Source organism: Anguilla anguilla, chromosome 7, assembly GCF_013347855.1.
Source record: "Anguilla anguilla isolate fAngAng1 chromosome 7, fAngAng1.pri, whole genome shotgun sequence".
NCBI classification, from domain to species: domain Eukaryota; kingdom Metazoa; phylum Chordata; class Actinopteri; order Anguilliformes; family Anguillidae; genus Anguilla; species Anguilla anguilla.
This window is the reverse complement of record NC_049207.1, coordinates 44,570,603-44,642,691: the sequence shown is the minus strand read 5'-3', so window position 1 is coordinate 44,642,691 and position 72,089 is coordinate 44,570,603. Positions and strand designations below refer to the sequence as shown.

General features: G+C 43.7%; 1 protein-coding gene and 1 long non-coding RNA gene across 2 annotated transcripts; one reads left to right on the top strand and one right to left on the bottom strand.

Annotated features, from left to right (window-relative positions):
- Positions 1 to 20,230: 20,230 nt before the first annotated feature.
- Positions 20,231 to 24,463, bottom strand: lrrc4.2 (leucine rich repeat containing 4.2). The gene is made up of 2 exons (XM_035424893.1): positions 23,020 to 24,463; positions 20,231 to 22,676 (listed from the first exon to the last, which is right to left on the bottom strand). The coding sequence occupies exons 1-2, from the start codon at positions 23,071 to 23,073 to the stop codon at positions 20,676 to 20,678; spliced, it is 2,055 nt and encodes a 684-aa protein (XP_035280784.1). The 5' UTR covers positions 23,074 to 24,463; the 3' UTR covers positions 20,231 to 20,675.
- Positions 24,464 to 24,917: 454 nt separating this feature from the next.
- On the top strand, positions 24,918 to 30,439 carry LOC118231246. Its single transcript, XR_004766026.1, has 3 exons — positions 24,918 to 25,233; positions 29,012 to 29,122; positions 29,803 to 30,439. It is a non-coding gene; the product is annotated as an uncharacterized LOC118231246 (long non-coding RNA).
- Positions 30,440 to 72,089: the final 41,650 nt, after the last annotated feature.

Here is a 72,089-nt window from a genome sequence, read left to right as displayed (position 1 = left end):
AGAGCCCGTTCCAGAATTACCTCATCGCATGAATAAATTACTGCAGATGTAATGGCTGCGTTAGAGATATGCGGTTGTAACCGTAATATATCCGATACGCGCCGTGGCAGGGCTGTTAGCCAGGCTGTTAAATTTTACTCCTTTCTATAAACTTTGTTAGGAATGTGATGATCTGGAAGGCAGCTACGGACAGATAACATGAAATGGGCATTTAACAGCGGGAATCTTTCATCAAAATTCCCATTTTGTGCTTTTACCATGGGGAAATTCCCATTTCGGCTTCAGTGTAAAATCAACACTGACAGTCGGGTCCCCTTGATAAAGATGCACAGAAATTATCTGCATTGTTTATTGTGTTGTTTTCATCAAGAGTGTCATTGTTTATGGTCATTTTGCAGAATGGGGGCAGTTGTTAGTGGCAGTGGACAGGGGCAGTTGTTAGGGACAGTAGGCAGGAGCAGTTGTTAGGGGCATTTGTCAGTGTAAGTGGGCAGGGGCAATTGTTAGGGGCATTTGTCAGTGTAAGTGGGCAGGTTGTTAGCGACAATGGGCAGGACCAGTTGTTAGGGACAGTGGGCAGGGGCAGTTGAAAGGGCCAATTGTTAGTGTCAGTTGGCAGAGATACGTGTGCTGTTGACATTGAACCATATGCAATGCAGCAGGTGGATTTCATCACAAATCTGTTATTAAAGCTTTTGTTCTGTTTTTCTTTCATGGCTTCGACCCTCCCTTCATTCAGACAGAAAGCGCAGAGGCTTTGATCATGGCCTGAAAGAAGCGAGAGAGCTTCTTCTTTGAGCTACATTTCCCATTACAGATATGAGAGAAGTTTAGTGTTTATCTCCTTCAACCCTGCTCCCTTCCCTCCCACAGAAAAGAGAGGCTTTGTCATTTTAATTGACCTGCAGTGCATTCTGAAGATGATACGCACACACTGTTTCCAGATTCTGCTCTCTGTAGCATTCTGCGCCTCTGATTAAGAAATATCTTTTTTTTTGTACAAGGAAGTGTGTGGATAAAGTTCATATTGTGCAAATAGCCATTGTGAGCTGGGAGACTCGGGTGAGAGAAAGAGACAGAGAGAGAGACCAAGAAAGAGAAAGAGAGAACTGGCTCACCCTGCTGTTAAACTGATAATAATGGTAATGACAATAATAATAATCATCATCATAAAACAATAATAATAATTTGATTGTTTTGAATTAGGAATCATAATAATCAGTAATTCTTATTAGATCATAGATGTTCCTATAATATGTTATTATATTATTAAATATTATTAATAATCAGCATCAGCATAGTACATATACATACTGTATGTTGTATAAAAAATATAAAGTAATACTATCAATATGAAGCAAACTTCAAAACATCAAAATGTAAATTGTTTTGATTACTCTCACCAGTTTTTAAACAGGGTGAAATAATTGCATAATTAAATTTACAAGCCCAGGGGATTTGCTGAAACGCTTCATACTGTTCCTGCAAACACACCAGGCTCCATGAATAAATAATATTTACTCCCCGATGGAACAAAATGTTGTCTCCAGAAAGAATAATCCAACAACCCAGAGTGTCAGTTAAGTTATGCAGCACAAACAAGGCACAAGACACAAACAAGAGGTTTGAAAGGGGATACCCCTCAAGAGTTAAAGAAATAATTTCATGAAAATGTGAAAATTTGTGTTTCAGTTTGGCTGGCTAAAGTAGGGTCTGGGTGTAAAAAATGTTACAGAATCTTGACTGAAAATGAAAAATGATGCAATTTCTACCCCTCGTGTGCTTCTTGTAAAATTGAAGAAGAGATGGAGTATGTGGTATATATCCCCTGAAGCTCTGTAACCCATTGAGGGGTTTGTGGGAGGGGCTATAGGTAGGCAAGCAAGTTCTTTTACAACCAAAAAACTGTAAATGGAAGGAGTTGCACCTGGGTTTCTGTTCAACAACAGCAATTCCTGAAAAAAATGACATTTAATGGCAGCTGGTCCATTGTGTTTCTGCTCTGATGTCCATATTTCTTCACTTTCATAAGATTCAGTTTTAAGATTCAGAGTTTTCATCCATTAAATTAGAAAATCCCATGTCAAGGATTGGTCATATTGTTTTATCGGACCAATACATTTTTCACCGAAAATTTCATATGTAAATTCAAGGGTTGTGGCGGGATTAAGGTAATGTTTGGGAGTAAGTAAGATAATGGGAAAGTCTTTGATTTCAGGGCTGTGTTTAGAATATGAGGGTTAGGTCATGGTTAAGATTGGGGATAAGGTTACAATTAGAGGTAGGGTATGGTTACAATAAGGATTACGTGAGAGCATTTATTTAAAAATAATAGCATAAGCCTTCCGGTACACAGGCACATTCGTATTAAAGGGACACTGGGGATTTTAAAAAGAATTTTAAAGATATTTTTTATATTTTAATGTACTTGTGTGTGTATGCACCCACTCATTCATACACACACACACACACACACACACACACACCATACAAATGGATTTTAATCATAAATATCTTTAAATACAATTGTATTCATTCATTTGTGCTTCTTCACCAGTGCTTTTTTATGTTCACACAAATCTGTTTGTGGTTCTGTTTTTTGTGTTTTTCAGATCCTGGTTTATGCGCTAGCCCTTTATGTGCCAGATATCTGGTCATTAGACACCAGACTGAAATGGCTGCAGCTGTAACATCCTGCATTCAGACATTCAGACCCAGCCCGCATTGTGGGCCACCTCACTCCTGTCAGTCAAAGACAAAATCACCTCCTGCTAATCAAAGAACAATCTGTCCCAAGCCCCGCCCCCCTCCGGCCCCGGTCTGCCCGGGGAAAAGGGCTGTTTCTCCCTCAAATCAGTTATATTCCCTCTCAGTAGATTAAATGCTGTTTGGCAGTAAATCCTGCCTCTGGCTCTGCGTCGTCTCATTCTCTGCGTAGGGGCTGGGATTGTATCTGCAGCAGTGAGTCAGTCTTCCTGCAGGATTGTCTGGCAGGGTTGTAGAAGGCAGGAGGCGCTGCCCTATGGGGGGTGGAGCGCTTTTAGGCAATACAACAGTGCCTCTTTTTGCACTGTTTCAATTTTTAAAAATATCTAGTGTTATATGCGCTGCTGTACACAGTAAGATGCTGTTCTCTAGCAAAACTACACTGAAATTGATAAATACCTTTTTACAGCATCTCTCAGTGAGGTTTGTTCATCTGGCTTTTTTTGTTTGTTTGTTTTTGTTTATTTGCTTGCTTCTGGTCTAGTTGAGTATGCACATGTTGTTAGCTGGTCTAGTACAATATAAGCATGTCTTTATAGCTTGTCTTGTTGAGGAGAAGTGTGTGTTTTCAGCTGGTGTAGTTGAATGGAAGTGTGTTTTTAACTGGTCTAGCTGATTAGAAATATGTGTTTTTAGATGGTCTATTTGAGTAGAAATATGTGTTTTTAGCTGATCTATCTGAGTTGAAGCCACTATGCCACTATCAAAGGAGATGGGGATCAAGGCAGAAACCACTGCTAGCCAAGAAAAACATCAATTCTGATCTCGCATTTGCAAAAAAAAGCACCTGGATGATCCCCAAGCCTTTTGATAAAATGCTCTATGGGCAGATTCATCAAAAGAGGAACTTTTTGGACGACATGGGTCCCATTATGTCTGGCCAAATACAGCATTTCACAGTACGAACATCATACCGAACATGCTGGTGGCAGTGTGATGGCGTGGGGAAGCGTTGCTGCTTTGGAACCTGGACGATGGAGACACTGAGGACGGCTTAGGCCGAAACATGTCTGTCTCTTTGTCCAAATAGGAATAAAAATGAAAATGATTTTGTTGCGTAGACATTCATAATCTATATCTATTCATTAAGAGTGCGGGCTCCCGTCTTTCCTTTCTATGATTATCTGTGAGAAGCCAATGCACCATTTATTTGTTATATAGCCTAGTTTGTTAAAAACTTCTTTGAGCGCATGGGTTGGTAATTCTTTTTTTTTAACCTGGACGATTTGCCATTATTGAAGGAACCATGAATTCTGCTCTGTACCAGAAAATTCTTAAGGAGATTGTCCGGTCATCTGTCCATGAGCTGAATCTGGATCGTAGTTGGGTTATGCTAAAACAGAAAAGCAAGTCCACATCTGAATAGCTGAAAAGAAATAAAATGTAACTTTTGCAGTGGCATAGAGAAAGTCAAATTTGAACCCAACAGAGATGAGGCGAGACCTGAAATGAGCAGTTAATGCTCGAAAACCTAACAATTTGTCTGAATTAAAGCATATCTGCAAAGAAGAGTGGGCTTAAAATTCCTCCACAGCGACGTGAAAGGCTGATATCAAATTATAGGAAGTGTTTGGTTACAGCTATTGCTTCTAAAGGTGGTGCAACCTGTTATTAAGTTTAAGGGGGCAATTACTGTTTCATATGGGTGTTTGATAACCTTTTTCATTAAATAAATTAAATAATAATTTGTTTTGTATATACTCAGGTTCGCTTTGCCTAATATTACATTTTCACAAAAGATCTTGAAACCATTCGGTGTGACAAACATGCAATAATACAGGAAATCAGGATACAGCAAATACTTTTTTCTCAGCACAGCCAGTGAAGAAACACACGCGCTCAATTAGGGGGAAGATCATACCAACACTCAACTCGCAACAAGCTCAGAGTGGCTATTTTTGAGTATGGGGGGGGGGCACTCCCCTCCCATGGGGGCACTTCCGTCCTCCCCTGCTGGCCCTCTGGCTTGTTGAGCAAGAATCTCATAATCAGGATCTCTTAAATTGCCCGAAGGAAACCGTGAAACGAAGCGATTCTCAGATATGAAATATTACCCGTACGAAAGGAGCCGCTGACCTTTCCCCTTTCTCTTCGTTTATGTTTTTAAAGGGCTGGGTTGGACAGAGGTGTTCACCACTCTGGATTCAGACAGCGATAATGACTGGATGAGGAAGGGCAGGGCAGGCCTGCCATTTTGGGCTTTGAAAGGCGTCTGAAATAACAGAGTCATTAGAGTCCATTAGTAGCAGCTACTCAATTTTGTTATAATATCATGGTCCACACCTACATGCCCAGATTCTTAATTAATGTCAGCAGTTTTATGTTTGCCTTCCTGAATTATTTGCTTTGAATGTTGTTTTAATACATTTGACTCCTGTTAAAGGGAGGACCTTCCAGTGCAGTGCACCCTGGGCCCTCCTGATTTGCCAGAGAAAGAGTGGGGTCATTCTGTCCTTAGTGTAGGTATGTGTGAGTCATGCGGTTCAATACTGTATGTCTTCTATCTTTCACCTCTATAAATATAATCCCTTTTTTGGTGAGAGGGGACCCCAACATAAGTGAATGTATTTGGGAGGGGGAGGGCTATATCTGTCCAGTGAACCCCAAAACTGTGGAGAAGGGAGGAACCCTTACTCTAATGTGTGCACTCACTTTCCCAGTGAGAACCAATCAATTCCCGAGACGCAGATGCACTCGCAGTCGGAGCACAGAGCCCACGCATTATCCTCCTCAGAGCCGCCGTTTCGCTTCCCCGTCTCTTTCATCTGTCCGTCACACATCAGCAATCTGTTGCTTTTAAACAGGCTCTGAAGGAATGACAGAGAATGACGGTCATTGATGTTTTTTTTTTTTTTTTTTTTTTTAAAGCTGATCCTTTCACTTGTTGATCACTTGGGGAGAAGGAGAATGTTGAGTGAAGATATTAAAAGGAGTAAATATCTGAGCCTAGATGGTCTGTTTTCAGTACCAAACCTTCTTATGCTCTTATGTTCTTAAGAATGCTGTTTTAGTATATGTAATTCTAATAAATCCCTGAATATGGCCTTGAGTCAGACTATCAGGATTCTTTACTATTGCCTTCCACATGGAATAATGTTTGTTTAACTGTGTTTGTGTCCTTACCTGTTCAGGTGTACATAAGACATTTTGTATTCGAACCAAGTATTTCTGGGGGAGACAGCAGAGGAAAGACCAGTAATCCCTGTGACAGCCTTGAGCAGACACACATTTTACAGATTGCACACCACTCTTTCAGACTGTTTGCTAACCACAGCAAACATTTATAACACACAAAAAGAAAGAACCAAAGAGGCTCCTGTTCTTGTGGCTTCAGTGTAAACAGTGAGCCGACAGCTCCTGATCTGTCCATCCTCGGAGGCAGAGAGGAGCTCCCAGGTCAGCCTCGGGACTTTTACACACATTTCAACAGGGCTAACATAGAGCTGGGCTGCTGTGCCGCAGTACATTTACTTATTAATTTAGCAGTAAACACTGGTAAGCCTCAGCAGAACCGTGCAGTACAGAACAGCTCAAACCAGCACACTCTACCACAGACCAGAACAGATCCGCGCAGACAGCACAAACAGCACAGACCAGAACAGATCGGCACAGGTCAACACAGACCAGACCAGATCAGCACGGACCAGCACAAACAGATTGACCAGCACACAGATCAGCACACACTAGCACAGACCAGAACAGATCAACACAGGCCAGTACAGATCAGCACAGACCAGCACAAACAGCACATACCAGCACACACCAGTACAGACCAGTACAGATCAACGCAGATCAGCACACATTAGTACAAACCAGCACAGATTGTGTCTGATACACACTTGTGGTAAACAATTTCTCCTGTCATGACTGGTGGTACAGACTACCTCTCAGAAAGGATGAGAAGGATCACTGCAGAGGAAGAAAGCACTCCCCCACTCTGAATGAAGGCTTTCTCTCCACTCCACTGTCACACAAATGCATCACATCCACATTTACATTTAGACCTTTAGCTGTTGCTCTTAACCAGAGCCTCAAGTGAGTGCAAATAAGAAGGCTAGGAGAGCAGCCCTAAACTGAGAAAAACCAATTGCAATTTGAATCAAATGTCGAGGCAAGCACAAGAATACATTGAGGAATGAGAAGTTTCTTTAGTTGCTTTTGTTTAAATATGTTCCACAGAGAAATGCTTGTGCTAGTTGAATTTCATGTTAAGCTAGCTACTGCACTTTGTAGCATGTAGTATTTAGCGGACAAGGGAATAGATGAAAAAGCAGCCAAGATGTTTTCTGAAGAAGTGAGTTTTGAGATTACAGCGGAAATCCAGTACACACAGTCCAGTCAGCCCGCTGCTCTGTTTTCCCTAATCCTCTCCAGAACAAATGGCTGTAAGTGAATCCCTGTCTGTGAGCTGTAGGCGGAACCCTGCATTATTACATAAGAATATTACGTGCATTAGAATATACAACAACAAGGATAAAATTATGAGAAGACATTTATTAGATGCTCTTACTCAGTGTGACTAAAACAGCTTACATTATTTTACATGTAATCCATTCATACAGTTGGATATTAATTGAAGCAATTCTGTTTAAGCATAACTGGAATATATAAGATACAAGCCCAGTGTCCCAAGCCACTATACTGCATTGACACAATAATAATAATAATAATAATAATAATAATAATAATATAGACTTCTATTTAATATAGACTTTTTATTTAGCACCTTTAATCTCCTGATCTAAAAGCACTTTGCAGCAAAGTGGGGGAGGGGGGACTCACCTCAATGAACACCAGTGTGTAGCTCCCACCAGGGTGATACAGGGCAGCCATTTTGTGCTCGAAATCTCAGCACACATCAGCTTAGGGGAAGGCAGAAGAAGTTACAGAGCCTAGCACGGTGCATTGAGCTGTGCTACAGCATGCCATCACGTGCTGCCGTGTTTACGCTTGTAGGTCATGGGGTGTGGAGATGAGCTCTGGTCTGCGTTGGTACCCCAATTCATGCACTGCAGTAGCACATGGCCATGTAAGTGGTTAACACCGTCTGACATATTCCACATTCTGTGAAAATGTGATATTCACAGTAACGCCCCACAGTAAGCTAGTGGATGTGAGCTAGTGGTTTTGTATGTACCAGGTGAATTTCTGGATGTGACTGAAGTTTTGGACAGGGACATTTTAGCTGAAATGTGTGCAGCTGTGCATTTTATAGTCATGCTGGTAGTCATGCTTTCACACAGGGAGGGGTGAGGGGTTTGTACAGTACTGACAGTGGTTTATCTCTGTTTATCTGTAGATGAAGCAGGTTAGACAATGAAGACTGAAGGAGACCTCCTTGGTGGTTCAAAAGAGGAGAGAGCTGAACTGTGACCAGATTTGATAATAAACTCAGTCCCAAGGGAATGGATTAGCTGTGTGTGAGGTGAGCAATCTCTATCAGAGCCCGCCCTCTCGACCAGAACCACACCCGTCCTCCAGAATTCACCCACCTCTGTAGATGTAGGTGCATTCGTGTGAGGGTGTGTGCACGTGCATACCTACGTGTGTGCGTGTGTGTGATTGGGAAGATGTCATAATTGTGGTTTTCACTTCACACTCTCACTGACCACCCATGCAGTTCTTCCTCTCTCTCTCCCTCCTATCTCTCCCCTCCCCCTCACTCTCTTTCGTTTCCCCTTTCTCTCCTTCTCGGTCGCTCCCTCCCTTTCCCTCAAATGTTTCTCTGTGTGAATCAGTCTAATTGCTACTGGCCATCAGGGAGTAACATGCTGGGCTCTGCAGTGCTACACACACCAGCCGCTGTTAAACAAAGCCAACACTCAAACACCCTCTTCTGACAGAGAGTCACAGCAGAGTCATGCACTCCCCTCCAAGGCAGTCACACTCCACTGCTGGCTGTAGGATTATTTTTAGGACCACAGTGGATCCAAACAAGAGTGAACTGGGGGGAAATGATAACGGAAGTATGTGTGGGGGGGGATCTGCGCAAGAACAATAGCATCGACAAAGCTATTCGCACCCTGTGGGTACTGCACAATTAAAATGTCTTTCAAAAGAAAAAGACATTTTATATCTGAATTGTGTGGCCCACAGTTGGTTGTGGCCCTAAACAACCGCATAGACTGTTTATGCCAATGGCAGGCCCTTTCACACACCCTTTTCACCCTTTTTCCAAGAAAATCACAGCATGCTCCTCCCTAAGGCTAAGACAGAGCAGAGTCACAGAACAGCTATGCTCCTCCCTAAGGCTAAGACAGAGCAGAGTCACAGTACAGCTATGCTCCTCCCTAAGGCTAAGACAGAGCAGAGTCACAGTACAGCTATGCTCCTCCCTAAGGCTGAGTCACAGTAGAGTCACAGTACAGCTATGCTCCTCCCTAAGGCTGAGTCACAGTAGAGTCACAGTACAGCTATGCTCCTCCCTAAGGCTGAGTCACAGTAGAGTCACAGTACCGCCATGCTCCTCCCTAAGGCAGAGACAGTGTAGAGTCAGGCAGCCCTATTCAGCATCTATTCAAGTTTTTTTTTTCTCCTGCTCTTCTGGCTGCAGAGTCTCAGTGTCACTATGAGCAGCTCTGCTCATCCGGCCTCTCATTTGCACTGGATCAGCCAGTGCGCTGTGCAGGCAGGCCAGAGAGTTCAAAAGCACATGGCAGTTACTGTTCATGGGAGTCCATCATCAAGTACTGCTCATCATGAGACCTCCCCGGGATAGATACACACCCCCATCTCTCTCCCATTTACACACACATACACGCAGACACACACACACACGCACGCACACACACACACGCAGGCACACACACACATGCGCACGAGCACACACACACAAATACAAACACTATGGGACACGATTCTACAGTATAGTTCCCTGTAAAAGCAGAAGCAGCAGGAGAGTGTATTTGCCGAATGGCTGCAGAGAACGTAAGCCTGCATTGGATTTTTTTATTTTTTTATTTTTTTTGCTTAGCTGATAAAATGCATTCGCGCTGTGATGAAATGGAGTTTGTTCACACACCAGTGAAAGTGTGCAATATCAGCAGTCTAACAGGTGCGAAACTGACAAGGAGCTCAGGATTATGGGACATAATATGCAAGTCAAGCGGAATTAGGAAGAAGCTGCTAAGCATTTTGTTCTGCACATTTGTGCGTGTGCAGTCCTGCCACAGGAGCACTGTACCTACGCCGAGCCTCTCAACAGGCCCGCAGCAGTCGCTTTATTTTTATGTACCTACCTGTCACCGCAAAAAAGAATTTCTCTGGCATGAAAAATAGCGCTATTGTGAAGTGATCTGATTTGATTTGAAACCCGGCAAAATAAATCAAAGGAATGGAAGTGCATGAGCCGGATCAGTAACAGGAGATAATACCTGCCATTTGGACGGTCACCCAGACACATTTGTTTGTCCCAGGAATAATGCTTCAAATGGGTTCATAGGTTTTAGGAGCTTCCTGTAGACAGCTGGGGGAGAAAGTATATATATATATATATATATATATATATATATATATATAGAGAGCGAAAGAGAGAGAGAATAGACGAGTTTGTGTGCCCAATGTATGTGTGTTCACGTGTGTCTAGAGTATTCACTTTCTGGCTTTCTGGAGCAGTCAAGTGTTAATGTGAAGAAGACGCCCACTCCAAACAGTATAGTTCCTTCCAGAACAATGCAAATGAATTCATAATGGATATGCTGTTTTGAGCAAACGTTTGTGCGCCCTTTGCCAACACTGCAGGGATGTGTTTGCCAAAATGGCTCCTTCTGAGAAAACCCCAATGAAGTGCATTCATCATGGCTGCATCCCATAAGTCCCAACACATCAAACATCCCTATGTAAAAACATACTTGTAACTAATAGTAATTATTATTATGACTAAACCTTATCACATATACACAGAATAAGAGGCAAAAATATGTCTACCACAATGGCAGATTTAGAGAACCTGAGCAGTCAAAATGATTATGTAACACTTTAACAGTCCCCTAGGCACTAGGTATTTACCAGGTAAATACGTGGTAAGAATAGCACGTAACTTGGTAGTTTTCGCTGGTAAAAAAAGGTAAATATTAAGAAACTAAAACTGAAACACTTGAAAAAACTTCCAATATTATCAATAAATTCATGTGACTAGTGACATGAAGTTGAAATTATCGAAGGTTTAGGTTGGTTATAATGTGAGGGTAATTTTGCACTTCCTACAAAATAAGACGATACTTACTTTATGATAGAAGTTTTTCCAGGAAAGACTAAAAAATCTAAGAAAAAATCTAAATTCCTAGGAAGTACACAATTGAGCTCAGGCTATAACTAACCTAAACCTTTGATGACTACAAGATAGTCATTTGAATTGACAGGTAATAGAGGAGGTGTTTCAGTATTCGTTTCTTTGTTATTTACCTTTTTACCATTGGTAATTACCAAATTACCATTAATATTTTTTTACTATGTATTTACCTGGTAAATACCTAGTATTTTGGGGACTATAAAAGGTAGCATTACCAATGTATGGATAGTTAAATATACTGTAGATAAGTATACATGACACAATGGAAGTAAGCCTGAAAGAAGTTATTATATTGCCCATAACAGGAGGCTTTTAAATTGGTCTTTTGGAAACAATGTTGCTTATATACATAACATTGAACTTAAATTCTGACCAATCAGCACTGTGTCTGTTTATTTGGCTGCCAATCAGAGGTGAGATTGCAATGCCAAAACAGACATGCTGCCTCAGACCTATAGCACTCATGTTTATAAATGACATGCTTTACATAAAAGTCTAATTTTATAATGTTTTGTTTATGAATTATATTAAATCTTGTTCCTTAGTCAACACTAATTCAAGAAGAAAAGTGATTGCATGAGGGTCTTTAAGATGATCAAAATATATGGTACGTAGTATTTTTGAGATTACAATATACTGTATGTGTTCATTGCTGGAATAATATATATTTTTTAATAAACCAATAAATATAGTATTTGTGTCTGAAACTATGAAATCTACCAGGTTCCCAAAACAGCTTCTCCCTCTTGTCAAACTAGCAGGAAATGGTGATATCCATAAATGACTTTTCCACTCACAGGAAATGATGTTATCCTTAAATGTTATTTCCACTAGCAGGGAATGCTGGTATCCATTAAAAAAAGTATTTTAAACCCATGATAAATTGTCACATTGCGGATGACTGTAATACTTTCTGTGGCGTCTAACGTATGCGTCAGCTGTTCTGTGTAATCTAATCTGTTAATTGTGATGTATGAATTGTTTCTATACTGCAGAGGAGTCAGTCTCGTGCCCAGGAGGGATGCAGCGTCTGCAGATTTCTGTAGTCTCCTTTCAATCAGCAAGCCACGTTGGGACTCGGAAACAAGGTGTGTAGGACTCGTTAGCCAATCAGTGACTTCAATTAATCACTTATGTGCTGAAACACACCGAAACCCAGCAGGCACCATAGCCCCCTGGGCTGGAGTTTGAGATCCCTGATGCATGCGTATGCAGTTATGGCACCTTCCCAAGTGTCGCCTACACTCTGCTATGGCAGTGTACGTGCTGTTCCTATAATTCTGTTCGTATTCGCAGCGTATATTCACAGCCAGGTCTCTCGGGTGACACACACCTGGTTATTTAGCGAAAAGACAAAAATAAAACCGGCTAAGTAGATCATGTCCACGTCCAAAAATATCGCCCCAGTGCTCGAAATATCAGTTATCACAGGCTAATACTGTATCTGAAGGTTTTTAAAGTTACTTATAAAAAAGTTATTATTTCTTATACTTTTCCATGGTAAGCTTTTTCTTCAAAGAATGAATCTTTCTCTCTTTTCCAATAATAAATCATGCTTTCAGAAAAGGACTGACAGGCGTCCCTTTGGACTGTGTGTGCGCGTGTGTGTGTGTACAGTATGTGTGCGTGTGTGTGTGTGTGTGTGTGTGTGGTTTGTGTTTGCTCATTCGTCTGCCCTGGAGTGCATCCAGCACTGCACTATACAGGCATAAACACTTCTTTTCTGCGATAATTCATTTTAATTTTTAAGAAAAGAATACATGTGCAAACAGCAGCATCTGGCCTCTCCCACAGCTGCGTGGCGCTCAGCAGCCGCCGCGGCGCGGCGCGGGCCGGGCCAGAAAGCAGCGCGTAACCTAATTATCCAGCCCGCGCGGCCGCGTTTCTTTCAGTGCTTTTAATGTCGGCGGGGTCAATATTAATGGCGTCCCCACAGGCTCGCAGGATGATTAAAAACACAAAGCCTAAATTCGGAGAACAATGCGCGCCGAGAATTAGCCGGCCCTGCGAGCCGGCTTTGAAGGACGAAGCAGCCACTTCACCGGCTGAAGAGCGGGGAATCAATGTCGAACAGGTGAATGGGTAATCACCTGATCACATGAGAGATGGCAGGGGGCAGGGGGCGGGGAGGGGGGGGAGTTGGAGGTGGGATGTGGCCATCCTGCAGGGACCTACAACATTCTCTGAAACTTATGGCACTGTAAATACTGACAATACGCAAATTCCCTGGCTCCTGGTAATGATTTTTAAGCCACATTGCAGGAGCGGTCATGGAACATTATTAAGTTTTATTCTTCCAGTTAAATGGGAACTTCACTTTGAATAGGATTTGGCAATTCAAATTAATTTAATCAGAAAAATTTGCGGCAGTCAACACATTTGCCATGTCTGTACACAAGTAATTTCGGTAACCAAACAGGAAACTGACTGGGACGTTTCTGTTAGCTGGGATCTCTGCCTTTTAACGTTCCATACCGAGAGATGCTTTTTAAACCTTGAGAATATTAATAAGATATATACTGTATGAATATTGAAATGATGTCGTCAATTATTTAAATGATATTATGAATAATCATATCTTAACATGAATGTTATTTTATGGAAGCTGCGTGAACTACTTTGGTGAAAAGAGACGTCTGAGCAGAAGCTCGCAAAAAGGAGGGAACGAGGAGCAGGATGTTGCTGCACAAGGACACCTCCTGTCAAGAGAGGAACGGGCGTATCGATCATGCGCCATTTTTGGAACAGAAGCACAGCCGTTCTCTGTCATCCTGAGGGCGAACCGAGCGCTGATCGTGCGCCTTATCCCCACGGCGCTCCTCTGAACACCGACTGCTGAATGTCCCGGCGTTGGAATCAGGGTCTCTCCCCTCCAGGCTTGGGTCACATTTTAATATTTTGAAATTCGTAGACGGTTGAACCCTATAGACAGCAGTAAGAATTCCTGCATATTAATGACAATTTAAATAGAAACATCATTTTTTGCCAATACTGAGAACGCAATTCATTTTTCACGATCGTATATTTTGACCTGCAACAAGTTTTTTAAATTCTTAAGGATCTGCGGGAGTGTTTTCAAATTGATCTCATAATACATAATGCATTTCAAATACGTGTTTGACCCAAGTCTGTTCTTTAAGCTCTCAATGCAAATAGGGAAGAAATCTATATCTGCCCAGTGTGTTCTATCTCATTGTCTTGAATATTAATCTATTATAATGAATTACTTGTGTGCCTCTGTTCCTTCTTGGATTTCGTAGAAATTCATTTTGTGCTGTAGTTTTGTTTCACATAGCTGCAATATCGGCACATCTTGCGATAATCAGTAAAATTCCTAAAATTCCTATATCACTATAATGTTTTAATATAGTTTGGTTAAATGAATTTCATGGTGTTTATCTCAAATCTCCATTGATCTTTCTGTCTCTGATCTTTCACAGTTGTGTTTAGTAAATCGTATGGATTAGTAACACATTGTGTGCTTCCAGCGTTTAAACAAAACAATCAGAACTTTATCCTAGCTTATCCTAAAGTCACTTGGAGATTCACACGGAGCTCAAAATGAAAGATGTTTTCTGGAAAAGTCCATTTGAGAATGTGCTCAAGATAAAATATGTTATATTTATCAAAATGCCATGTATATCTAGTATCTTGTGTATGTAAGAGAGGGTTGGACCCTAATGTTCTCTTCCCTTTCAACACAGCCTCTCCAAAACAAATGTCATTGCTGTAACATATAGTACCTCTCCTCTCTGTAACACAGTCTCTTTCTGGAACCCTCCTCCTCTATAATAGTTCTCCTGTCTGTAACAGGTCATTTCTGTAACGGCTTTCTGTAACTTTCCATAACTGTAAAACTGGTTCAACTCTGGTACCATCATTAGTGATCCTAAAAAAAAAAATCAAATATATTCTGAGCACGTGTTCAATCCGCCGGTCTTCCCGCTGTGCCTAATTTTGACTGGCACGCAACGCAACCCGTTATCCCTGCACATTTACAGAAATAGACTTTACTGTCATACAGCAGTACCTTTGGCTACGCTGAGTGGGAGATGTCATTGAGAGTGTCCACACGCACCTGACGGGCTTGACGGGACCTCTGTGCGATCGTCCAGACCGGACACGTTTCGTATGCCCGTGAAAGCTGGTCCGGGGCTGTTTATTCTGGCTGTCTCTTTATCGCGCCGTGTCAAATGACAGGGGGAATGAACTCTGCAATGTTGCGGGCCATTGCATAGTTACAGGGCCATGGATCACCGCACACAAGGGCTGTCAAAGAACAAAGCCAGCTATTGGCAGAGGGACAGAGGAGGGAGACGGGGAGAGATGGACAGAGAGCGAGAGAGAGAGAGAGAGAGCGAGCGAGAGAGAGAGAGAAGGGCGAGAGGGAAAAGTGACACGGAGAAAGACAGAAAGACGGAGAGGGGGGCGACAAAGAAAGAGAGAGATTGAGATCGAGAGATGGAGAGAGAGACAGAAGAGAGAGATAGAGGAGGAGAGCAATGTTGCAGAGCCGGCAGTAAATTTCATTATGTGATAAAAATCTGGAGTGCCGGGCCCTGGAACTGACCGGAGCTGTTATTTACACAATGTGTATCAGTCAGGAGCGGGCAGCAAGGCCCACCCCCGATTCACATGCGGAGAACAGCCGGAAAAAAAAGCCAGCGACACCGATATGGGCTCGTCCCGGGCCTCGCCCTGTCTACTGCCCCTCAGAGATTCTGTTGGAAAATACCGGGGGTTTCATTAACATTTACAAAGCAACAATGATATGTGAATTTGTGGAAGCTGATAATGAGGACACTGGTCAGTGAGGGAAAAAAAAAATACCTCAAAATATTATTATAATAACCATCAAACGTAGAAAGCAGGCTGTTTTCCTAAGTGGACTTACCTGGTTTAAAAGATCAGGTTGGTCTAGGCCGAACTGTTCTTTTTAACCAGGTAAAAGTCACTAGACATCTCAAAGTCTAATGCAGGGATCTCAAAGTCCAGTCCTGGAGGACGACAGCATCTGTAGGTTTAACTCCAGTCCTTGAGGGAGTGCTGTGTCTGCTGGCTTGACTCCAGGCCCGGAGGGGGTGCTGTGCCTGCAGGCTTTTTTGCACGTCTCTGAAAGTAGCCAGTTTAGGCCTTTGAAGGTGTAATGTAGGTATTTGAAAGGAGGTATGCAGAATTTTTACAGATGAAAAACATCAGACACCACAGCCCCAAGGACTGGAGTTTGAGATCCAAGCTCCAATGCCAGCTAGGCAGTGCTGTTCCACCACACAGGTAATCACAGGCATCTGGCAGGTAATTAAACCCACTCAATATCAGAGGTTGCTAATCAACACCCCTGCCCACCACCCACTTTCTATCTGCAGCAGCCCCCCAACCACCCTGTGGGGCTGAAGGTCTTTTCTGTACCTTATATAGCATATTAGAACTTTAGCACGTTAGCACATTTGCACATTAACACGTTAGCACATTAGCATGTGCATCTCATTCGATCTCCAGCTGCCACTACTGCAGCGATTCCCCCACACTCTCTTCGGTTTAGAGTGCTCCTTATCAAATCTGCCTCCCATGGTGCACAGCAGGGGGTTTCCCACCATCCCCAGCAGCAGTCCCTCCACAGGCCTCCCTGCAAGCATCTTTAGAGGGCACAAAAAATCACCAATCCATTTCAGTGGATTCAGTTCATGAAATGCAAACTTTCTGCTATTAAATATTTTATTAGCTCAATCATTTACTTCATTGGATTTGTTTTGGGTGAAGACCAAAGACTTCTGAAGACTTCACACGTGACTCCCCTCCGTGAAAATATTTTGCTGTTGTCCGATACAGAAGTGAACCAATGCTGGACACAAAGCAAAACCAACCAGCATCCGAACCCGAAAAACTGAAGTCTCCAGACTGAGGAATATTAGCGCTAATAGGGAAGAGGACCAAGTGCCTTCGGGCCTGCTCAATTTACAAGGTCTGTCTCTAATAGTTTTTCCCCAGGTTGGAGAAAATGCTGCAGAAAGCGTCCCCGCTGGCACATTTAGACACACTCTATCCTGAAGTACATCTTTGCCAGGAGAACAAAAAAATAAAAAACCCAGGGGTCATAGGCCGGGCCAACGATTCGCACAGCGAACTGAAAAATACGTTTGATTATAACTGTGGTTTTGTTTAAGGAGCCAGGGGACGGCCTTTTCCGCTGTAAAGGTGCTCGTCTTCAATCGCGCCCGAAGGCGCCGAGGGGATGCTAATTTGCGCGCTCCTAAAAATAAATAAAAAAAAGTCGGCGGGTGAATTTCGTGTCCGGCACATCTCGCCGTCTAATTGCGGCTTGTTCTCTGTGATCTGTCAGGGGGACTGTTTTGTAAAACCCTGTCCTGATTAAAGCGCGGAAACGCGGGCCGCCCGTCACCCCGAGTCGTGCGGGGTCTTCGGCGCGGGGACGTAGCCGCGGAGTGCCATTACTCCCTTCGCGCAAATAAGCTAACGCCGCGGGGCTCTTCTGTCCCCGGCTAATTTGGCCGACCGTTTCCGCGTCGCGAAAATGTCATTGATTAAACTTTACCGAGAGGGACCCCGGGAATCAAAGCCGGGGTCGCTGCGAACGCACGCAAATCATTTGCGCGAGAGGTGTGTCTCGTGTCACATTAATCATACAGGCGGTGAAACGAAAACAAATATAGCAAATATATGCGAAACAGGGCCCACCGCACACGTCCCATCCATTAATTAAGCAAATAACATTCCAGCATGCATATGACCGTGTATAAAAATACTGGACAGGCCTGGCTGCCTGTAATTATGGCCAGATTGGCCAAAAGAGGATACAGCGACTGTGAAAGAGATCAGTGACTGTGAAAGACAGATGATTGTTGCATATAAAGGAGCTCAGTGACTGTGAAAGATGGTTGATTGTTGGAGAGGATAACTCAGTGACTGAAAGAGTGGTGATTGTTGGAGAGGAGAACTCAGTGACTAAAAGAGTGGTGATTGTTGGAGAGGAGAGCTCAGTGACTAAAAGAGTGGTGATTGTTGGAGAGGAGCACTTAGTGACTGTGAAAGAGATATGATTGCTGGAGAGGAGAGCTCAGTGATTATGAAAGAGGGATGATTGTTGGAGAGGAACATGCATTGACTGTGAAAGAGGGGTGATTGTTGGAGAGGAGAACTCAGTGACTGTGAAAGACAGACAATCGTTAGAGAGGACAGCTCAGTGACTATGAAAGAGGGATGCTTGTTAAAGAGAAGGGCTAAGTGACTGTGAAAGAGGAATGATTGCTGGAGAGGAGAGCTCAGTGACTGTGAAATAGGGATGATTGTTGGAGAGAAGAGCTCAGCGACTGTGAAAAAGAGGCGATTGTTGCAGAGGAGAGCTCGCTGACTATGAAAGAGGGGTAATTGTTAGAGATGAGAGCTCAGTGATTGTGAATGTGAAGTGATTTTTGGGGCGCATTTGGTGGGAGCTTCAACGACCAAGAAAACTCAACTTTGTGATGTAACGACAGTGCGACAGTGTCAAGCGAGCAACGAGCAAAATTGTCCAAGGTGATGTCAGCATGGAACTTTGAAGGAATGACATCATCAGTAAAATATAACAGAAGGCAGGATCATGATGCTGGAACATTAATCTGCAGTGCTAAATGACTACAGATCAGGTGACTGCATCCTGGGGTGAGAGCAGGCAGTTAAATTACACAGAGTAGAGGCCCAGCACCCTGTTAAACCGACTTCAATATTTCACCCCCCCCCCCCCCCCCCCCCCCCCCCGCCTGTTATCCCAATTGAACATGTATTACACCAGTTCAGCACTTGTGTATGAATCTATATTACTGCAGTAGTCACATGACAGCACTTCGGTGATTACATATTTTTGTTCACTCCCTGTAGCTTAATTGGAGCACGCCAATTAAAAAGCAAGTCCACACCAATGCAGTTTCCCCGTGACATATAGCCTTGCAAATGAGCCTAGCCTCTTATCGGTCTGAAGCAGTTAGCACTGTGAGCTGTTCCTGTCCTTCTCCCCATTACCGACCCACAAGGACAAAACGGTCCTCCGGTTACGTTTAAGCATATTTTCTCGCATGTATGAATTTGTATAGGGTATCTCAGTGGAGACATGGCAATGAGAAAGAACAGCTATCCCATAACTCCTGTCACTGCGCATTCCAGGAAAGGGAGACATAGAGGATGATGCATAGACGTACGGGTGACTCAAACATCAGTGCGCAGAATATTAATATGGAATTATTAACCTTCCACCCTTAACTGAATTGGATTCTATTTAGGTAATAACACGACTGCATTATCTTCTATTCTGGTTGCGACCATGTGACGTTAGTCACAGAAATAGGCACTCTTCAGGGTATAGTATTGGTACCTACATAAATTTACATTCGCTGTCTTATTTTAGAAACTGCATTAACTGCATTAGGTTCCAGCCTGAATATAATGCACAGCATTATTAACCTGCCTAGGAAAAAAAATGGAATTATGGAAAACTGGAACTGGAACTACAAATGAAATTCAAGACAAGTGAGATTTTCCAGAGGAAAAGAGACAAAGGATAAAATTAAAACCCTGGCAGGGATAATGCGGCCCCTTTGGTTCGAGGTGAACTCAGATTCAGCTGTGTTTTTTATTCCTCCAAAGACAAGCCGCTGCTCCTCTGTGCGCTCGGCGGACAGAGACGTGGAATCAGGCCACGCTTGTCAGGCCGTTCTGGGTCTGCGGCTTTTCCACCGAGAACATTTCCGCATCACTAAGGAAAAAACGGGGAAAAGGGAGAGGATCCAAGCAGTGGAGGTACATGTTTTGTTTTTTTTGTTTTTCCTGCCATGTCTTAATTGAAGCTGACTGTTTTTCACACGGTGAGAGAAACCGCAAAAAAAGCCTTCGTCCAGGACAAAAAAAAAAAAGAAAGAAAAGTGAATAAACCAACAGCCCTGAACCCTTTGGCACACGCGGGGTTAAATGACATCAGCAGAAATGTGTTGCAGTCGGAAGGCATTTGGCTGCTAACTTCAGCACAGCAGAGACTCTATCCGCACTCCTCCACATCTATCCCAGTTCTTCCAAAAAAAAATCCTTTATTGCGTTTATAACATTTGGCACAGTACAAATTCTGGGTGCTTTTTTTTTTTTTTTTTTTTTACAAGATAAACCAGTAAAGGTTGATTAGGGGCGGTGGGGGGGGCTTTTTCATTAATATTTTTAGAAAGAGTTCTCTGTAGAAATCGATATTCTCTGCGTCATCTAAAAATTACACAATGCCCGTTTTTTCAAACACGTTCTCCGTTCTTTCACAAAGTTATGACAGATTTTTTTTTTTAAACAACTCTCATTTTTTTAAATAGAAGTTACAAGTCAGAAAATAGTGTAGATTTCATTTTTCCCCCCATGTAATCTGCTTCTCGTAACCAGCCCATAGTACATTTATGTATTTATGCATTTTCATATATATAATGTACGGTGTGTATTTACGTATGTATTTACTTTAGGTAAGCATGTACACAAAAACAGTCTCAATTTTGCACTCTGTACAAAAGAAGCTGTGTGTGTGTGTATGTGTGTGCGTGTGTGTGAATGTGTGTGCGTGCATGTGTTTTTTTTTGCATTGTATTGCATGGTGTTCTCATATTTGTGTCTCCTGCACCCTGTCCTTGGTGTTAGTCTTTAAGCTGAAGGTGTCAGGGACAGTGGTGATTTCTCTGGGTCTGGATCGATGGAGCGAGTTGCACAGGCTGTACTCAGTCCAGGGTGAGGAACGCGCTGGTGTGTAGGTGCTATAGGTGGGTTTGAAGGTGCTGTTGTGCTCCCGGACAGCAGGGGGCAGCACCGCGCCCTCCCCGGGTATGCTGGCGGTGGCGGCGCCCGCCGAGGCCGGAGGGGGGATGTCCTCGTCCACCTGTATGATCTCTATGGTCCTGGCGGCCCCCACCGTGCTCCGCTGCTGGTGTCTCTTGCGCAGTTTGTAGAAGACGATCAGCATGATCGCGGCCAGCAGGGTCACCGCCACGAAGCAGCCGATGATGATCTTGGTCGTCTTCATCACCTCGTCGATGCTGTCGGGCAGCTTCCCCGTGCCCTTGGCCGTGGGGCCAGGGCTGGGGGCGGGGCCGGAGGGCGCGACGGGGGGTTGGGTGCTGTGGAGGAGGACGGTTGGCGTGGAGATAAAGGCGGGCTGAAAAACGGAGGGGGAGGCAGTCACCGCCGGCGAGTTGGGCGCTTTGGGCTTGACGGGGGCAGGGCCGGGGCGGCCGGGCTTGGCCGTGGGGCTCAGCGTCTCCACGGTGACGGTGGTGAAGTAGCTTAGGTTGGAGGTGTTGAGCTCTCCGCCGCTGACGTTCAGGTAGGCCGAGGCGTTGGAGCTGCCCGCGGCATTGGCCACCATGCAGATGTAGGTGCCCTTGTCGCCCGGCAGGACATTGGACAAGTTCAGAGTCCCGTCGCTCAGCACCACCATCCGCGGTTGGCTGGAACCGTGGGTCACGATGGTCCCGTTGGGCAGCAGCCACCGGACGGACCACATAGGGGACGTTCGACACCTGAGTTCCGCCTCCCGTTCCACCGAAATGTTCAGGTCCCTGGGGGCGTCGCTGATGAACGGGGCGGAGCAACGGTACCCGCTGGGCTCCACCTCCACCAGGTAGCGGCCGCGCATGTGGGCCGGGGTGTGGCAGCGGCCGCAGCAGGTGGAGTTGGAGGCGATGCGCTCCCGCACCCACCCGGCGAGCCACACGGCCTCGCAGTCGCAGCTCCAGGGGTTGTGGTGCAGGTGCAGTTCCGCCAGGTGCCTCAAGGGGGCAAAGAGGCCGTGTGGCAGGGCACTGAGGTTGTTGTGGGCCAGGTTGAGCTCCACCAGGGCCGTCAAGTCGTCGAAGGCGTTGCGCTCGATCAGCCTCACCTGCGCGTTCATTATCCAGAGTTTTTTCAGCGTTCGGAGGCCCCGGAACGACCGGGGTCTGATCACCGGGAAGTGGTTCTCCGACACCTCCAGCTCCTCCAGCGCCACCAGGGGGCCCAGCAGGGGAATCTCGCGCAGGTTGCACATCCTCAGGTTCAGGTACTTGAGGTTGTGGAGCCCCTCGAAGGCGCCATCCGAGATGTACTCCAGCTTCCTCAGCTCGCCCAGGTCCAGGCGCATGAGCGACGGCACGCGGTTGAAGGCGTAGAACGGGATGCTCTCCACCGGATTGTTCCGGAGCCACAGCTCGCGCAGCTTGGACAGGTACTCGAAGGCCCCGCTGGGGATGACCGTCAGCCGGTTGTCGAAGAGCTCCAGGGTGTTGAGGCTGGACAGGCCATTGAAGGCCCCCACCTCGATCTGCCGGATGGCGTTCCGGCCCAGCTGCAGAACCTCCAGGTGCCGCAGGTTCCGAAAGGTGTCGGCCTGGATCAGCTCGATGGAGTTCTCCATCAGGTTGAGGTGGCGGGCGTTGGGCGGTATCCCCGGCGGCACGCGGGTCAGTCCGCGGCGGGTGCACACCACCTTGCCGAGCTGGTTACTGCAGGAGCAGACGGCGGGACAGGTGTGCGGCACGGCGGCCGACGAGGCGGCGCACAGACTCCACGCTCGCACCATCAGGTAGACCACAAAAAGCAGGGCGGCGTTCCAGGTACGGGACACAGTTACCTGCCACAGGAGACTCATGATGTGGCACGGTCATTATTCAACATCACCTGGGGATTCGCCCTGGGGGGGGCTCAGAGCTGGGGAGGGAGGGACTCGCGGAGAACCGGCCCTACCCTGGGTTAAGCAGAACTCTGGATCTTTCTTCCATCGACGGAGAGAGAGAGGGAGAGAGGGGGAGAGTGAGGGAGAGAGAGAGAAGGGGGGAGAGCGAGGAAGAGAGAGAGAGAAGGAGAGAGAGAGTGGGAGAGAGAATGAAGGAGAGAGAAAGAGAAGGAGAAGGAAAGAGGGCGAGGAAAACGGAGGGGAAAAATAGAGTTTTGAATCAGTGGAAAGGAACACCTACCTCTCGAGTTCTGAGAAGTCCTTTTTTGTTTGTTTTTTCTTGTAAATCGCACATAAAAGCGGGTGTAAATTTTAATTCACATCCATTATCCAGGAAAGGGATCAGTCAATCAGGCTTTATTTATCCTGTCTCTGTTTCGCAGTAAAAGTAAAGTCAATCCCGCAAAATGGTTCCTGGTTAATCCAGAGAGCGCGTTGAGGGAGAGACAGGGGACGACAGCAGCGAAGCGGGCTGGCTAACGAGGAAAGGCCCAGCGAGCGGAGCAGGTGCGTGTGTCGGCGCTGCCAGGAACGCATGCCGCGTCCCGCACTGCAGCCAAGCGGCCCTGGCTACCGCCACCAGCGCCGCTGGATTCCACAGAAATCCTTTTGCCAAACTCCATCTCCGTAGCAAGGGGGGCACATCGAGAGAAGGGAAAAAAAAAAAAACCAAGGCAAGGTAGAGGTGTCGTTCCAATTTCTCTTTTCTCCTTTCGATCTGTAAACTGAAGCAGCCCCCCCACCAGCACTCTCCCCCCTCCTCACTTTAATGTCAGACAACCCCCCCCCGCGCGCTCCAACAACACGACTACCCGGCCCACCCCCCCTCTGCCCTCAGTCACTTCGCCAGTTGATTTGCCATGCCTGTCCAAATGAGGAAGGAATTACTGCTAAAACACACAGTGCGCAGTCCTTAGATTTTTCTCCTTTTACAAACTATCTTAGCAACTGCATAGTTGGCAGCAATTCTTCAGTGCGGGGGGGAGGAGGCAGAAAGAGGTTGGGGGGGGGAGCGTGGTGATGTGAGATGGGGTTTTTTTTTTTCCAGAGAGTGCTCTCCAGCTCCGTTCAAATCCGGAAGAGGAGAGGGGGGGGGAAAAAGAGGAAAAAAACCCAAGTCCTTCTTCAGGGGACACGGCACCGTCAGTTATTGAAAAGTATCTCCCCCCTCTTCCAGGAGCGCGTCGGTGTGTCAGCTTGCAGGGGACAGAGAGAGCGGAAAAGAGAGAAGTGCGCCCCAATCTCAGCCTCCCGCGGCGTACCCCCTTTGTCTTCAGGTGCTGAGATGTAGCTGTTAGCCTTTTGTCGCCGTCAAACATCCATCCGGAGGGTAGGACTGCAGCAGATGTCCGAAAGGGGTAATTGAACCAAGGAGCAGAGAGAGAGAGAGAGAGAGAGAGAGAGAGAGAGAGAGAAAGAGAGAGAGACTGAGAGGGAGAAAGAGAGAGGAGAGAGGGAGGGAGGGAGGGAGGGAGAGATAGAGAGAGAGAGAGGGAGAGGGAGGGGAAATTTTTTAACCCTCCCTCCCCGCGCTCGCGCGCTTAGCGTCCGTAGCGTTTGCGGGTGGCAGAGCCGGTCGGCGCTCTCGCTGCTGCTCCTGCCCTTCAGTGGGAACGTGACCGTGCAGCTGCTGCATCCTCTTCGAAGGAGCGCGTCGGTTTGATGCAGCGTTTCTGCTGCCTTAACATATCCTCCCCCTCCGCTCTCTCCCGCCCTCCCTTTCCCTCTCCCTCCCTCCCTCCCTCCCTCCCTCCCGCTCTCTTTCTCACACTCTCTCTCTCTCTCTCCCTTCGTTCCCTCTAGGGGTTAATGCCGAACACTTGCAGATAGGTTGCCTTGATTTGCTCTTTTTCCTGGTGGAGGGGAGGAGGGGGGGGGAGGGGGGGGATGGACTGAATGGGGGTCTGTCAGCCCCAAGAGCCTCACTCTCTCCCAGCTGAGGGAGGCAGTGGGTGGAGGGGGCACCGCGCAGGCTGGTGTGTGTGTGTGTGTGTGTGTGTGTGTGTGTGTGTTTGTGTGAGAGAGAGGGAGAGAGAGGGAAAAATATAGAGGGAAAAAGAGATTCTGTGTGTGTGTGTGTGCGTGTGTTTGTTTGTGTGAGAGAAAATGTGTGTATATATATGTACAGTGATCTTGGAAGAGAAAGGGAGAAAGAGATTGTGTGTGTGAGGGAGAGAGAGAGAGAGATTAAACGTGTGTATATTTGTGCAGTGATCTTGGTGGAATGTGTATTTCTGTGTGTGTGTTTATGCAGGTGATCTCTGTGGTGTGTATCATCTCAGCAATAGTGATATTTCCCTTTGCCACTCCATCCCCCCTGTGGGAATAAGCCACAGTTTCTCTTACACAAGGAGAGGTGCGGAAATGAGGAGGAGGAAGAGAGACATGAGGAAGAGCCTTAGAGGAATGAGGAGGCGAGGCAACAGGAGGAAGAGCGGAGAGACAATATTTGCAGGTGAGACGGGTGTTGGTGAGATGGCGGTGTGTGTAGTGTTGTGGTGACTCTTCTGAGGAGGAAGTTGTGCCGTAAATCAATGGGCAGAATCGGGGTGTCCGAGCTGGTTGGGCTCATATGAATGCAGGGCCCACTGGGCCCCTCGGTCTGCGCTTAGCAACCACCTGCAGCAGCCTTGCAATCTTCCACCCCATGTGCTGTGTTGGACTGCATGTGCGGGAACACAGAATAATAAAGCATTCCATGATCCCACACTGTCTAGTGGTGAGCTTCAATTCTGTAATATTTTCTTTTTTAAAAGATAAAAGGAAAATGTTTGTTTTTCAATGAGGCATACTTTTTTATGTCCAAAAACAAGGTTAACATTGTAAACGTAGCATTTTCCACTAAGCCACATTTTAATGCTGATGGTGCTGAATTTTAAATTATTAAAAAAGGAAAAGAAATTGGCTCTGATGGAGCATTACTGTCAGAACTGGTCCCCTGACAGTAAAACTACAAAGACAACTAGAAAGAATGCACTCAGTAGAATGCAGAGCTCCACCAAGGCACAACAATCTCCCCTGGCATGAGTGTGCACAACAAATATATTGGCAATCCAGTCTTTTTACTTTTCGAGATAGGCTTCGTCTGATGGTGGCGCTAGACGAAAGGGCATGGGGTCACCAAAATCAATTGATTTCTTCCTCTTTGGAACATGAATGTACATTGGAAATTTCATGGCAGTCCAGCCTTTACTTTTCCAGAAATGTCTGTCACAGACAGACAGACAGACAGACAAACGGACCAATTGACGTCATTATATAACCTTGGTGGAGGTAAAACTAATGACCTCCCCAGCAAAGGCCAGATTGTTCCAGAAAAGAGGGCTATAGAACAGTCAGTGCGTCCGGGCAATTCACAATGCGTGTTAAGAGAGACTTTTTGCTAGAGTACAATATCTAATTCAGGTTTGCAAAAAATGATTGCAAACAAACACTGACCTTGAGATGCTGTCTGTGTTCCTCTTGCATTTCACAATGTGGAAAATATCACATCAGAAAGAGCAGGGGAGCTGTGAGTTTCTGTCGTTTGACACGTGGGAAGGATCTGCGAACGCAAAAGAAGGAAAAATAATAATAATCACAGCCCACATTGTGATAAACCCAAGAGCGGTAAGTGTGTCTGCAGAGACACAAGGCTTCTGGGCTCTCAGTGGAAAATCTGTCTTATCTTAATATTTGTGGGCCAGAACCTTCATTAAGTATAATGTGTGTGTGTGTGTGTGTGTGTGTGTGTGTGTGTGTTACACACATTCTGTATGTATGTGTGTGGTATGTGAATGCCCATAAGGGAGAGTGAGACCATGTATGTTGTGCATGTGTGGGTAAGAATATACACACATATAGAGGTATTTGTGTCTGTGTGTGTGTGTGTGTGTGTGTAAACACCAACACATTGCAGGCTTATCATTTTATCTACTGTGTAGTCATCATTTTGCCTACTGTGTAGTATACACATGCTGTGTGTATGTGTGTGTGTGTGTGTGTGTGTATACTTAGTATCTGGGGACAAATTCTCTAAACAGGCCCCGACACTCTCAGTCACCCTTTCCGGTATTATCCGTATGTAAATCCTGCCTTTATACACGGCTAGGCTATTGCCACTGCACTATTAGCATTCTATAAACGTGTGGTTTCATCACTGCTCCGTTGCCGTGCCAACAGAGAGCTCTAAAATGGGACCTGATGTTTCATGAGGAAATGGTCATTCTGGATATGAGATCCTCTAAATCACTCAGTGACTTTTCACTGATGCAGCAGCGCGATTGGATCAAGAGTTCAGGCCGTTGCTTTGGGGAACTGGGTGGAAAGGGAAAAAAACTTGGCTTTGCTGGTGCTCTGCTTCCTGTCTCAGTGGGAAGCACCTTATTAATTGTCAACCAAATTAATTAACTGGCAACATAACAAGCTCAACAAGAAGGCAGATGTTAGACATTCACTGTAAATGTAAGTTGTCTGTGGACGGTCGGTGAGTAGCATTTCAGCTTTTCAAAGTGTGACACTGCTTCAGATCAAACATTTCTTTATCTTTCAGTCGCAGCTAATTGATAGCTATAGGGTCTCAATAACAGCATGACACATATTGCATGCTGGGACATGTGTCTAGTCCTCCAGCCAGTCAGTGGCAGTGCAGGCATGTGGGTGATTAAAAAATAAAAATAATAAAAGTTCTGCATTCCAGGTTCCATTTATTCCAGTGTTCCACTTCTCATGATTCCTTCATGTGGATTGGACACTTTGTATTAGACAAAAGACTACACCATACACATGTAGCTTAGACTAGAGCCTTGCATTGGGTGGGATGTCCAGGGGTACTTGAGGATAATGGCTGGCGGGTGGATGGAACCCTATGACACTCGCAGTTCAGTTTGCAGGTAGAAAGATGACTGGCACGGGTCCATTAGAATTATGTAATATTTTAAAAAATCCTACTGAGCTCTGAGTTTTTCTGCTGTTTTAAAATTATTTTTCTCTATGTGATTTTGGGGTGCTAGGGGGTGACAACACAGTTTATTGAAAGTGTGTGTGTGTGTGTGTTGGTGGTGGTTGGGCGAAGCAGTACACTCTTTTAGCCAAATGGTCAAACAACACTAAACAAAATTAATTTCCACAAGCATACGGCACTGTTGATTTCTTTTGTACTGTTTTTAGTGTCCATGTTATTATGTAATTTGTTTTTGTTTGCCAAATGCAGTCTGCTCAGGAAATAAATTCACATGTGAGAAATTGCCTAGCTTGTTGGTCAAACCTCTGCCTCAGTCAATATTAAAATACTCATTTTTTATGGCATGGCATTGCTCACTGCATACAGTCTCAGAAAAATATTTCAGTAACACTTTCCATGAAGCAAAACATACATATGTAATGCGTTGTGGCTGTATTTATAGTGCCTTGTGCCTCATAACAACTCTTGGGCAATTTAAACAGCCTTTAAAATGTTTTATGAATCATTGCTATGTTATAGACCAGGGGCTATAACATTTTATACCACTGCTTGCTAGCGAACTATGTTACTATGTAGATTACGTATATTCAGTGCGCTCCAAATGTATTGGAACAGTGAGTGAAGTTTGTTATTTTTGCTATATGTTTCAGGCATATGTGGATGTGGACATGAGATAAATATGAGACAAAAGTATATAAGATCTGGTTTTATCTCTTTGTTATTTACATGTACCTATGTTTTACCGTTTTACAGTAACAGTTTTTGTGTTGAGTCCCCCATTTTTATACATAGTATATATATATATATATATATATATATGTATATATATATATATATATATATATATATATACACTCACCGGCCACTACATTAGGTACACCTGTTCAACCACTCGTTAATATATCTAATAAAAATATATAATCAGCCAATCACGTGGCAGCAACTCAGTGCATTTAGGCATGTAGACATGGTCAAGATGATCTGCTGAAGTTCAAACCAAGCATCAGTATGGGGAAGAATGGTGATTTAAGTGACTTTGAACGTGGCATGGTTGTTGGTGCCAGACGGGCTGGTTTGAGTATTTCAGAAACTGCTGATCTACTGGGATTTTCACGCACAACCATCTCTAGGGTTTACAGAGAATGGTCAGAAAAAGAGAAAATATCCAGTGAGCGGCAGTTCTCTGGGAGAAAATGCCTTGTTGATGGCAGAGGTCAGAGGAGAATGGCCAATCTGGTTCGAGCTGAAAGAAAGGCAACAGTAACTCAAATAGCCACTCGTTACAACCGAGGTATGCAGAAGAGCATCTCTGAACACACAACACGTCGAACCCTGAAGCAGACGGGCTACAGTAGCAGAAGACCACACCGGGTGCCACTCCTGTCACCTAGTGAAGTGGCCGGTGAGTGAATATATATATATATATATATATATATATATATATATATACATATATGTGTGTGTGTGTGTGTGTGTGTGGAGTCAGAAGGTGAAACCATTTTACTGAATCTTCACTGTCCCCACATATTGGAGGTTCCCCCGAGATAGGATTTTGAGCAAACTTCAAATATTAATTGTACTATCTCATTTAAGATTACATTTTTAAATTGAATTAAGTTACAGAGATGGAACAGTTGCAAAAGTGAGAAATGTGGGAGGTGTCAGCCTATGCTACTGATTCCAAATTTAAAGAGAAAATTTGCATAGAGTGTGTTGCTTTTGAGGGAAGGCTGGAGGAATTATGTGAGCGCTATCCAGTCCTCATGGAACTACTAGAGTTCATAAATGACCTCAAACAGGACACAGTTTGGAATTCTGTCCTCTGTTGCCATGGGGTGTAATTCACCTAGTAGCCCAATGTTTGCATGCATTTTTGCCGTGAGCTTGATGAATTACACACACCCCCGTTGCCATGTACTCGACTGCATGCAAGGGCAAACGTGGAGAGACCAGGACAGTCCTCTTTCTCCCCATGGGATTCTGACATGAAAATACCACTATGGCTGTTTTTTCCAGGACATTGTCAATGCCGTAAAGAAGGCCTATAGACTAGTCAAAAGTCTGTTACTGTATCTCTCCCAGGTTCCCTTTGATGCTCATCCCCTGGTGGACAACACCCAGCCAGGAGAAACCTGTGTGCCCCAGGAGGCGGAGTCAACCCCTGTCACTCACTCCACCCACACCAAGGACACTGCCCTAACCCCCTGGGGACATCCCTGCTTCCCTGGCTGAACCCTGGGAATCTCTGATGGCTGTGCAGGCAGAAGTGGGCATGGCTATAAAGTCCTGTACAGAGAGTATGGCAAGTCCCACTGTCATAGCTCCAGCGACACAGGAGTGGAGGGATTTATTGCCATCTGCACTCCTCTGTGCAGTGACATTGGAATGGACAGCGGGAACTCAAAGGAGTTGATGGGCCGGGATATTTCTACGGACACTACCCCTGACAACGCTATTCTTCATTTTGTGTCTGAGAGGTGGCATAGCAAAGATCTGGCAGAGAGCGGGCTCTCAAGGAAATCTCAGCCCCCTGTCGGAACTTCAAAGGGGTCCCACTTGAGATAAAAGAGGAAACCAACCCATGGCTGTTTTATGAGCCCTGGCATCCTCACTCTCCTAGCCAGTGGTTTTTCTAACCCTCCAAAGCAAGGTAAAGAGAGCATGGATGCAGCCCCGGCTTCCCATACTCTGACCTCCCGACCTCCCAGTCATCATACCCCAAAACTTAAAGGCTGGCCCAGTTTATCTATCTAAACCTGTTATTGGGAAATGAAAATGAATCTGAATGTTGAAATGTATTTGTCAAAATTAAAAATAATTCTGTCAGAACTTGCAGAATTGACTGTAAGCTACACTATCCTGTGCGCACACAAATTTAACTTAGCTCTTCGCTCTGTGTGTTCCGCTTCAAATAAATATAGTTGGTCATCAAAGTGAAGAGGCTTGATACCATTCTCGTAATAGTCTGATGAATACTTAGCAAGTGCAACATATTCAGAATTTGGATTTTCAACATTATCTTATAAAGGTAATCCACTTTACAGGTCAAACACGTTGACTCTATTTGCATCGTTTGAGGAGCTCACTAGAGAAATCGACTCTTCTGCAGCAACTGCGTCATTCTGTCCAGACTAAAGTGGTCATAGGTTTGAGTGTGTGAGTGAATGGTGTGTTTCCCCTGCGATAGATTGGTGACCTGTCCAGGGTGTATTCCTGCCTCTCGCCCAATGCATGCTGGGAATTTGGCTCCAGCACCCCCCCGCGACCCTGACCAGGATAAGTGGGTATAGATAATGGATGGATTTTTTTTTTTACCTGTTGCTTTAAAAATAATTTTAAAATCGAAATTGGAATCAGGTGTTTTGGTCATGAAAATTCATGATCGGTGCACCCCTACTGTTTATGTATACCTGTGGACGTGTCTGCCCTGTTTGTGTTGATATTATTTTGACTGCCAAGCCTGTGGACTGAAAACCCAGTTTAGGTAATTGCCCTGTGGACTGACATCAATTACCACATGCAGTGCCCCTTTTCAAATGTTGCTGAGAATGGAAAAGCCGGTCTTCAAATCCCGCAGTTCTCTCCTGCCGTCCCCTAAATGGCCCCCACAGATGAGAGTGCTATTTCATCTGGGACCGGCCCCACCTGAGTGAACCCCGGCTACGCAGGGCATTCTGGGAGTTTGGCGCCTCCACACTCCAAGAGATTTCTTAGCGCCTCGCTACATCTGGTCCCCTGGCTTCTGTCACCGGAGACAGAGCCCCCACACGCTATGCAGGATTTGGTTAGGGACACTGTTGGCAATGAGCTGCCTTTCCATTCACATAATTGCAACATTAGCAGGGACAAAGCACTGCATGTTATACAAGGAAGTCCGGGGAACCTCTTTTCCATTGCCAATCCAGACACCCTGACACGGCAGAAGGAAGAGACTGGCACCAGGGTGTCACAGCGGCATAGAAGTATGTCTAGGAGAGACATTTTATGTCTCCGCACCACGCCTTATTATTGTGGGACTTAAATCAGTGACTTCATATATTTTTTCTGGCCAGCAGGTCACAGTGGGACTGTTCAAATCTAACATGGACTAGATATTCTAAAAATGGTTGGTGAATTGTTGTTACCAATTAACCCCATCACACATGTTAAAATGTGTGGTTTTGTTCTAGCAATGTCCTGATTTTTATACCATGGTTTTCTTTTTGTTTTTTTTTTTGTGGTGATGGGAAAAAAGCGTATAGCAGGTGCATTCATTTTTTCTTCCAAGAGAGGGAATGTTGCATATCTAGTTTTTCGTTTATCACCTTGAGTATTTTCAATCGATGATTTTAATTAAATGTCACAGATTGCATTCAAACTTTAAAAGGAAGATGATTATTTTAAAGGGCATTGCTTAGTCATCTGGGTGTCAGAGTCCATGATTTGGGTGTCCTGTGTTTTCAAGTAATAAAGTAATAATCTTACAAAGGAGAGACAACTCCAGACACAACAGATTTGTATACAGATGACCTTCGGGTAACCCTAACTGCCCAAGGATTTGATGTTTAAGGAGGGGAAGGGAGAGGGATAGATAGAGATAAAACATACATTCCTATGATCACACAGAGAAAGTTTGCCCAATGAAATTATATTGTCTGTTTCTCAAAGGTGATCATCTAAAAACTAGATATCCGACAATATAAACACATGCATACTGTACATGCATACATACATACAGTTGTGAACCCTTTGGAAGTACCAGGATTTCTGCATTAATTACTCATTAAATGTGGTCTGATCTTCAAGTCACAATAATCGACTAACACAATCTGCTTAAACTAATAATTGCACTTCTTGTCAATACAGAATGCATCATTTAAACATTCACTGTCTAGGTTGGGAAGAGTATGTGAACCTCTAGGCTAATGACTTCTCCAAAAGCTAATTGTAATCAGGTGTACCAATCAATGAGATGCGATTGGAGGTGAGGTTGGAGGAGCCCATACCCTGAACAAAACCATTTTTGGAGAACCTTAAAAAAAAGAACTGTATAAATGCATAAAGCTGGACGGCTACAAAAGCATTTTGAAAGGCCTGGGTGTTCATCAATCCACAATAAGACAAGTTGTCTAATGGAGGAAATTCAGTACTGTTGCTACTCTCCCTAGGAGTGGGCAAAGATCACAGCAAGAGCATAGCATGCAATGCTAAAGCAATACACAACCTGAATAAATCTCTTAAACTTACTAAAGTCTCTGTTCATGTGTTCACTTTAAGAAAAACACTAAACAAGAATGGTATTCATGGGAAGACACCACAGAGGAAACCACTGCTCACCAAAAAAGCATTGCTGCATCTCTCAAGTTTGCAAAAGACCACCTGGATTTTCCACAACAACTTCTGGGACAATGTTCAATTGACGGATTAGACAAAGGTTTGGTTTAGATTCACCAGGGCTGGCTGCAATCAATCCTGGCTGTGTTCAATCATCTAATCATCAATTAAATTAGGTGAATTGGTTGATTGAGTAAGGGGACAATTACTTTTTCACATGGCTGATATGGGTGTCTTGTAACTTTTTGTCATTATATAAATGAAATAATTAAAAAAATGTTTTTATGTAATACTCATTATCCCCTTGTTTAATGTGACAAAATCTAATAGTGTGAAAAATATGCAATAATAGAGGAAATCCAGACAGGGGCAACTACCTTTTCATGGCACTGTAAGTGCAGGTGGGGCAGAGGGCAAGTGTAGGACTCTCATAGAGCTGAATATATCCCACTGTCCTACCTCCTGACATATCCCAGCATCGATCTGTTTGACGTACAGCAAAAGGATTACAAATGTGCAAACTTTGTAGTTTTATTAGTTCCAGAGGGTGAAACACCACAGAGGCATTTTTCTCAGCACACATTGCACCTCATTTTTTCCCTGCAATGTTGTTTATAAACAATTACGAGTATTGATGCATGCCTGCACCTCACCACAATAACGTGTGGCGTCACATCACCGTGACTATGTGCCTCTTGCTGGTGACGCCAGCCAATGGTGTGGCGCCCTGCTTGACCTGATGCGAACCCGCTACCTGGTCCGGGCATGCTCAGAAGGCGCGCTGGCCACCAGGGTGTCCACCGAGATGTCTGAGGATTCGTCACTGCGTGGGATGTGCGTTTTGCACTCGTGAGAGCTCCACTCGTGTCTATGCCAGGTAGGCTGCAATAACACAAATAGGTGGGCTGTGATCTGCAAACCGGGATAACTGCAGGACATTAACATCGTTCTTTTACGGGAAAAAAAGACATTACATAACGTCCTTTGATTCGATGATGGTTTTGTTTACCACTGTGTGGAAACGCCCCCAGTTTATGAGCAAATGTTTCTGACTTTAGAATATGTAAAGCCATACTGTCCTTACAGTTTACTAAGCGGACTCCCTGCAGTGCATGAATGTACTGGAATGGAAATATAAATTAAATCAACTACAAAGCGTAGGCCCACTATTTTTCTGTATCACTATCTGTAGCTATAATAGTTCTAACATTGTTCAAGTTCAATGTTGGAAAAACTGATGGAGGATGACTGAAGCGTCATCTTTCCTTCCGACCAATGCTTCCGTTGTCGCTTGTTTGCTTACATAGTAAGTAAATGAATAAATGGACTTTTGAAGCGTAAAGACATGGGTCTCTGTGTGTGATTGAGTAGGACAGTTTTCTCATCTCTGTCTTTTTAATGTGTGATACCTCATTGTATCAAAGCCCTTCATACAGCTTCATGCAAGTCCGTATATATGGGAAAATGAGAACGTTTCATCAGCCGAAGTGCAGTAGTGTCCTGAAGAGTCTTACAGGCAGAATGTTGATGCTCCATTGGCCCTGTCATCGGTAATTGCTGGCTCTGCAAGAGAGAAAGGTTCATGAATCAAACTGTCAGCGCTCTCATATTCAAAGAGTGATTGAAATTATTTTTAGCAGTGTCATTTGGGAAAGGCAGATTTGTAGTCCGATCTACTGTCATTCGATACACTGGCCAGCCTCTTCCTGCAGTCGGACCCGCACCGAGCCCTTTTCGACGGTTAATGTCTGAAATATGAAATTTGAAATATTGCGTTGGTCCTCAAACAGTTTAACACGGCGAGACTGAACAGCCGCTCGGGAACGTTTGCGAATAAATCCCCTAAACTGCAGGTTCTGGCCTTTTTAAAAAAATATTTCCTATGGCAGTGAAATTTGAGATTTCCCTAAGGTGCTCTACAGTCCCACGAAGGAAAATACATCTCCACGAAAACCCAACACAACTGCACTCCTTCATTTCAGCTCTTGGTCTGAAGGCAACATTGGGGATTTTGAGGGGATAAAATGATAAATACATGCAAACAGCATACCCCTTTTCCCTCAGTGATTGCCCCCACTGCCCGTAGCACAAATCGAATCAGGATGGAACCAGTTCTTGTTTGGGGAGGGGGGGAGGTGGTCCCATAGGTCAATGTATGATTAGACATACTTTTGTCCAGTGAGGGTCTCAGTTAATGTCCCGTTTTTCTTTCATTACATTAGTAGGCTCGTTTACATTAGTAGTCATGCCCAGCACCTTGGTTCCAGGTGTGGAACGGGGGGAAGTGGGGGGGGGGGGGGGGGGGGGGGGGTTCATTCCCATTCTGTTTAAGGTGAAGATGGGATGTATGCAGCATATGGGTGGCGGTGCTGGATAATAGTTAGGGACCTGGCCGACTGAAGAGGTACTGTAACAAGACTCATTAAACTCCATCTCACAGCACACTGCCCTCGCTAACAGTAAAAAGGGGGAAAAAACTGCTCTCGGTGACACATGTACTATGAATCATTAACTTGTATTCCATTGGTGCAGATGTCTGTGTGTGTGTGTGTTTGAGTGTGGGTGCGTGCATGCCTGCGTGCGTGTGTGTGTGCGTGAGCGCACGCGCGTGCGTGTGTCTGTTGTGTCTATTTATTTTAGTTTTTTTATTTATTTCATTCTTCTATACAAGAAAGATGTTTTAATGTGTGATATGTATTTTGCCAGTGCCTTGAAAATGAGGCGGTTCATCTCATGGGATTTTTATTGTAAAACAAATAAATCAAAATAGTTATGATTCGTGCCCCGAAGTAAAAGTGTCCAGCCATTATTTTCATGAAACATGAAACAGAACACTTTACACATTTATGTGTTCAAACACTGAGAAATCTTGTATGGTATTGCATCACGTTAAAGTCACCTTCAAAGATCCTTCCGTAGCACCTGCTTTCTTCAGAAGTGCTTTGCAAAAGAAGGTTGCGAGCTCTACTTCCAGGTGCGCCGATGCTGTCGTACCCTTAAGCAAGATGCTCAACTCGAATCGCTCCAGTAAATATCCAGCTGTAAAAATGGATTGCTTGTACCGAAAAAAAAAATGCATTAAGCCGTGCAGGTCTCTCTCGATAAGAGCATCTGATAAATGCATAAATGTAATAATGTAAATGCAAAGGAAAAAAAAAAACACCCACTGAAGTGCCTGACTCTGCTCTTGTCCTCTCCTCAGCACTGATTGTGTGTTTTATTCTTTTATTTGGGATTCCATTACCAAGGATTCCATTTTTAACGTTAACTTAAATGACACACAACTCCTTTATGCCGGGCAAAGCTGCTAGCTGTGCAAGCCTTTTGCATGGTAACGTGAGTCAGGTTAATTCATTTGAGGCGCAATGCCATGATAAGAGATCACAATCAACCTTTATTAGGTGGTTGAATTTAGATTTAAACTGTTTTACATGTGCCTTGTTAAAACTTGGTAGACGGTAGAAAGCCTGGAAAATGCATTCTGCTGAGAAGTACACTTGTCACCTGCCCCTGCGCATGGCTTCGTTTCCTGTATTAAGCAAACTACCACAGATAAGTCCTTTGTTACTTTTAAATGAAATCCAGTTCAGGTCAGAAAACACTGAGCAGCAGTTCCCCGCCTGGAATTTGAACCTGCAACCCCAGAGTTATTAGAAGAGTGCCATAACAATCGTGCCACATTGTTACTGCACTCGACATTGTACTGTTAATGTACCCACCCATTAAAACTACTCTGCCATACATGAAAACTTGGAAGAGAGCACACTAATGCAGTTATGGACAAAGTTTAGAGACTGTATCCACATGCATCATTTTTCCTTTTACAGTTTCACTGTGATTATCTATCAATCTAATTCTGAGAGGATTAAAAGGTTTTCTTCTTAGCCTGTGGTCCCAGTTTGCATATCCGTGTTGCTATGGAAACTGGCAACGAGTTCTGCGGCTCCATTGTTTGATTGGTGAATCACTTCCTTTTCCATATTCTCAGGACTTTCATAACAGAAAAAAAGAGCTTAACTTCGGGTTTTTTAACTTCCACTCATTTACCGTGAATTAAATTGCAATTATATATCAATAGAGGCTAAACTGAAAATCAGATGTTTCATGTTAAGTGCATGAGTCATGTTCAGTACTGGTCCGCTGGTGAGATGTTTGTTTGAGAAAATGAAAAATTTTGGATTGATCCTTTCAGCAGGTAGAATTACAGCCTGTCTGTCTGTGGGCTACCTTACCATCATGCTCAGCTCAAACTTATTGTGTCACGTTTCTCTTCTGTGCTATAAGTAAAACTGCCAGTCACATAGGTGCATACGCTCATACAAACATACGCTCGTGCACATACATACAGACGTACACCCGTGAAAACACAAACACACACACAAACCCTTACGAAAGCACACACATATGTACTCACATGGAATGTCCTTTGACTGACACTCACCATTTTAAAGAGACGGTGAATGTTCAGTTTTTTCTCAAAAATGTACCGCGTAGAAAATTGTGGAAAGTCGTTTCTGACCCACAGTGCAGTGGGAGTGTGTCAGTAACTACAAGTGCTTGGAAGGAGCTGCTTCAGTATGAGGCATGAGATGGACAGCTGCCAATTGCAAACAGGAGAAAAGGAGGAAAATATGTTAAATTAAATGCATAAATGAAGAATAAAATCCATGTATAATTTTGCTCCTAATATATTGCGTACATAAGATATGATATACATATTCATACCCATATGGTCTTTATCAAATGACAGACAGAACACATGTTCAGCTGTGGTTTTTATTTTTGCATGCCCTGTGATCCACCCTGAAGACCGCTCGGCTCAATTAAAACTCATTTCAGTTTCAGAACAGTGTGGCGTGTTATGGCATATTTTTAGTTTTATTTTTAGTTATTTTTTTGCTTTTTGCTGTCCCAGAACAGTGCGAGCTAGTCCATTTCAAATGCGCCACAGCATGCCGCTCCTCCACAACTCTGCTAATGCCGCCTGATTGAGGAAGTGCCAGCACTTTTGGCTTTTACACAGCCACTTCTGACCACTCTTTCGGCCCTGCTAATCTTCTTGTCCCTCACTGGGCGGGCCGGGGCACGGAGGCGTAGTCATGGTCAAGGATGAGCTTATGACACGTAGCTTGTTATAAAAATATAGACTTTAGCGGTCATGATTCAACGGGACTATAACTCTAGAGCCAAGGAGCCGCTGCGTTTGGGAGGTGATTTACAGGGAATTCTGGGCCTTTGGTGTGAGGATTTAGACATGAACTCGCTCAAGATTTCTGCTGCACCTGGGGTGGCCTGTCTATGGAAATATGACTATTGTCATAAAGCAAGCAAATCAGACCCAGGACCTAAGTCACTGATTGACTAAAGGAGTCCAAACACCGCATTTTCAAGGCCAAAGTACTGTAGGCTTCTGGTAAAAAAAATAAAAAAAAACCTCATAAAAAACCTGCCAGGACTTTGAGATCCCGGTCGTAAAGAACCTTTCCTTATTATTTACTGAGGATAGTGTGTTATTCATTAGCGATGTTTGTGAACAGAGATCCCTTCTCAGTTAGAGTGTCGTTATCAATCCTGTCAGGTCCTGCTGAGTTCCTGTGGTTTGGCATTTAAGGCCAGGCTGATACACTGGCTTTACTGAAGATAACAGCCAGTCTGTTTGATAAGGGAGTACTCACAGCAGAGTGTTTGAGAGAGTAGCACCTAACTTGCAGAACAGCCTCAGGACCATAGCACTTTAAACAGGGACCATGTAACACACTACATCTCCCATCATCCTTTGCTCCACTGAAGTAATTTACCTTATGCAAACTCTGGCACACTTTATATTTCCTACATCTCAATCCTAGGTCAATTCAGTTCTCACAAAATATTTGCCCTCCTTGATTCTAGGGTGTAGAGAGCTGTTGAGTTTTGGCTTATTTCAATAAATGGTCCATAATTTCAAGCAGAGCTGGCTCTATGATTGTGGTGGCAAGAATGAACTGGGGGGGGGGGGGGGACCAACCATCAAAGGGCAGGGGGTGTTGTCGGTAGTGTGACAATGTAACTATTCACAGGAAGCCAGAGGTTTCCTGACCACAGGACTGACCCTCCGCAGAGTCACATTCCCCATCAAGTTTTCTGGTCAACCAAGGCATAATTAAGTGCATGTCCCCTTCCTCTTGAGACCCTGCAATAAACTCACTGCTTGATCAGTTAGGCACCAGCTTGGGGCAGGAACACCTCTTTTAGGTTGAAACGGGGAGCCTGATTTAACACACTTAAGACATTAAAGCAGTAATAAAAGGCTTATCTATCAGTTTTTTGATTGACAACTCCAATACCATGAGCCAATCAAATGCTTGTGTCCCCAAAATAATTTACCAACCAGGTTTCAGGGAACATGTGGGGTTCCGTTGCGTCAGTGAGCAAAAAAGCTCACCCCGAAACTTAACAACTTTGCTCTGAGGGTAACGAAAATTGTCTAATATACCGGACGAACTCCTCAAGGACCTTTACGGTCTTCGCCGTGCATCCCAACTTGCACCTCGCTTGATCACCGAGACCTGGCTGAGTTGGTCTGCCGCCATCCGTGAAATAAACCAAGCTGGTTTATGTCCGTCCGACAGCTGTTTTTAGGAACAGGTACAGACTCTTCCTCCAATGTCTCCCTTGCGGCCGGACCCAAGCGGAGATCTGTGCACATCTAAAGTCGGCTTGACTGGAACCCGCCTCGACCCCGACTTCGATGGAGAAGTCTTCCAGGAATCCGCACGCACCTGCTGTGACCTTGGACCAGTCGATGAGCCGATGCAGCGCTTAACAGAATTAAGGCCTGGCCTCCCCTTTTTATTGCCGCTAACTATTGAAACACATTATCTTTCGCACCGAAAGAAAACGGGTAGTGTAAAACGTTTAATACTCAATTGGGTCATTTTACTGCTGTTTGTTGTTGTTTTTCGTTTTGTTTTGTTACGCGTGTGTTGGTCTGGGATAGCAAATTTCCTGACCTTGTAGTTTTACCTTGATAAAACTTAATTTCATGAGACTGATTAAACGAACTACCTAATATAGAGTAGCGTGTCGCTAACCTATAACACTAAGTGGTAGTACTGTCAACTTCTAAATTTAGCCGTAGCATAATTATAATTTCCTATGAATAAAATCGTATAATATTATTCCTCATTTTATGCAAATTGTTGTTGTAAATGAGCCGATTCATATATTCATTATCATAGCCAATAAAATATATGTAATTTTTCCAAACCGAGTCATGTCTACATTATTTCGCTAAGTTGGACTATACAAACATCGGGAATTCTTATTGGTTGTTGAACTTCATTTGTTCTGAATAAACCTGACCAAAGCTCACTGCAGCAGCGATCACAGCCCGGGGACCTGGTGCAAGAACAATAGCATCAAAAATCTATTTGCACCCTGTGAATACTGCACAGTTAAAAAAATCTTTAAAAAAATATATATTTAAAACCCGAATTGGATGGCCCATGGATGGTTGTGGCCGTAAACGACCACATCGAGCGTTTATGCCAGCAGCTGGCTCTGATTTCAGGAAGGCCCCACCCACTCCTGATTCTACAGCTGACCTACAGGCAATGTTTTCTAATATGCTTGTCCCTCATTGGGTGAGTCGGAGTAAAGAGGCGTGGTCATGGTCAAGGATGGGTTTATGTTATGTAGCATGTTGTAAAAAATGACCACATAGAGCGTTTATGCCAGCAGCTGGCTCTGATTTCAGGAAGGCCCCACCCACTCCTGATGCTACAGCTGACCCGACAGGTGATGTTTTCTCCTAGCAACAGTTTGAAATGAGAGTGTTGATTATGTCACAGGCCTGGTAGCTGACATTAAAAAAAAAAAAAAAACTCCTCATTGAATAGACACACTGCTTACGCCATCTTGGAAAGTCCAGTCTGGCACAGTGTTGTAAATTTTTTAGGGGGTCTAGTGTGATGCCAGGAGTCTTTAGATTAGAGAGAGGAAGCACAGAAGGAGTTCCTGAATGCGTGCTAAAGTTCCCTCACACCCCACCCCCCCACCCCCCACCCCCCCGATATCAAAGTGTTCTGTTCCTACTCCGCGCAATCTGTGCTCAAGTCATTGTTAGAATGGCACTTACAGCTAAAAGAACCGTTTTTGCTTTGATTTCGGGGGCGTTTGCTTTAGCCCTGTCAGTCTTCCTCCTACCTTCCGTGCTGCTGAAATCCACATAGCGTTCATAAGACAAACTCTGGCTCCTTCCCCGCATTAATCACTCTTGGCTGGTGTCATTAGCCAGATCCGGGCCCCGCATTGATGGAGACACTGGCACCTGGAGCCGCCCAGGTTGGGACAGGTGTAATTACCTTGATTAGGGGATTACAGCACCTCCACCTGGAGCGCTTTCTTCTTCCTTCGCAGCATCCCAGCGAGATCCACTGAGGCTCAAAGAACCCATTTGTGTTTGGCCTGAAATGGCCAGCACATTTGCGCTTGAGGATAAAGTCCAGTTATGATCCTATTTTAGGGATTTCTTCTGAGTGTCGCCCCAAAGTCAAACCAAGACAGAATTTCTTTTCAGTATTGATTTTTTTTCTTTCCTCCAAATTTGAAATGCATAGCTGTATATCTAGGCTTAATTCATCACTGCAACCGCTACGACTCCCAAGTGTGTGTGTATGTGTGTGTGTCTGTTTCTGTGTGTGTGTGCGTGAGTATGCGTGTGTGTGTGTCTGTGTCTGCATTTGTATCTGTGCATGTGTCTGTCTGTCTGTTTGAATGTGTGTGTGTCTGTATCTGTATCAGTACCTGTGTGTGTGAGTGTGCATGCGTGCATGAGTGTGTGTGTGCATGATGTGTATATGTGCCTGTGTGTGTGCGTGTGTGTCTGTTTCTGTGTGTGTGTGTGTGTGTCTGTGTCTGTATTTGTATCTGTGTATGTGTCTGTCTGTCTCTTTTTCAATGTGTGTGTGTCTGTATCAGTGTGTGTGTGTGTGTGTGTGTGTGCGTGCATGAGTGTGTGTCTGTGCATCTGTGTGTACGTGTGTGTGTGTGCTTGTATGCATTTGTGTCTGTGCGCACTCGTGTGTGTGTACGTGTGTGTCTGTTTATATCTGTGTGCATCTGTCTCTGTGTGTGTGCAGTGGGGCTATTTGTGGAAAGGGCTAGACAAGCAGAAACACACACTGCACTATGCTTTTGAAGTATGCTTTCTCTTTCACATTGATCCATTTCAGACATAACAAAACCATCTTTTCAGGAGGCTTAAACAGCAGCTGTGAAAACTTTAAAATATGTCTTTAAAATCCTTCACTGTTTATTAACTTGTTTGGTAAGGAGCTAAGTGTAGATACACATTGATTCATCTCTGTTGAAATCCTCTTTCCATGAAAAAAAGAATTACATGCGATATTAGATGTGTAATTTCATGTCAATTGATTGACTTCATTCTGTAAAAGAGGGGTTGTAGTTACTGGTATTGATTTCATAACTGCCCTGTAACAGGCGATTTGGGGAAAACTCAGTTCAAGCAGAGAACAGAAGTAAACGTGGCAGTGAGCTATATAATTACAATCCGTTAATTCTTCCACCACAAATTCTAAGAATAACACTTGCCATCTTCATCGGGTGAATTATCCCATACGTATCATAATATCTTAGTAAAATAACTAAATCATTACACATGATATGTCATTTTTAAATCGCAGGACTCGTGTTGCTATTTTGAACATCATGCATCAGACACACATGCACACACCCACTCACTTACCCACACACACACAGACATAGACATACACCAACTTAAATATACATACAATCTGTGCCACACACATGTACAGACACACACTGAAAAACACATGCACAAGCTCAAATATACATACAAACTGTAACACATACAAACTCCAACACACACAGACGCACACAAATGCACACACACATGCACGCACGTACACACACACACACACACACACACCTTTCACATGGAAAGGTATTTCTCCTGAAGCTTTGTCCCATCCTTAAAATGCGCACTGAGGTTCCCTGTGGGAAAGCCAGATATCACTCCTTCATTGTGACTTGTCCAGTACTCGCCCAGTGTTAACCTCTGTGTCCGGCTGCACTTGACCTACACTTCAGACATGGTTAACTTAAAGCCTTGGTCAAGCAAGCCTGGATAAAAAATGATTGTTCTTTTAGTTTAGTTTTTGTTCAGATTTTTCTTCTCCCTATCTGTCCAGACACTGGAAAATCAGCCTTGGGTTAAGTCCATGTATCTGTTAGTGGAATCTGATATTTTACAGATTTAATATCACACTCTATCACACTCTAAACGAGATTTGCCTCAAAGAGTTTCACAGAACTAGTCTGAATTTGAGAAATGTGTGCTACAGCAAAAGGCAACGCACTGTGTTAGACGTAAAATGGAGATTATTGAGTCTCTGCAGTGGACAAGCTGACATGCACACACCTTGTTTATTTGTTATTATTTTTTATTTTCTGCAGCAGACGGCGAAATATAAACTGTCAGCTCTTATTTTCCCCGAAACAATGAAATCCAGAAATAGACACGGCCCTCCTTGCCTACCCCTGAACCAGAGACAGAATCTCTCTAATTACTAGCTCTCAAATACCAGCCAGGCGACAACTAAACTCTAAAATCTCCACATCTACAAAGCTGCACAAGCTGTTCACAAAATAACTGAGCTCTATTATGACACAGGATGCAGGAAGCGGTGTACAATGCCATAAACCAATCAAATGACAATGTCATCAGGCAGCGAGTTGGGATCAAACTGGCACAGTTTCTTAAGTGAAAGACTCCAGGAAAGAACCTAAGGTTAGTGGATGCCAGGACAGTATTTTGTGCTATTTCCATCTCTGCAGCTGTCACCTGGGTTCCTCTCACAGTTTGAGGAATGATGCGTCTGCTGTTCCAATGATAGGGTTGTGGTTGGTCCACTATTCGGACATAAATGAGCTGATTGGTTCACTGTTAAGATGGCAGGGATACGATTGGTACACTTTTCGAGCGTTTAGGGTGCAATTGGTCATGGCCCATAGACTCATCACTGGAGTGTTTTTATACTTTATGATTTCAAGTGGCAATTATCATTGCACATGTACATTAAGATGACTTCTCACTTAGTGATGACTTTTTGCATGGCCACCTTTACAACAATTCTTTTTTTATTTATATTTTATCGCTGATTTTATCCCAACCGAACTTGTTTATCTCTTCCTGCCCTTCAGGAAGAAATGTCAGACATGTGATTCCTCCGATTCCTTCCCATTCTCGCAATTTTTCACACTGCGGATGCACCACTAATAAAATACTGTCCGTGTTGATAAATAAAGATAACAAGATCAGAATATTCTCGGTTTGTGCATCCATAGGCACGTGGTTTGACCATTAGTGGCTGCTGGAGAGCAACGAATTCAACGAAGCTAGCCGGCATACCCCTATCATTCCCCGGCGAGGCTGAGCCAGTTGCTGCCTCACCAATACGGATCTCCGGCCATAGCCGGTGATGGCGTGACCGGGACTCAAACCCGCAGTCACAGGGCTCATGTTTTTGCTTTGAAACATGCACCTTTACGGGATACAACAATTCTTAAAAATATATTAGCATTCGCTAATTTAACTCTGTGTAGGATGAGATTTAAATACATGAATTTCAAAAGACCTTTCCTTTCAGCTCTGGTTCTGCTAAAGTAGCATGTTGCATCCATGCAGCTATACAGCTCACATCCGTGAAATCAATGTTTAATATTGGAAATGCATTATTCTGGTCCTGAAACACATCAACATGTTCATCTCTTGAAGATGAATATGTGGATGTTGGTTTTTCTCCCTAAGGTGGCTTTTCAGTGCATATTATTTCTTCTTTTTAAAACGGAGATCTATTGTAGTTTTCTTAATTATTAATGAAACATTATCATTAGAAAAATATCTGACTTCCTAGGGATTTTGCGATGAAAATTCATTTTTAAATTTGTTGCTTAATGTCCTACTTCTAGAAGTATTTGTGGCCATAAAAAATGAAAGCATTCCACTACAACACAAATAGAAACAGACAGATTTTTAAAAAATCTGATAATTTGATCCCTTCAGTGTAAAGTCCGGTGTGTCCTTAAATCACTCTGTAACTGGCAGCGTCTTTGTCTTACTCAGGGAGCATAAAGCGATGTGACATTAGGAGGCCTCCTCTGACTGGAGATCTGCAGAAACACAAAAGGAACCCCACTGCTCTTCTCCGAGCCAGCGGGGAATGTCGCCGTACACACGCCCGGAACCCGCATCTGTGACTTTGGCAGATCCCCTTTCGGGAAAAAACGAAAAGCTCAAAGGCCGCTCTCATCAATAACGCCGCCTCGCGACCGGACGGCCGTCCGCGGTCTCTGGAATTTCGCTCGGGATGCGGCGGGAACGACGAGTCGCGCGCGGCGCCGCGCACAATGAAAGGATTAAAACACGCTCTCTCTCCAAAGTACATTCCCAGCCCTCGCACGGACGGAATGAAAAAAAAGCGCATTCCGTATCTTTTCATGTTTATGAAAGAAAATAATCAGGCTTTGCGCTGCAATGAACAAATGACTTATGAATGCGCTTCGTTTTTTTTAAAATTATTATTTGTGAGTCTTAAAAGATGTGTTTTTGCCAAACTGTTTCTGATGACAGCGGGGTTGATTAAAATTCATCAGAGGTATTTAAAGATTGCGGGAACCCGCTGTTAAATGATGTCGCGAAGGCTGGGCTTTGAGAGAGATGTGAACAGAACTCATTCTGTTCTGTTCATCATTTACAGCAGATGGGCCTCACCTCTCATTAGAACGTGCTGCGTCCAAGCCTGTCAAATATGATGGCTTATATTCAGTGTGTTTAATAGGGTCTGCCTCAAGTTGCACATGTTGTGTACAGCAAATTATTCAATCCTGTATTCTTGTTACTGAAATTTGGTTTGTGTACATGCCAGGGAATACAAATGCGTTCTTCCAATTTACTGTGTGGTGCAGTGTATTTGAAATAAATTAAAGTATAATAAATTTTTAACAAATTTTTCTGTGAATGTTTATGGGAAAGCAGTCCTCGATGAAGTTCTTTATTTCTGAGAGGATAACAGATTGTTTGTGTGGTCAAATTTGTTTATTTGTTTTGTGTGTGTGTGTGTGTGTGTGTTTTCTGATTGAAACTTTGTCTGTGTAATTACATTTTCAGAGTCATTCAACCAGAACATAACCATACTTTACAATCTGGGTTGCTGAAATCTAAATATCTTTCATTTTGTCTGATCTAGATACGATTTTAAATGCTTTGCTTTACCAGCCCCTGCCTACATGCTATCAATCCACATACTTTTTTAGTGGAATATGAAAATGAATGTTTACACTGGCCTCCACCCCATTTTTCTAAAAATGTCCTGTCAAAAAGCACGCTTTCTAAACAAGACCTTTTACTACTTTACGTTTTAAGTTTTATTGTTTATTTATTTTATATTTTATGGGCTCATTTCATTGAATGTCTTTCCTAAATATTATTGAATTTAAATTTAAATTTTTTGAATTCCTACATTTTGAAATGTGTTTCCTTGGCTTATTTCATAAATAGATGAATGAGGTTGTGGTGGTGGTGGTGGTTGCTTTAGGGTGTGATTATTTTTGTGGTTGCATTAGTGTGGTTGCTGTTGGCGCTTCTTTGTGCGGTTGCTTCGTGTGGTAGTATTCATTCATAGTGGTCACTTTTGTGCTGTAAATGAATTCAGTTTGGTGACTTTGTGTGGTAGAATGAATTGAGTGTGGCCACTTTGTATGGTTGAATTAATTCAGTACAGTTGCTTTCTGTGTTAGAATCAATTAAATGCGGTCAATATGTGTAGTGAAATGAATTCGGAGCGGTCGATTTGTGTGGTAGAATGAATAGAGAACGGTCAATTTGTGTGGTAGAATGAATAGAGAGCGGTCAATTTGTGTGGTAAAATAAAATCAGAGTGGTCATTTTGTGTCGTAGAATTATTTAAGTGCCGTCAATTTGTGTGGTACAATGATTTAAGCGCAGTCTATTTGTGTGGTAGAATTATTTAAGTGCGGTCGTTTTGTGTGGTAGAATAAAATCAGAGTGGTCATTTTGTGTTGTAGAATTATTTAAGTGTGGTCAATTTGTGTGGTACGATGATTTAAGTGTGGTCTATTTGTGTGGTAGAATGATTTAAGTGCGGTCTATTTGTGTGGTAGAATGATTTAAGAGCGGTCAATTTGTGTGGTAAAATGAATACAGAGCGGTCGTTTTTGTGTGGTAGAATGATTTAAGTGCGGTCGATTTGTGTGGTAGAATGTATTCAGAGCAGTCGATTTGTGTGGTAGAATGAATAGAGAGCGGTCGCTTTGTGTGGCTGATTCCCTCTCCTCCTCCCTCTTCCCCTGCGGAGCTGGAGCTGGAAGGGAAAGCAGGGCTGTGTGGAAGCAGATGAGCTCATTTCACACACAGTCCCTGTGATTTTATCCTCCCTGATTGCTGCCTAATAAACAGCTGCTGCTCTGCAAAGGAAATGTAAATACAGAAAATATGCCCGTCATCTAGTGCCATGCGAATCTCGCCGGGAAAACGTTGGACAAAACTCCTTCGTTGCTGAAACTTTGATAAACTCAACTGCGCCCGAGAATGGGGAGCTGGGCGGTCAGCCTGTGCGCGGTAATTCTAGTTTTGAGAAGCCAATTCCAGCTTGGGGATGCTAATCCCAGCTGTGAGATGCTAATTCCAGTTTGGGGACGCTATTTCTGCCGTGGGATGCTGATGCCAGCTGTGCGATGCTAATGCCAGCTGTGAGAGGCCAATGCCAGCTGGGAGATGCTACTCCTCCTGTGAGATGCTAATTCCAGCTGGGAGATGCTAATTCCTGCTGTGGGAGGCTATGAGAAGCTAATGCTAGCTGTGAATGGTGATAATGCTTGCAGTGAACGAGCAGGACTAATGCCAGCGATGACCAGGGCCTGTAACTGCTACAGTTGCACTAAATCTGAGGGAATAACTTCTTTTGAAGCAGCAGTTTTCTCTCTTTCAAGGAGGCATGTCTCTCTTTCTTCCTCCCCCGCTCTTTTGACCCTTAGCGGCGTCTCAGCAGTGGGCGTGTCACTGTGCCAGGCACTCAGTAAAGAGAAGCTCTCCAGAGCAGTGCAGTGGATTTCCACATCAAAGTTCACCCAGGGAATGGAAAGCAAACTGCTGACTTCTACATCATAGGCTCCTGTTGTGACTCACTCGCCTCTGGAACTTCTACAGCTCAGACTATGGCTATGACTCACTCTCCCCAGGAACATTTACATTGATGCATTATGGGTAATGTAGTTCTGTTTTAACTGCCTCTGTCTTTGGCTCCAGCCTTTGGGGCTTTTTTTGTATTTTCATTTTTCCAAGCACGCTGTTTTTATTGCATAACCATATAATGCGCAATATGTATTCATCTCTGCATCATTTTCTGTTGCAGCTCAATTGGCAAATGAGCCGATTTCAAAATAAACCTTTCCACACCATGAACTTTTAATACTTTGTGCGCGAGGTAGGGAAAACAAGGAAGAGCTCTTTGTGCTTTATGATCAAGGGCATGCCTTATATTCATGTGAAATTCATGAGGATTGTGGATTGTACTGCTGTAGCTACATTTTCTGAGGGAAAGTAGGGTGAAGATATAAAAAAGCCAGAACTCCTACATCTCTGAATTATATACAAACACATTTAGGCCGGGGAAAACCCCTGCAGTCAACTAACAGCACTGCGATATTGCAGTACAGTCTGTGCAATTTCAAATGCATTACCATACTGTTTGTGTAATTGCTAATCAATAACTGCACTGTCCAAGTTATTACTAAACTCTAACAATACTTCCCCTGTATTGTTGTTTCAAATGGTCTTGATCTTCAGAGCTCCTTCATTAACACTGTACCCAGGAATACAGTTTCACCATCATGTACTGTAAAATATCTAATACGGCAGAGTAAAATAATAAATAAATACAGAAAAAAGCTTCTCCCATGCAGCTCTTACTGGAATAAGTGTCTCGGCTTTCAGTGCTGCTGCTCGGCTGTTTTCTTGTTTTGTTCTTCGCAAAATAAATAAATAAAAATAAAACAAATTTTAACTGCTCATAAAACAAATGTCAGAGTTACTACAGCTAGTGAATCACACAAATGCATACAAATAAAACTCATAACAGGGCCCAGTCAACCTTCTATTTGAGATGACACTGAAGACAAGATATGGAAGAATTAGTAATCATGATAGGTTCCATTGTTGGTAGTGAGCCACAGCAATCAGATGTCTAATGTATCTATCTAGTGAGCCACCTGAGGGGCTGTTAGACGACTTAGGTCTAAAACAAAAGTGTTTGTTCAGACAAGGCTGCATTTGCCACAAGCATTAAATCCAAGCAGGTCAAAAGAATGTCACGAGAACCAACCAACAAAAGGGCAATGTCTGAGAACTGAAATGAAACCTAGCAAATTCCGCTCACGGCTTCATCGCCGATGTCGGCGCTGACTGGTTCTAAACCCACCCTTATCTGCCAGCCGAGATCCTCAGGTAACCAATGAGCTAACAAGACAGCCAAGGTTCTCGTCTGTGCCCGCAGCCCCTGGCCTTGGAACGCCTGCCAGCTCTCAGAAGCTCTGTTTCGGCTGTTTTAGCGAGACCTCAAACAGCGGCTCCTCCCAGGAACAGGCTCGGTAGCTAATTGTTGCCAGGTGGGACGGAAACGTGTCCCGCGCTGTAGAGTCGGCTCAATTCTTCAAAAGACCACAGGGGGTGCTGAGAAGGCCCGCCACCTGCTCCTGACTGGTCCCATGGACCCGCGCCGTGTTTGCAGAGTGCACCCCGAACGCTGGAGGTATTGCATATATCAGGTGCGTTGGGAAATGTCACAGTCGGCCTGTTTAATTTGGGGAGCGATGCCCAGCCAACAGCAGAGAGGGCTCCTATCTACAGAGACGCACCGGGTGGGTGTGAGACAGAGCTAAAAAGCAAATATAGGGAACCTCAAAAGTAAGATTAATGAAAGCAAAGGAGCATTAACTGACCATCAAAACAAAGGCCAAAGGCCCGTGCTGCAGAAAATCAGAAGTGGCACCGAGTCAGAGGTAATTAAACAAAAGCTCTCTCACCCTCAAATCCCCGGGCGCTGGCCCCTAACGCAAGCCACAGCAGCAGCTGCCATGATTAGCAATGAGCTACAGCTGCTGCTGCGCCTGGCGCCATAGCTCTGAGCCCGTGGTGCTGGAGCTCTGCTGTGAGATGAGTGTGGAGGCCGCTGTCCATGGTGCTGGAGCTCTGCTGTGAGATGAGTGTGGGGGCCGCTGTCCATGGTGCTGGAGCTCTGCTGTGAGATGAGTGTGGGGGCCGCTGCCCATGGTGCTGGAGCTCTGCTGTGAGATGAGTGTGGGGGCCGCTGCCCATGGTGCTGGAGCTCTGCTGTGAGATGAGTGTGGGGGCCGCTGCCCATGGTGCTGGAGATCTGCTGTGAGATGAGTGTGGAGGCCGCTGTCCATGGTGCTGTATGTCTCCTGTGAGTGTGGGGGCCACTGTCCATGGTGCTGTATGTCTCCTGTGAGTGTTGGATGTGCTGTCCACAGTTTTTGTATTTCTCCTGTGAGTGGGGGCAGCCATTGTGAGTGGTACTGTCCATGTTGCATCCATTGCAAAATGTACAATCAGTAGGAATGACTTGAAGAAAGCTCACAGTGAAGACTGGCAGAAAAAAAAAAATTTTAAATGTCACCTGCCATTCCTCACAATTAGTCACAAATGTGTGTGCTCTCAAATTAACCATTCTGTATGCTTTAAGAATTAGGTATGTATTACCTAATTACCCAATAAGGTGTTTGAGTAATGACTAACAATGATAATTCTTTGAAAAGAAAATTGACATTTACTCTACAAGACAATGAATTACTTTGACTGCACGGAGGTAGTGACCTGCAGCTTGTTCTGTGTGCGTCTCTTTCAGCGTCGACAGTGATGAAATGGCCCAAATTGCATTTGTAAAGAGGAAGTGTCCTGCGACCAACAATTCCCGTCCACTGATGAGGTAGAACGAGCCGAAGCATTCAGAATGCATGAAATTAATTTTCTTTTCCAGTTCAGAGGGTCGTAAATGAGCGACGGGTTCTGCTTTTATAAATTAAGTTTGCAAAATTGTATGCTAATGGGGTTTATGTAACAAGTGATTAAAACATAAATGGGTTTAGTCATTGAAGCAAGGCAAAAGAACATGGTTACCCTGTATTTCACTTTCTAAACTTTTCGCACTTTACTTTCCATAATGTTATAAAGTTATTTTATACATATGTCCCATTTGCCCTTAGTGTTCCAATCCATGAGGACATGCTGAACAGAAGGAGGAGTGCCCCTCCTGGCTAACCTGCTCCACTACAAGCAGCAACTTAGTTTTCCCAAGAGGCCTCTCCTTCCAGTACTAAGCAGTCCACACCTGCTGAGCCTCAGCAGTTTGACATGAGAAGGGTACACACATGCACACACTCTCTCACGCACATGCATGCATACACACACACTCTCTCTCTCTCTCTCTCTCTCTCTCTCTCTCTCTCTCTCTCTCTCTCTCTCTCTCTCTCTCTCTCTCTCTCTCTCTCTCTCTCTCTCTCTCTCTCTCTCTCTCTCTCTCTCTCTCTCTCTCTCTCTCTCTCTCTCTCTCTCTCTCTCTCTCTTTCACTCTCTCTGTCTCTCTTGCACACACACACACACACACACACCTTGGATATATGCCCCCAGATTTCTGGAAGAGGTCGCAGTGATGAATTAAGCCTAGAAATACAACTGTGCATTCCAAATACAGTCCTGGTTTGACTTTGGGTCGACGTTTTTTTGCAATGCATCGCAGCAGCCAGGAAGAAATACACTATTGTGTAAAGAACTGCAGGAACATTTGATCAGAGCAAATGCTGTGGGCTGTCACTAAGAAAATTCATAATAAGTACTACCTTTGAACAGCACTGATATCACTATGGTAACACCATGGCAACAGATACTGTACACCCATTTTAAAAGAAGATGATTACTTGTATTTTAATTGCATAGTAATAGCCTGGTGCTGTTATTCCCCACATTGACAGTAATTTTCACCAACAAACCAGGAATTGTCAGGTGTAATGGTGTATAAAATGATCATTTTTTAGTTAAAAAAGGAAACATAAAATTATGCTCACATTTTTCAGAGTAAGACTGTATTATCAATCATTTTCATAGCAGATTCATTGACCATGATGCACTGATGACACTGTCGTCTCACCGAATTTGAATCCCAACCAAGAGCCTTTTTCTGTGGACGTTCTCACCGTGTCCACATGGTTTTTCCAGAACGGTACTCTGGTTTCTTCCCACAGTCCAAAGACATGCAGTAGGCTAATGGAAAACTCTAAATTGCACATAGGTATGAACGCGTGACTGAATGGTGTGTGTGCCCTGCGATGGATTGGTGACCTGTCCAGGGTGTATTCCAGCCTCTCTGCCCACTGCATGCTGGGATAGGCTCATAGCCACGGGAACATGTTTTGAGTAGAGGGTACTGGACCGACACCCCTCCCCCACCCCCCCCCCCCCTCCACTTATCGTGCAAAACTGTCACCAGACCACAACATTAGCTAGACAGCTAGCTGACGGCATACAGTGACTGTAACCATAGGCGATTTTAGACAAATCAGTCATGGGTGGACAAGTCTGAAGTCAAGATCATCACAACGAAAAATATCAGCATAGCAGCGCAGTAAAGGGTCGGAGGCTGTACTGTAGGAGGCTCCATACAACATTGTAAATAACGTCTTGACAGGCCCATGTCAGCCAAACAGTTTGACAATATGAAAACGGCATAGTTAAGAATGTACTTTAATAATCAGGATGAACACACTGGCATAGCGCCGAGTTGTCACCCATGACAATGCACACACAACGTCGCTGTAGACCGCGCAATAACAGCAATATGGTAAATGGACTGCATTTATATAGCGCTTTTATCGAAATCGCTTTACAATTGATGCCTCTCATTCACCCATTCACACACACACGGTGAAAGGCTGCCATGCAAGGTACCAATCAGCTTGTTGGGAGCAATTAGGGGGTTAGGTGTCTTGCTCAGGGACACTTCGACACGCCCAGGGCAGGGGATCGAACCGGCAACCCTCCGACTGCCAAACAACCGCTCTTACCTCCTGAGCTATTTCGCCCCTATATCACGGGCACCAGTGCATGTCACTGTCTGCGTAGCTACTATGTAAACCATGTACAATATTATTGCAGGTCTAAAATATGACTAAACAGAAACAACTTAAAGCCAAGGAATAACAACACATCCAAGCAAGCAAAATAATAAATCAACTTTAGCCCTAACTTTAGATGGTAAACTGGAGCTTCCTTTTTGGTTGCTGCATACTTTTGAATTACATTTGATGTTGATCATATGTGGGCCTTTTCAATCTGAAGGATCGCCAGGTTTGAGACGCGTGTCTGTCATTGTACCCTGCAGAATCATTGCAGCTAAGGTTGGCTGTGCTGCTATCCTCTGTGCTTGAAGTAGCATCGACGATGGCGTTGTATTGTTGCTAATTCTTTGGACCGAAGTAGATGTAACGTTACTCACAACAGCTGCTACTGCATCACCGGCAGGGGTTCCCGGTTTCACCTTTGTATTTTGTTTTATATAAATAAATATTCCGCGGATTTTGGGCGTTTTGTCATCATGTATAAGAGTAACTAACGTTAGCTAAACTGCGTGCGTAGCACCCATGGGTGTATTATTGAAGGTAGCACCATGGATGAATTACAGAAGCTGAGCACAGGTCCACTGTAACAGCAGCAAGCTCGCGCGAGTTTTTTGTGAGAGGTCCTTCACCTTGATGCTAGCCATAGCCAATGACCGGAAACAGTCACGGCCGCCGCTTGCAATAATAATAAAAATGAAATAAAAAAAGATTTGTCAGTTGTATAGTTTAAAATAAATATTTATTTGTCTTAAATATGCAATATGAAATGTGTTTTTTTTATTCCCACATCTCACCCTGGCACCTGAGGGCGGGGGTGCTGCAGCACCCTCAGCACCCCTACTTCCCACGACTATGGATAGGCTCCAGCTTACCCCCCGATCCTAGCCAGGAGTGGTTTAGAAAATGGATGTATGGATGGATAGATGGATCAGGCTCTGACATTGGAGTTGATGAGCAGTTATCAGATTTTGTTTTTATATCTTTAAAGCTTTCTTCAGAGCCAGAATTACAGCCAAATGTTTTCTGCACAGATTACCTGTTGACAGTGTTCATTACAATGAAAGGCTTGCTTCCTGTTGAGTGCTGTGACTGGCTGCAGAGAAACCACAATGGCTTGAGATGTGTGTGTGTGTGTGTGTGTGTGTTCTGTTAATGAAAAGAGTGTAAACTCCTCTGAAGGCCATTATGTAATTTAAGGTTGATACAAAAGTTGCCATGTGACCAAAGCAGCGGGGAGCGCCTCGTTCGTAAAGGCTGGACGTGGGTGAGTGACGACCCCCCCCCTCTGTCCCCGCAAAGGGGGAACCCCATAAACCCTTGCACACAGGGGGCTGCCATTAACCGTGGAGCCGGGGGTTTTCCTCCTGGCGAGGAGTAAGTGCTCTCCTGCAGAGAGAGAGCAGGAAAGTGAATTGTCTCGACCACTTAATGCTGTCCCTGTCGCTGGGATATGCCCGCAGTTCAGGTGTTTATGCGTACATAAGCCCGCTGTAGTCTGAGCAACGCTATGTTTGCTGTTTAATTCAGCGCTGAATTATTCATGTTTATTTTCCATTACTGTTTCTTTCCGCACTGTTTTACTGGCTTTTTCCTTGTTTTTCTTGTCGGTAATCATTTGCTTGTATGACATTACTCAATTAGGTGATTCCAACTGACTGACTGTATGACATAACCCTCAGGTGATGCTAAGTGACAGATTGTATGACATAGCTCAATTATGCCAATTTTGCTAACTGATTTGACTGAAAATAATGTGGCTAGAATCCCAATAAAATCAAAGCTAGGATTTCAGGTGGGGGTGGGGTATGCTTTGATCATTCATGCTTGCTCAGTCATCCCAGTGTTTGTGGGATGCCAACACAATGATAAAGGTAAAAATGTATCACACATGGATTTTATGTTTTTCTGCTAAGTACAGGAAACTGTACAAACCATTCCAAATCATCCATGCAGCGCAACTGATCAGACAGGAAAAATCGTTCAAGTCTTACAATTTTTGGAGAACAGCTTTTTTATGGCTGCTTTCATTTATGTGTGGATTGCGTTAAAATGCAGATGTATGTACATGTGTCCTGTTTATGAACCCACAGCGAGCACCTGGAGGGTGAGATCCATTATTAAACACCTGCTTGGATTACATTTACATTTACGCAGCTCCACAGCACCTCACACAATTTACATTTATTTATATATATTTTTTACATGTCAGCCCTATGATTGCAGGCATAATAGCAGAGTGCCCCCTTCAGGTCACTAAAACTCCATGTCCCATCAGCCCCTTTACTATCAGTGGATGACCTTGGAAGGCAGCTGACGGTCATAATAACACAATGTCCATTACGACTGAAACATTCACAGACTTTGCCTGTTATTCAGTGAACAAAATACCTCGCAGGGACAGTACACATTTGTGGTTTACATGGCTAATTTAACTGTGGTTATGTCACAGTCTGGCTAAATCCTTTTTAATTAGGGGAGGAATGCCCAGGCAAAGAGGTACTGTAGCCAACAGCAGAAAGGGCTCCTGCCTACAGAGACTCACTGGGTGGGTGTGAGACAGAGCAAATATAGTAAACCTCAAAAGTAAAACTGATGACAACAAAGGAGCATTAACTGTTGTTCATGGATTGATTGATTTATTGATTGATTGATTGATTGATGGATTGATTGATTGATAGGAAATGCTGCCCCACAGGGTCAAAGATCAGAATCTTCCCATCCCCTGTATATAGGACCCAGAGCAAACTCATTTCCAGTGTTCATTTAGGTTCATGATGACTTCTTTTGTGTAGAACCGTGTTTCTGAGACAGCTGACGACCAGGTGACAGTTCGCCTGCATGCCTGAGATACCCTCTTTGAGTTCATCACTTTAAACAGCACTTTAACAGATGGAATATGCATACAGAGATAATAAAACACATTTAATATGCATTCAGACCGGGCTGTGCTGAAACGGAGCGGAACAGAGACTAAATTGCATGCATTAGCCGTCTTGAAAGGGTTTTATAACCAACATTATGAAAGCTAAACTGATTGAACAAAATGCAGTATTATTAACGGAATACGGGCTTGCATTGATTTTTTTCAGTTCTCTTGTTCAAATGAAACAAATGAAGTATAAAAAAGTTTGTATTTTACTAAAAACGGGTTATAAAAATCCCTCATAAATTCCATTCTTTCTTAGTTGAACCTATGGTGATGCTATGGTAATAATATTGCCCTCCCTTTCCTCGTGATGCTATGGCTAACTGGCACTGTGCTAGCCATCACCTAGTCATCAGATATTAGCCTACAGAACAGCATGTCAGAGCTAGCTAATCATTCCTTCAATGTTATGGAAACTGCACTCATCAAAAATTTTGTGGCATAGCATGTGCCTGTCTACTTGTGAGTAAGACAGTCAAAATGGCGACAGGTCTGCCAGTCTTTATTAAATGGTTGTTATTTCCCGCAGCATGTTGGAAACTATCACCCTCAGTAAATCTGGAGCGAGAGCCAAAATGGCAGTCCGGCCAGGGCCTGCCATAACTCGGACCACAAGATACCAACTGCAGATTAAAGGCGTGGAAACACTTAAATACGCGCTCAAGTGAGCAGGGATGGCTGCAGGGAGGTTTTGTAGCTTAAGCAGACAGTGAATTAAAAGCGCTGCCTCTTTTAATCTGGGTGTGGAATCTTCGGCTTCTACACGCTCGTGGCCGTCCATTATGGCTCCTCTTGTGTGAATCAGATGTGCTTCATTAGCCCACTCTTTACAGAGAGAGCTCAGAAGAGGCCCTCAGTCCCACCATTGTGGGGCTTTGCTTTCGATGAGATGTCAAGGACTGTTTATCTCACAATTCAAACTGTAATTTGCAGCAAAGAGGCCCTTAAACAGCCGAAACAGTGAGGAGGAGCAGCCCTCTGTGTGTACGTGGAGCGCTCTCTGTCTGTGAATGCGCAGCTCTGTATGTATGTGGAGTACTCTCCAACTGTGAATGCCCAGCTCTCTATGTATGTGAAGTGCTCTCCATCTGTGAATGCGCAGCACTGTATGTGTCTGGAGTACTCTCCATCTGTGAATGCGCAGCACTGTATGTACACTGTATGTGGAGCGCTCTCTGTCTGCACATGTGCAGCTCTGTATGTGTCTGGAGCACTCTCCATCTGTGAATGTGCAGCACTGTATGTATGTGGAGTACACTTCATCTGTGAATGTGAAGCACTGCATGTACGCTGTATGTGAAGTACTCTCCACCTGTTAATGCACAGCTCTGTATGTACAGTATGTGGAGTCATCTCCATCTGTGAATGCACAGCTCTCTATGTATATTGAGTGGTCACCATCTGTGAATGTACGTTCTGTATGTACAGTATGAGGAGTGCCTTCCATCTGCACATGCACTGTTGCTCTGAATAGATAGGTTCCTCTATCTCTGATGTGGGAGCGAGGTGTCATATCTGCTTTGCACTGTCTGGTGTTCTGTCACCAACAATAACGCATCTCACACACACACACACACACACACATGCTTTCTCTCTCTCTCTCTCTCTCTCTCTCTCTCTCTCCACCGGCAATATTCTCTCAATCTCATTGGTCAATCATGACACCTCCTGCAGGCTGCCTGCGTCGACTGCACACTCGACTGCTGCCACGACTGCGCAGGTTAGCTGCAGGGTTGAGTCTTCTTTGAAATGAAATGCTTCCACCTGTCCATTATTTATGAATCGATTTGCCTCTCCGAGGCAGCATTCATTAGCTCGCCGTGCTCTCTGCTAGGCAAAGACCAGGAGACAAGCGGACCAGCGCCTGGTTTTCCTCTAACTGTTTAACTGAGTTATATAAACTTCAGAGTTGTTATTTATATCATTTCACTTCCTCTCGCTTGCCTATAAGCTGCAGCTCTGCTTCATTAATTCACTCCTCATCTTCTCCCTGAGAATAGTGCTCCAGTACCGTGGGTGCAAAAGAACTCTTTGTATTGGAAAATGTAAACTGTCAACTTTAATCAGAATTTAAGTGCAAATTTCATATCAGAGGCTCAGAAGGACATGGGGAAAGTCAGGCTTTAGTCAGCCTATCATCGCGTAGCTCGTCACAAGATAGCCAATTTCTACGTAGCCCATTCGCAAATAGCCAATCACAGCACAGCCTATGGTGTTGGAAGTGGGGAGCATAGTCAGCACTGTTGATTCTGTGTTTATTCATTATTGTGATTAATGTGTTGATTCATAATAGTGACGCCATGCATTATTCAGGGTATAATTTTCCAGTGGGTCACGGGGAGACAATGCTGACACAATTACAAATGGTACCACACATATTGTTTTAATGGGTACAGCTGTGTCTAACTATTGCTGAAGTGTAATTATGTGTAATATCCATACAAAACTGGACATAATAGCGAAGGGTAGCAGGGTAGCGTAATAGTAAGGTAGCTGTGCTTGGCATTGAGAGGTTGCAGGCTCAAATCCCATGCGGGGACATTGCTGTTTTACCCTTGAGCAAAGGCACAGCTTAAATTGCCTCAGTAAATATCCAGCTGTATCAATGGATAGTGTTTTTTTCTGGAAAACACCATCTGCTAATACTTAAATGTAAATGTACAGCATAACACAAATAAAGGTATCCTTTTAGTCAAATTGTACTGCTGTGACAGTAAGTAAGTAAAGATGGAGCCAGCTGCTGTAACTTTTCACCCGAGCAGCTGACCTGCACCTGCGCTGGAGTATAAAATGGTGGGTGTAGTTTCTCGCGGGAGGAAGTGCTCTGAGAATGAACTTCCTACCCAGCTGTCCTGACCGCTGTGCAGCCTGTACCCAGGAATGAATCACGAGTGTTCTGAATGTTTTCTGGTAATCAGTGACCATGGCAACTAGAACAGAGCACTGTTGGAGCTGAAATCTATGTTCTCTTTGATAATTATGACTCAAAATGTAAAATATATATTTAACAGAAACTGTCAGTTTCATGAAAGGTATCAGTTGGCATCAATAAACACACAATCAGTTGGCCTGATTGTGTGTTTGGTTTAAATTGATTGATGCGTTTCCAGAATTATGAGGAAGCTCCCTCCTGAAGCAGCTATATTTAGGTCCTCATAAATCTTGCTATTGTGGATATTCTCAGAATATCATTGTAACTCCTTTGCAAATGCCTCTGGCTTTGCGAGCTTTCTCGTCACATTTTGCAGGAAAGTGTTTTCCTATTCTTGTTTGCAGTGTACAATAGCTTTTGATTCAGCCGCTACATAAAGAACAGAACTCTTCCTTTTTTGCTAGCACAGAATATAATTTCCAATAGAGTGGAAAATACACTGCATGACCCTTTCGAAGAGGCTGACTGCAATGCAGGAAAGGACACTTTGCCAAGAGCTTCATCACTACAGCTATCACTTCATCTAACATCTCCACAAAACCACCAAACTACCACACTAAAAAAAAATGTCCGCGGATTTTATGGTAAAAGTCTGCAAAATAGCGAAGGTACGAAAATGCGAACAGCTGAAATGTAAATAATTGTATTATTTACGCCAAACCACTGTAATACATTTAACATTTTTTAGATATACAGCCAGTTACCATATGCTTAGCTTATTGTTACCGTTATTTATACGGTAAAGTTCTCGTAACCCAGTCGCTGGCATTTTACCACAACATTTACAATTTTTTTTTACAGCATGATGTACTGTGGGCACTACATTTCTGTGGGACTTTGCTGAGCTATGGTGGAACACATCCTTCTCGGAAAGAAAAAAAAATCTTGAATCCTAAAACCCACACTGGAGAGAAACACACTTTGCAGCCTGGAATCAGTCAACATTCTTCCTTAATTCTGACTCAAAATGAATCAACCCCCCCCCCCCCCCCCCCCCTCCCCCAACCGATACAATTTGCCAAGGCCACGCTATCACCAAATCTTACAATTCTGTGTTTGTGGGAGGACAAAACACATTTCGGTTGCATTTATTTGTAAGTCGAAAAAGCAAGTGTTGTCTCCGGCTGCATGTGTGTGAATTAGACAGACAGAGCTGTGAATTGACATGCGCGGGCAGTGAATGCCTACCTTTTTATTCATTAATTAGTTTCAAGTAGGTTTTCCTCCTTAAATGTCAAGGGTGTTATTTAAAGCGTGCATGCAGTGCATATCAAATATTTTTTTTCATGAGAACGTTGACTCTTGTTACCAGCTGTTTAATCAACCCTCTTTCCTGATTGGGCTGGCAGCAGCATGTCCTTCATTAGTAGTAGTTTTATGTACAAGCCTGAATGAACTGCCGGGAATCTTATTTAGAATGTAAATATACATCCAGGACATAAAAGGAAAACAAATCTGAACTTCAGATTTTCTAATGCCTTCTTGTCACGATCTTGGCTTGAACTGGTTTGATGGGAGGTCACTCTGATGTCCTGTAAATGCTAAATGAAGGGTTTTTAAACACCACTCCCCCCCCCCTCCCCCCTCCCTCCTCCCCCTCCACCACCCACTCCACATTACAGAGGACTGGACTCCCTGTTCAAAGTCAGTTCTTTAAAGATGTAAAAACGCAAAGACCGTAACATTGACTTTCATCCTGACTTTTGTTTTAATTAATTTAATTACTAAATTAATGCTGTGCTAATCAAGCTTATCGGCCCTCAGGACAAAGAGTCCCATCCGCTACCATAGCGATTATTGCCCTGAGACATGCACATGCAGACGCATTCTCAGAGAAGCTTTTTATCCATATATAAACAGGGCCCGTCTCTCTGGACTCCTAAACTGAATCTGCCAACAAGAAGGCTTACGGGTGACTCATCCTCTTAAGGCACAGTTCCAGTTTGTGGATGGGCCCCACGGTCTGGTATCTGCTAGCTGCTAGGGTACTGTTCCAATTTATGGATGGGTCTCACAGTCTGGTATCTGTTAAGGCACTGTCTCGGTGGATGGATGGGCCCCACAATCTGGTATCTGTTAAGGCACTGTCCCAGTGGATGGATGGGCCCAACAGACTGGTATCTGTCAAGACACTGTCCCAGTGGATGGATGGGCCCCACAGTCTGGTATCTGTTAAGGCACTGTCCCAGTGGATGGATGGGCCCCACAGTCTGGTATCTGTTAAGGCACTGTCCCAGTGGATGGATGAGCCCCACAGTCTGGTATCTGTTAAGGCACTGTCCCAGTGGATGGATGGGCCCCACAGTCTGGTATCTGTTAAGGCACTGTCCCAGTGGGTGGATGGGCCCCACAGTCTGGTATCTGTTAAGGCACTGTCCCAGTGGATGGATGGGCCCCACAATCTGGTATCTGTTAAGGCACTGTCCCAGTGGATGGATGAGCCCCAGAGTCTGGTATCACATTGGACCATGGCAGTGCTGACTTCGGCCTGCAGCCCCAACAGGGTGATGCACAATTGCCCAATCATAGTTTTGCCTAGAAACAGAGGGTTTCATCAAGTGTGAACAGCCACCCAGGTGGGTGCTACACATTGGTGGTGGGTGAGGTGAGTTCCCACTCATCACTGTAAAGCACTTTGAGCATTCGGGAAAGTGCTATATAAATGCAATGATTCATTCGTTAATGTCGCATTGCCCACCAGTGACCCCTCCTGGTCAATCAAACACCCACACTCTGCCTGCACAAGCTGCACATGAAGTATCCTCCTCTGACTCAGCATCTATGTGAGTTTATCTGGACTATGGACAGAAAAGCAGTGGCTGAAATGGGCCCTCTCCTGAACAGATAGTCGGGGTTATGGTGATGAGCGTGGTTGTTGAAAATAATCGGGCATTACAAAACTGGGACAAAACAGGAAAACCATGAAAGTCAGAACCCAAAAGACCCCACCCCCTCCAGACTCCACCATAATCAGACCCCGCCCCCTCCAAACTTCACCATAATCAGACCCCGCCCCCTGCAAACTCCCTCATAACCAAGTCTCACCCCTTCCAAGTTCCACCATAACCAGACCCTGTCTCGTCCAGGCTCCACCAACATCAGACCCCATCCCCTCCAGACAACCATAACAGACCCTGTCCAATGCATTCTCCACCATAACCAGGTCCCTCCCCTTCCAGGCTTCACCACAGTTACACCCCTCCCCCTCCAGATTCCAACATAACCAGACCGCGCCCCCCTTCACATTCCAGTGCAACCTGTCCTCTCTAGACCCTGCACTTGGCCATTGAGGAGCTATTTAGAAACACTGTCTCGTTCTGCCACAATGACAGTTACAGTCAGTGTGTGTGACAGATGGCGTCTATATAAAGGCATTGGGGTTAATTACCTCAGGTTATTCTGCAGGGCTAATTGCCTGGAATATTGAAACACCATCATATTTGAAAGAATACTGTGCTTTCAAATCTGGGCAGCAGAGGAACTCCCCAGGGGCTGGCTCACTGGCTATACTGGAACAGACACAACCTTGGAAATTTGCGTGATCAACATTTGAACATTTCTTCAAGCTTAGCACTTTCCCTGTGTTTTTTTTTCTCTTACAAATACCTTTTGAACCCTTTAAACCTAAAAGGTGAATTACCTTAATCCAAGAGATAGTACACGTTCTTGGAGTGTCTGCTATTAGACCTTGGCAAAGTATAGCTTTATTTGGATATGGGTTCAATTTGAAAACACTGCTACAGGTCTTTGAGAATATTCAACAAAACATGTAGCTATCCCAAATGTAGAATTTGAAATATGAATTATCTTCAGAATATCGGTGGAAATACGTGTGGTCGTAAAACAGTCATTTACCTGCCGGGATTTTGCTGATGTCTAAATAGCTAAAGAATTTTAATTGATTATTTCATCCAGGTCTATTGCACATTGATAATCATCACTGAGAGACAGGCAGAAGTCTGGGAACACGGCAATGATGTAAAACATTAACATTTTACGATCACATCTCGTGTTTACGTTTATTGGTTGTTGTGTCGGAGCCGTTTATGCGGCTTTTCCTTTGCTTTGGCGGGAAGCTTTGCTCTGCGGCGCTCGGGACGACGCGCGCGGAGGTCAGATAAACAGGAGCCGAAATGGAGGCCGTCTTTGGAGGGCTTTCACACCCCCGCTCGGTTTTTTCCATCGCCGGCGGGCGCGCCTCCCGACGTGTCCGTAGCCCGGCCGCGTAAACCGGTGGCCTCTCATCACTGAAGTCTTCGCCCTTTCATCTCCGAGATGAGAAGAGCCTCATTCCCCGGGTCTGCATCTGCACGGCTCCTGCATAACTCCCCACCGCCGACAGAATAATTAGCAAACGCCGCAGCCATGCATATTTTAAGAAGGCATCCACTTTATTTGCGCGAGCGTATGATACGTCTTGTCCGTCCGCCGTTTAATTAAGAATATCTCAAATAAGTGTGGCCTGTGTGCACCATTTCTGAAAACAATCTGGCCCCCAGGAAGAAGTATTTGAAGACCCCTGCTCTGCAGAAAGCCGGAGACCGTTACGGTGTGATATTGCTCCCAGTGCTGCGCGAGGTCAGGACTGGTACAGCGACCTCATCTGCTGGGTGCGGCAGTTTAGATGAATGACGCCCCGTAAAACACGGATAAAGCTGTAATATCATTTCTCTCCTTTCGGAAATCTCCCTCCTGGGATTGGTCGCATTCTTTTCCCCGATTTCCCCAGTTTTCAATTAGTCAGATTTAATTACTCCGAGTGTAATTTGTGGGGTGAGTAGAGGCAATGTGGCGCGCGGCCGCCTGTTGTTCGGGAAGGAGAGCGTTATAGGTTTATACACCCTCCTGGTGCTGGCGCTCATTAGTTTCTCTGTAGAGCCTGTACAGACAGGGTCTCCCAGAGAGACCAAAACTTAAAGAACACTGGGGAGAAGCAGTCTCTCTCTTTCTATCTCACACACACACACACGCTGTCTCTCTCTCTCTCTCTCTCTCACACACACACACACACACACACTCTCTCACATATTCACACACACACTCTCACACTATCTTTCTCTCACATACACACACACACACACACACACACAATCTCTTTCTCTCTCTTTCTCTCTCTCCCACACAACTCTTTGGAAAGTATGTGGAAGTTACAGTAATTATTATTGTAATAGAATATAATATAAGAACCTGTCATGACATGACAATACTGTACAGTATGCAGTGATAGCATTGTAATACTACAAAAAAACAGCAATTACATTTCAGTACAATATAACAAACAGTGATGCCTTCCATGGCAGTTAAATTACACAATAGACCATAATAACAAGGTAAGACTGAATACTTTTTTCTAACATACCATTGTAAAATCGTTTTTTATATTGAAAAAAAACAGAATTATATTGCAATACTGTATAACATAGTCATAATAATACAACTATAATACCATTGTTATACTGTATTCAATACTGTAACAAATCCATAGTAATATAATACACAGAAGTATTTGTTAATGTTGCATAATAAAAACAGAATGCTGTATGATAACATCCTATAAAAATATAATAAGTTCTTTTGAAATGTTGTGTAATAAGCAGGTATGGTACTACTAGCAATACATTACACCAGGACAAAGGATTTATCAACTAATTTAAAGAATATGTAGCTGAACATCTAATATTTCATATTTATCTGCAAATATTTAGGCTCCAAATATGCTGATTTCGGTGCCTTAATGAATATATCAGTTGGAAGTTTAGCACACGCGGCTTTAATGGTACTGCACTTAGTGTTAAATGTAAAGCTTATTGTTTAAAAGGTCACATCTCCTGTGAAGACTGCATGCAATCGAGGACTTCCACTCCTCATCTCCCCCTGACACTTAAAATCGTCCGCTGCTAAATTATGTTTGCTCAATGTGCCATAAAGCCCACTTTCCAAAAGCCGATAATGGGGGTTTCATCCCATACGGGAGGGGGGGGTACGGGGGGGAAGACAGGTCACACTCTCAGTCAAACATCATTAGCAGTCCATTTTTCTCTTGTTCCACCCGGGAAGTAGCCGAGTATTTAAATGGTACTGACAGTAACAAAACTGACTTCATAGAATGTGTTTCTTTAATGGCATGCCCACTGCTGACCTTAGCCATTCTGTGCAACATCTTTGTCTGAGTCATAAAGAAATGTGAAATTAAATTGACAACTGTGGCAGCACAGGACAGCTGAATATATCCCATTAATTTTCTTGCTATATCTACATCTCCCAGCACACCAGGGCAGAGAACTGTCCTCCCTTGAGAAGCACACTTCTTCTCTGTTGAGGTAGATGGAAACTGCCTGTATCTTAGACTCACTGTATTAAAACGCAGATCCAGTTACTGCATAAGGTCATTGATGCATTGCAGGAGAATGCTGCCATGTTATGGCAAACATTAATGCCATTCGTGAGCCGTAACAGTAACACTGACCTTAAACGCCTACTTCAGCTTTTCGACCATGACTGTTTGCAGGCAATGTTGAATCATGGGTAAGGAACAGGATTTTTAAAAGAAGCTGTGGTTATTCACTGAAGTGTTCATATTTCCTGAATGTTGTATAATAAGCAAGTAAAGACTGATTTGTGATTGCAAGTACCGAAAATACCCCCCCCCCCCCCCACATATGGAATTATCATTCTGAGAGCAATATTAAAAAACGATTAATAACAATAAAAAATATCTAAAATACATAAAAATAAGAGAAGAAAATTGAAATTTATAAATGCAGTCTAACGCAATTCAGATTTCAAAGTAACTCGATAATGTGAGAAAAAAAAAAACAGACATTAATTTGAGGTCTTTCTTTAGACTTCTAAATTCGGCTCAATGGCCATTTCGAATGGCGACAGGTCAAAGGTCAGAATCCTTCAAAGGACGCCGAAGCACCTGCTGGATTAGCCCATTTTGAAAACCCAGACACAAGCCGGAGTCCTATTAGCTCAGCTACAGCACGAGCAGAGCCCCATTAGCCCGTACAGCGAAGACCTTTTAGAATGCGGCGAGGGGCTGTCATTCCGGAGGGAAACAAACGAGCTCCGCTCAGATGACAGAAAGTTAGCATTGTTTCCTGTTCCTTTTGTTCGTCTCAGCAGAGCTGATTTTGTTTGGAGTGATTTTACAGGATTGAGGCGAATCCTGGCTTGAAGTGCTGACAGGCCTTTTGTGAAGGAGGATGTGTGGCTGACTAATGTGAGGGGGCTGAAACAAAGAGGACAGCGTGTTAGAGTAAGGCTGTAAGACAGAGAGGAGGGTGTTTGAGTAAGGCTGGAAGTCAGAGAGGAGGGTGTTAGAGTAAGGCTGTAAGACAGAGAGGAGGGTGTTTGAGTAAGGCTGTAAGACAGAGAGGAGGGTGTTTGAGTAAGGCTGTAAGACAGAGAGGAGGCTGTTTGAGTAAGGCTGGAAGTCAGAGAGGAGGGTGTTAGAGTAAGGCTGTAAGACAGAGAGGAGGGTGTTTGAGTAAGGCTGTAAGACAGAGAGGAGGCTGTTTGAGTAAGGCTGGAAGTCAGAGAGGAGGGTGTTAGAGTAAGGCTGTAAGACAGAGAGGAGGGTGTTTGAGTAAGGCTGTAAGACAGAGAGGAGGGTGTTTGAGTAAGGCTGTAAGACAGAGAGGAGGGTGTTTGAGTAAGGCTGAGAGTCAGAGAGGAGGGTGTTTGAGTAAGGCTGAAAGACAGAGAGGAGGGTGTTAGAGTAAGGCTGTAAGACAGAGAGGAGGGTGTTTGAGTCAGGCTGAGAGTCAGAGAGGAGGGTGTTTGAGTAAGGCTGAAAGACAGAGAGGAGGGTGTTTGAGTCAGGCTGAGAGTCAGAGAGGAGGGTGTTTGAGTAAGGCTGAAAGACAGAGAGGAGGGTGTTAGAGTAAGGCTGAAAGACAGAGAGGAGGGTGTTAGAGTAAGGTTGGAACACAGAGAGGAAGGTGTTGGAGTAAGGCTAAAAGACAGAGAGGAAGGTGACTGAGATGTCCATACAGTACTTTTAAAGAAATTGTATTCTAGTTTTTAAGACATAAAATTTCTATACTTGTAGAGTGTTTATAGAATTGTCAACACTTGTTCCACCTCTGTTTTCTTTGTCCATGTTAACTGAAAATTTGAATCTGATAATTAATCAGAGTGAACCGACAACTCGCATTTAATAGAATGCTTGTTCTGGAGGGTGCGATTATCAACTTTATCATTTATCAGCATCCGTGCAGCATTATAACAGAATGAGATTATAATCATTGAAAAATTGCACTTTCTATACAACAGCCCCTCTTTTCACAAAGGGCAAAGAAAAAATGTTTTCACAATTCATCTACAACCAGGAACTCTGCAGCATTATCAAGGCTATTATCACTTTTAACTGTCGACATAGATAAATATGCATTTAGAAAATGTGTGCTGAACATCATCCAGCATTGTATATCTGTTTGTGACGGACATTTTGCAGTATTTTCAGTAGATTTTTAGTTTTTAACTCCCACCATTTCTGAACCATGTGAATAATCTGTATGTGGTTGGGGTGCGCTACGACAATACACAGCAAATGAACATGTTCAGGATTAAATCAGTTCTGATGGAGTACATTTACCCGGACAGAATGCATTTGACTCCTGTAAACTCTGTTGGAGCTGATTTAACATTTAGATGCTCTCTTCATTTTATTCCAGACTGCTAAATGGTACATGTTTAATGAGAGCAATTTAATTTTTAAGCTCATTTCACTGCTTCTCCTCTCTGGCTCCTCGGGGGGCCAAAGGCTGGAATGTGACTGTTTCTCCTGTCATCCTACCCATAATGCTCTTGGCCTGTCAGGTTTCAGAAAGGCCAAGCAATTATCCCAGCCTGCACCGGTCCTGCCTGTGCACACTGCCATTCTTATTCACAAAGATAATTAGACATTTGCACCGAGGAGATGTTCTGGAAATGAAGGGGATAAGATTGCCTTATTTACAGAACTTTCCAACTCTCATTTTTACCTGTTCTTGCCATTTTAATTTAGCACCTTGCCTTCACCTTTTGTCTTTATTTTCGGAGTATCTGGTGTTTTGTTCTGCAGAGGTCGGGATCGGAGACACGATAAATATATGTTGTGCAGAGTGTCGTTCTTTAAAACAGTAAATACAGAAGACTAGACTGAAGGTGAGAAACACAGCACCCCTACTGGCCAGCCAGTGCCATAGCCTTATTATAAATATGATTTAGTTCCTCAAAATCAGTATTGAAAGGTTGCCTTCAGTTCAGGAAGGAAAAGCTAAACAGAATCATTAAAATGGACAGAGGCCACGGAATGAAATGAATGGAGCATTACTAAACACTTTTCTCAAAGTGTAATCGAGTCCATTTTAATTGAATCCATAATGGAAACCATATGTTGAATCTTCATAAAAGAATGCTGCTTGGTTTCTTAGAATGAAAGCTGATTGATTCCTTTTGAGAGGGTTATGTTTGGGAGGATTGTAAGAGCTCATCTAGAGCAGGGACCAAAAACTCTTTTCATGGAAAGCTGCACTGTTTTCATGCTTAACTCCAACCATGGAGGGCCGCAGTCTCTGCTATTTTAACTACAGTCCTGGCATGCCGCAGCGTCTGCAAGTTTAACTACAGTCCTGGAAGGCTGCAGTGTCTGCAAGTTTAACTATAGTCCTGGAAAGCTGTAGTGTCTGTTTGTTTAACTCCAGTCCTGGAAGGCCACAGTGTCTGCAAGTTTAACGACAGTCCTGGAAGGCCACAGTGTCTGCAAGTTTAACTATAGTCCTGGAAGGCCGCAGTGTTTGCAGGTTTCACTCCAACCCTGGAGGTCTACAGTATCTGCAGATTTAACTACAGTGCTGGAGGGCCTCAGCGTCTACATTTTTTTCCCTTTCAATCAGCAGTCATTCTAGCAATGAAGTAAATTGTGCGGACCCTCAGCAAATAAATTCTACATTAAATGTTCGAGCGCAGAGACACGCCGATAACCAGCCGACACGGCATTCCTCCAAAACGGGAGTTTGAGCTGCCCGCTGTAGAGTGACGTCTGGCCAGCCCGGCGTGGTGAGGAAAGTGGTTTCTGTGCAGCGGGTTAGTGGCGTTACTGCAGGAAGGAAATTAGTTTCTGCTGTCTTTAGCAACGCGGGGAGCCGGGCTGAATTAAATTGTACTCAGCAGTCAGCTTTCATTTCCCAAATATAAACAAGAATCTGCCTCAGACCTTCAGCAACAGAGCTTGCTCTATTCACAACCTGTCTCTGCGCACCATCACCGCTGACACTTCGCTGAGCCACATGGCATCCCAGCAGGAAAGAACGCAATAACGTCTCTCTCTCTCCCTCTCTCTCTCTCTATCTCTCACTCTCTCTCTATCTCTCTCTCTTTCTCCCTCTCTCTCTCTCTCTCTCTCTCTCTTTCTCCCCCCACTCCCTCTCTCTCTATCTCTCGCTCTCTGTCTATCCCTCTCTCGCTCTCGTTTTCTCTTTCTCTCTGTCTATCTATCTCTTCTATCTCTCTCTCTCATTATCTATCTCTGTATCTCTCTCTCTCTCACCTGCTCTAGCTTCCATTTAAGGATATAAATATCACAGGAGGACACAGAATCACCAGGGAAAGTTTGTGTTTGACATCATCCGTGTCACTGAAAGCATTCCTATCTGCATGCTTTGGATTAAAGAATTTTTCAAAAAAAATATGCACATCACACACTGATTACTGGTTATTCCTAATGAGATAACATTGAGCCTGCATGATTATTCACAGCGAGACCACACTGAGTATGATTATTCATGAGACGTGTGTGTGTTTGTGTGTGTGTGTGTGTGTGCATGCATGTGTGCGTGTGTGCGTGTGTGCGCGCGTTGGTGTGTTGTGTGTGTTCAAGGACAAGTGCATCTCTGGTTGTCATGGAGATGGGCCCGGATGTGGATGAATGACCAGACCATGTCCGCAGGTGAAGATTCAGCGCTTTTGCTTGTGTGTGTGTGTATGTATGTGTCTCTGTGTAAATGTGTGTGTGTATACTGTATGTATATTTCACGTGGGTGTTTGTGTGTATCGTACTGTATGTGTCTGTTTGAGTGTGTGTGAGTGCTGTATGTATTTGTGTGTGCATTTGCGTACTGCATGTGTATGTGTTTGTGTATCCTATACATATATGTGTGAGTGCATGTGTGCCTTATGTATTTGTGTGTGTTGCTGTATTTGTGTACTATACGTATGTGTGCACGTGTCAGTGTGTGCATGCATGTGTCTTTCTTTCTCCTATGCTCCTTACCTCCCCTCTCTCTCCCTCCCCATCTTTTCCTCCCTCTCCCACACTGTCTTCTCCCCCATCAAACTTTTTCACTTCTTTAATCCTTCATTTTCATTCTCCCTTTCCATATTCTACTACACCATCTCTCTCATCTTTGTGGCTAACTGTCTTCCCTTAGAGCTACGCTGATATTTTATTCTCTGATATGAACTACACTGATATTTTAATCTCTGATACAAACTGCACTGATATTTTAGTCTCTGATATGAACTACATTGAAATTTTAAAGTCTACTTTGAAATAGACAGATCATTTAAAATACCCGGTTTGAGAAACATTTATAATTACTAAAGAACTACTCTGATAATGTTAAAGTCCACTATGTGAATCACAGCATACAAAATAAATGGATAATTTGTAAGTCTATTATAAAGAATACATTGGTATTTGTTAATGTATACATCTTTGATATAAAATATAATATCTTGTTATAAAATATAATATGTAATTAGTTTTTAAATTAATTTGTTCAACGAGCTGCCTATCAATGAATTGCTAATGGCTTATGAGCTTTGCAATATTTATTAGAGTTTATGAGACGTAAAATATTTATTCGAAACATTTGTGGTGTGATGCGCTGCAGCTGGGTAATTAATTTGGGATCTGTGGGAGTTCCATGTTCTTGTGACTCCTCAACCATCATCATTTAGGCTTATATTCTACCCTAAAACACTGTAAGTTGCCGATGACAAGTAGAAAAAAGTAATAAAACACTGCAAAACAAAAAAAGAATAAAAAAATAAATAAATTGTTGATTATTAAACCGGTATTTCATTGGCTTCATAGTTTTAAGGTTTTGTGTATGTTCATCAGAAGAAGCTATAGGTCTGTCTTTAAAATATACATGCAAAATCAGACGTGATTTTATTTGGCCTTTTCAGGGTTTACTTTTGTATTCTCCATCTCTCTTTGGCTCTGAAATACATTGAATATTCATCCAGTAATTCTCCATGGCGTCGTGTTTGTATTCTGGAAGATTTGCATTTGTATTTGTTTTAATACAGTTCGTTATTTGTTTGAAGAACAGAGCAAGAGTCTCAGTGTGAAAATCAACTCTAAATAATTATGAGCCCAATAGGGACCAAATTGGAGTTAAAAGTACTCTGTCAGAGTTAATTTTGCACTGAAGATTTTGCAGTACTCATTAAATGTATTTGGTAACACTTTACTTGATATATATATATATATATATATATATATATATATATATATATATATATACCAAAAGTCAACATAATGCTATCATATGCATAGCATAGCAATTGTCATAAGTTATAACAGCGTATCACAGCTGCTGATAGATATCTGTTGCATTGCGCTGCCCTAATGAGTACCATGATCACTTTGGGACAGTTCATTGAAAATCTGCTTTGAAAAATGATTAAATGCCGCTACAATAATGGCTTACGCATTCGTGTTCATGAAACTCCCTCCAGATTGAGAGGTTTTTAGTTTAATTTGGGTCCTGTGCACTTCCTTTGAAGTGACAATATACTGGGAGTCTCATCAACATGAAACAGGGGTAAAATCCCCATCTTTTCTGAAGGACTGCAGAGGTCTATTTGAGGCCCTGTCTCTCAGCAGCTAGAGACCAGCAAAAATACACAATAAAATGTACCAAAAAAAAGCCTTCTGAAGAAGATATCTGTGAAGTACTGTCGAGATGGTGG

Coding starts and splice junctions, on each gene's coding strand:
- lrrc4.2 (XM_035424893.1), bottom strand. CDS start 23,073: ATGTGCGATTTACAAGAAAAAACAAACAAAAAAGGACTTCTCAGAACT. Junction 22,677..23,019: donor GACTTCTCAGAACTCGAGAG/GTAGGTGTTCCT, acceptor CTCCTGTGGCAG/GTAACTGTGTCCCGTACCTG.